General features: G+C 41.1%; 1 protein-coding gene across 1 annotated transcript; it reads right to left on the bottom strand.

Moving 5' to 3' along the window:
- Positions 1–34,729: 34,729 nt before the first annotated feature.
- Positions 34,730–53,516, bottom strand: FMO4 (flavin containing dimethylaniline monoxygenase 4). The gene is made up of 9 exons (XM_080931321.1): positions 53,433–53,516; positions 50,012–50,151; positions 46,368–46,556; positions 45,509–45,671; positions 43,127–43,269; positions 41,554–41,750; positions 39,182–39,534; positions 35,839–35,908; positions 34,730–35,179 (listed from the first exon to the last, which is right to left on the bottom strand). Exons 2-9 carry the CDS (start codon positions 50,141–50,143, stop codon positions 34,744–34,746), a joined length of 1,683 nt encoding a protein of 560 aa, XP_080787447.1. The 5' UTR covers positions 50,144–50,151; positions 53,433–53,516; the 3' UTR covers positions 34,730–34,743.
- Between the last annotated feature and the right edge of the window lie 4,387 nt (positions 53,517–57,903).

Here is a 57,903-nt window from a genome sequence, read left to right as displayed (position 1 = left end):
TCTAAATAAACCTCTTGCTACTTGCATCCGAAGTGAGTGGTCTCGCCGTTCCTTGGGACGGGTCTCTTCAGACAGAAGATACCCTCCGGGGGTCTTTCAGCTGCACTCCCCCCTCCCCCCCCACCCCCCCCCAGGCTCTCAGATAACTCAGTCTGGCTAGAACTTACTTGGTAGCCAAGGGTAACCTTGGCTTTCTGGCCCTTCCCTCTCCCTCTCCAAAGTGCCTGCAGGCTGCCCGTGCTCTTCTCAGCTGGCTTTCTGATGTTCTCCTCTGAGAAGCAGTTTCTGTGTTTATGTTTTAAACTTATCCATTTCTGTGCTGGCAGTGTGCTTTACAGGCTGCCCTCCCCGACTCCCTATCTCTTCCAAGTACACAATGGTGCTCTCTCACCGGTTCCTTAGCCACAGAGGATTCCCTCTCAGATTGCAGTCATCTTTGCAACTTACAGGGTGCAGCAGGCAGGGCTCCTGGTGTCCTGTCTTCTAGTTCTCACATTCCTTACTAAATGTCTGCCCTTTCGAATAGGCCAGAGCACCCCCATAATGTGTGAAGAGAGGTGCTTGAGGCCTTGCTGGGGCTCCCTTTGCTCTGTCAACCAGTCTTCGTCCTCTTAGTTTTCAGTTATTTCTTTGAAGTGGCTTTTTCCACTCTCATGCCTCTACATATGCCCCTCCTCATATATGCCCCTCTTCATATATGATGACCCCCTACAATACGCTACTCAAAATATTTTTTGTTCTTTGTATGTGTTAGAAACATTTTTCTTACAGCTCTTCCAAATTCAGTTGGAATTTTGTCTGAAAATATATTGTGAATGTGGTGAATACATGCTGAATTTAGAAATAAAAAATTTCTACTCGTAAGCTATTTCACATTAATGTGAATCTTTTCTGGCCTTCTTTACATATTTAGTGGGGTTTGTAAGACTGTATTTAGGACCTTTGAGTATGAAACATGTTAGGGATGCATTTAAAAATATATTTATAGAAGTGAAGTGAATATATGGCATGAGGTGAATATATGGCATGAAGTGAATATATGGCATGAAGTGAATATATGGCATGAGGTAAATATATGGCATGAAGTGAATATATGACATGAGGTGAATATATGGCATGAAGTGAATATATGGCATGAGGTGAATATATGGCATGAAGTGAATATATGGCATGAGGTGACTATATGACATGAGGTGAATATATGACATGAGGTGAATATATGACATGAGGTGAATATATGACATGAGGTGAATATATGACATGAGGTGAATATATGGCATGAAGTGAATATATGGCATGAGGTGAATATATGGCATGAAGTGAATATATGACATGAGGTGAATATATGGCATGAGGTAATATATGGCATGTATCTGCATGTGCAACATCAAAAGACTGGCTTATCAAAAGGATGTTGGTAAATGTGCCAGTAGAAAACCCACATTACAACAGTCATATTTTCAGACAAGGGAGAAATAGAATCGCTGTACTGGGCATCACTAGTTGGTGAAGCCATGGGGATTTAAGTAGTCTTTATCATAGCTTTGAGGTATGTCTAGAGTTTTCTGAAGTGAACATACTCTATTTTCATAACCGCTTTTCTTAAAAAAAAATCAGTTTTGCTTTTATCACCATCTGACTCTGTATAGGAACATTGAGAAAACAGTTTCAGAATCATCCAATGAGCTCGTTGAACAGCATGCATAAGTCACATGCAAATTTCCTTCTTGACTTGAAGCCTCTTCTATCTGTTAGGGTTCCTCGAAGGTGGCTGACTCAGCTACAAGTGAATGTAACATCGCAATTTGATTTTTCATGTAACAAATATTTAAGCATCTGCTTCTGTGTGCTGAGTATTGTACCAGAGCTACCAAAGATTAAGGAATGAGGAAATGAAAGATATGTGAAGTTTCTGAATTTGGCTTTTAGGCCAACCTACTTTTAACTTTTATATTTCTTTACCGTAGTCAATTTAGATTTGATTTTCAGTTTCCTCTGGCTGTCTCTAGCTTAGAATTTCTTCCCTTCCTTTGCCACCAATAAAACTGCAACTGATTCCTTCCTTTGTGAAGACTTCTCTGATTCTCTTCCTCTAGCATGCCATTAGCCCTTTAAATGACATAATCTTAGTGTTGTGTCTTAGGGTTTCACTGCTGTTGACAAGACACCATGACTAAGCAACTCTTATAAGGACAACATTTAATGGGGCTGGCTTTCAGGTTCAGAGGTTAATCCATTATCCTTAAGGCGGGAATATGGCAGCATCCAGGCAGGCATGGTGCAGAAGGAGCTGAGTATTCTACATCTTCATCTGAAGGCAGCCAGGAGAAGACTGACTCCAGGCAGCTGGGACTAGGGTATTACAGCCCATGCCCACAGTGACACACCTACTCCAACAAGGCCCCACCTCCTAATGGTGCATCTCCTTGGGCCAAGCATATACAAACTATCATATGTTGCCTTTTTTTTTTTTTTTTTTTTTTTTTTGTTGTTTTTTAAAGTCATTTTTTACAAAAGCAAAGATGGCATCTTGGTTGCTGTCTATAATATATACTGAATTTCTGGCCTTACTGGATAGGAAAGAAATGTAAACCAAAGCACTCAGACTTTAAAAGATTACACATTACCACACTTTTGCTATTGCAGTGTTGGTCAGCAGTGGAAAAACTAGGGCAAATTATTGCAGGTCCGTTTTGACCCACCAGCCCCGAATAATGTAAACTTAGGCCTTAGCTTATGTTGCCAAGCTTGTGTAGTTTAATCAACCTGTTTACAGTGGCTCATATCTGCCACATGGCCCATTTGTTTTCTCTAAGTCAGCCCCAGCCCCCATTTCTTCCTCTGTGTCTGGCTGTTGAATCCCTGGCACCCGATTCTTTGCCAGAGTTCCTGTCTCTGTTCAGTTGTCTCGGCTATTGTCCCCTGCCTAGCTGTTGGTTGTTCAGCTCTTTATTAAACCAAACAGAAGGTGCTTTAGGCAGGTGAAGTAGGGCAGAGACAAACCTTCACAGAATTTACAAAAAGAAAATTCTAATAGGAAAATGTCCTGCAAACCTTGGACAAATGCCAGGCTCCATTAGTGATAAACCACCCTGACTGTTTTGCATCTTTATTGAAAGGATTATCTGATTTCATGGATGGACTGCACATTAACAAAAATATGATAACTTAGGGACCAGACGAGGCTGAACCCGGAAAGGTTCACTGGTGCACAGGAAGGCGGGGGTGCTCCCGTGGATTTGGTACGGACTCTGCCCACATGGAGAAAGCTGGCTATATTCTAGTTCCCACAATGCCTTTCAGTCATCAAGTGTTACTCCCCAGGGTAGGCTCCCCCGAGAGTGTGTCTCTTCCATCTTGGAGCAAAGACTGAGTAAGCTCAGGTGGTCCCCCAACTAGCAAAACAATTCTATGAGCTCCTCCCCACTTCAGGTGCCAGTTGAAAGCCCTGCATTGTGCTGGGTTCATTTGAGAGAGTTGCTGCAAATAGGGGTTCCCTAGGACTCCCCTCCCTCTATCTGTTCAATTTGCTAAGAGTGGTTCAAGAGCCCAGGGAAATACTTTGTTTGTTGTTTTTGTAATGTTTGTAATAAGGTGTATTACAGAAGACAAAAGGAGTGAGATGGGAAGATGGATAGCTTCAGGGAGAAGCCCAGGGCTTCCAGTCTGGTTTGAGGTGTACTACCTTCCTGGTACCATCAGGTGTTCAGTGGTCAGAAGCTTATAAAGTCTCTGCCTGGACCTTGACCTTTGGGCCCTCACCCCTGGAGGTTGCTGAGTGACATTGAGCATTCTAACCCTCTAACACTTGCTATTTAGGCCACTAACTCCATCCTTGAAACCAGGCCTCCTAAATTGTCCTATTCCAATAAACTGAGATCAGGTGGACCAGAGGCTGAGTTAGGGGATTTATTGCTGTGAGAAGACACCAAGACGCAGTGAGTCTTATAAAGGAAAACATTTAACTGGAGCTGGCTTACAGCAAAGAGGTTTAGACCATTGTTCTCCTGTCAGGAAGCATGGAGGCATTCAGTCAGACATGGTGCTGGACTGGTAGCTGAGAGTTCTACATCTAGATCTGCAGGCAGGGGGAAGAGAGGGATGGATGGAGGGAGGGAGGGAGGAAGGGGGGGAAGCCTAGTGATGTACTTCCTCCAACAAGGTCACACCTCCTAATAGTGCCACTCCCTGAGTCTATAGGGGCCATGTCCATTCAAACAGGCTGTTATAAGGAATGAGATGCTACCACCACTTAGAAATGTCTAAGAGTCTTAGTAGCTCTGTACAGACCTCATATATAGTAAACGATACTTTTATTACCACTGCCCCTCAGGAAATTCCAAGGGACCTATTAAAGAACTTTGAGATGATTTGGCCATCAGCACTAGGAGAATCCATAACCAATGATGGACCAAAAACATGTTTTAGAAATGGAGCCTGTAGTGAACATGCCTTTTCTTGTTGTTATTGCTGAACAGCATAGTGTTAACTCAATTGTATACTGTGTGCATCACATTTGGTATTGTAAGTCAATATAGGGATGATTTGAGTTATATGAGAGAATGTACAGTGTGTGTGTGTGTGTGTATGTGTGTGTGTGTGTGTGTGTGATTTGTTTTTCTAACTTTTTTTAAATATCTGTGCAGGTGCACAGGCATATATGGAGGATAGAGGCCAACCTTGAGGGTTGTTCCTTAGAAGTCAGTAGCCTCTTTCTAAGACAGGGTCTGTTTGTTTATTCAGAGCTTGTCAATAAGGATAGGTCAGTCAGGCTGCCTGGTCAGTGAGCTCTAGGTACTCTCCTGTCTTATGTTTCAGCACTGGATTATAGGTGCACTGCACTACACCAGGCAATTAAAAAGCAACAAAACAAAACAAACCATGGGTTAAGGGCTGGGCATGGAGGTGCTTGACATTAATCCCAGCACTCAGGCAACAGAGACAGGTGGATCTCTGTGACTTTGAGGCCATCCTGGTCTACATCACACATTTCCAAACAGCCAGGGCTACATCGTGAGAGTCTGTCTCAAAAGGGTCGGGAATCCGGGGATAGAATTCAGGTCCTCATGCTTGTGAGGCAAATGCTTTACCAACTGACCTGTCTCCCCAGGCCTGTGACCTTTTGTATTGGGGACAAGCAGCACAGATTTTAGTATTAGAAGAGGTGGATTGAGCAGCCCTGTGGCCAGTGTCCCGTAGATAGAGTCTGAGGTTTATTGTGTGTGGGAGGGGAAGTTAATGCAGTGTTTTAAGCAAGGAAATGTATGTTTTTGGCAGCTGAAGAGAGTACAGGTTTCAAGAGGGAAGAGTAGAAGCACGGGCACCTTAGCTCAAGTAGGAGGCGAGCGTGGAGATCAACAAGTCTGGAGAAGATCTGGAACTAGATGGGGACGTGAGTGCAGAAAGGATGTATTCTGTGTTGTCTCGATAAGCCTGACAAGTAAGATGATGGTAGCCCTGTGAGCTCCTGGGAGAATCGGGATGACCACTTCCTGTGCCGCTCGTTCTTTGGTTTGAACTCCTAGAAAATTTCTAGGAGATTTTTTTTCTTTTTGTTGATTATAATATAATTACATAACTTTGCCTATTGCTTTTCTTCCTCCAACCAACCACCCATCCATGTATTCTTCCTTCCCTTCCTTCTTTTTTCCTTCATTCCTTCCTTTCTGTTTCTTCATTTTTCTTTCTTTCTTCCCTCCCTCCTTCACTTCCCCCCTCCCTTCTTCCTTTTTCTTTTCTTATTCACGGCCTCTTTTTTCATTAATTGTTGGCACATGAACACACACACACACACACACACACACACACACACACACACACAGAAGTATGTTCCTAAATATGACCTGCTCAGTCTGTATAATGTTACTCATATGTGTGTTTTCAAGGTTTTTGAAGGGACAGTTTCATCAGGAGCTCTGAACAAAGGCTTTTGCATTTCAGGCTCCTTCCGATGTTCTTTAGAGCAAGTGATATCCTGTTACCTCCCATTCCTGGTCACTGACTACTGCTACATTCTACTTTATCAGCATCATTGTTAGAATGTTTCTTAGAACAGGCAGTGGTGTTCTGAGCGTGGGCTGGGAATGGCAGAGTGACCTTACGCCGTCACCGTCCTGGGTGTAGACGCTCTTCTCATATACATCTACCTGTTTGTGTCTCTCAATTTCTGGTAAGACAATTATTCCTAAGACCTCACGATCTATTGCCAGCTACAAGCCCAACTCTCAACCATTCCAACATTTCAACACTCCCACACTGGGACCACACAAACCACTTCTGATCCCTGTCCATGGAGTTAGAAATCAAATCAGTGGTTACTTTGGCAGAGGTGTAGGAAAAGGAAGGTACCCAGGACACCAGACACGTTTTGAGGTGACTACACTGATGACAACTAAGTAAATTTATAAAATTTGTTGAACTGTTTCCTTAAGTGGGTGAGTTATAAGTCAAGCATACCTTAGCATGGTGCTTAAAAAAAAAAAAAAAAACAACTCTATGTAGTATTTAAAATTTTTAGAAACATGAATCAAATCACATTCTTTTTACATTTAGATCAACTCAGAAGCAATGGCCATGGCCTCTAAAGTCTTGATTTTAACCTTGAGACTTCTACTCTTCATTACCCTGCCTCTCAGTAACGTGGCACACTATCTGCTGCTCAGGGACTTCTTGCCTACTGTCCTTGGCTTGGGATGCCCTTACTCCTCCAGTCCGTATCCAAAGAACAGCTATCTCTTCTTTGTCTCTGTTTAAAGGCTCACTTCCCCAGACATATTCCTCAATTAGCTCATTGGATCGTTCCCTACTGTGTGGTCCCTTCAAAGCCTATCTCACATTTGTCATTATTTACATTGTGGTGATGTGTTTCACACTTGAATATTGGCACTAGGAGAATAGAGATTATTGCATCCATTCATCTTCAGTGTGTAGCTGCCTACTGAATTAGTTTATATAAAATAATCGGGTTAGTTTATTTACTCAGGCTTTTCACAGGCAGAAATTAGAGTATTCAAAAGCATTCCTCACATCACTGCTAATGCAAAAATGAAAACAGTTCGCAAAAGTTCCTGTCTCTTCTCCTCCCTCCCTGATCCCTCCTTCTCTTTCTCTTCCTTTTCTTCCATTAATTTTTAGTAGCTGAGTAAATTGAAATCCTGAGCCCAGATACTCAGGTTTAAGGTATTTCAGGAAAGGATATAGGAAAGAGTTCTAAAGGCTCTGAAGCAGCCTTTCCATCACATGCCTGTCTACTCACACAGGGTTATTCTGGTTCTTCTTAGAATCCTTTCTAATGAATTATTCCACAAGCCAACACACAGAACCACAATGTAAAGCATATTGCTGTTACAAACTTATTGTAGCCATCCAGTGATGTATACCATCCCCTACTTTCTTTATGAGTGTTCAGTTTCTTTTAAGGGCTCCACACTTGAATATCCAGTTACCTATGGCTGTCTGAGGTTGGATACATCACTAGGGACAATAGTAAGCAAGATGGCTACCTTCAACATTCACTTATGTAGTTCTTTTCTATTAGAGTTTATAGGAATGATGTCTTAAAAAAATCTTTAGCAGAGTATAATTTTTTTCCAACAATCTATCTGTAGGCAGGTGCAGAATATCCTTAGTATGTAGAGAACATCTCTCTCCAAGGAACTTGTGTCTTGCCTCATGAAGTAGATGATGCTAAATTAGTCCTCCTGAAATTAACTTCTCAGGTGATTTCCTCTTGGAACAACCAATGTGCCAACACAGCATGACTTGATATAGGCCTTTCATATAACAAATGGTCTTTAGAAAGCGGAGTGAGCTTTCCCATTAAATACTAACAGATAGTAACACAGTCTCCGGTGGTAGACATCTACTGGGGATAAGCGTGGTCTGTGAATAGAGCGGTTGTTTTGCTTTGAGGAGTCAGTCATCTGAGGTTCTTCTGGCTTTTCCATTAAGCCTGTCTCAAGACTTTTCAAGAGCATCATTAAACACCAGGCCAGCAGGAGGAGCTGTTTGCTAATGTTCATGTGTCCTATCTGAGTGGGACATTTCCACTGTCCTTCAGAATAACTCATGTTGTTAATATTAAAATATGGGCAGAATTAAAAGCAGAAAAAAGTAGCTTTATATCCCATTCTGTGATTCAAGTATTTATCACCTGCATCCAGTTTTTTCCTGTCACCTAATATTTACCCTTTTTTGTTCTCTATTCTACTTGTTATCCTATTATGCAAGTGCCTGCATGCATGCTAGGATAGGATGTACATATGGAAGAGAACACGTGGTTATTTCCATTCTGAGATTGCATGATTTCATTTAATATTATGTATATTTGTGTGCATTAAAAAAGATCTGGGTAGTCCTGAGCTCTGAACAAAGTCTTATTGCTGGGATTGTGGGAGGAAGTACATGGAAGTAAAACCCAAGGCTGGCCCAGCACTTACTGTGTAGTGGAGGCAATCCTCCTGCCTCAGTCTTCCAAGTATGAGATCACAGCTATCCACCCTTGTATCTGCACAACTCTGCATCGACTGTTTCATTTGTGTTTTGGCTTCAAATACTTTTCCTTCGCAAACGTCTCCCAATGCACACCTCCAGCCCTGGCTTCTCTGAGAGCATGTCTTGTATCTGGACAGCTCAGTTACTTGTCGTGGGACGTAGAAGCTTCATATGTCTGAAACAGAACTACAGGGAGCCTAGCTCGAGACTTTTCTCTCTCACTGTGCAAGGTTTGCTCTGAGCCTTTGCAAACTAGGCTTTCAGGGGTTTTTTTTGGGGGGGTGGTGGTGGAGGGAGGGGGTGAGATGTGCTACTTCTTTAATATTTTATTCTGATTATCTATTTCTTGTTCCAGAAGCTCTCTTATTCAGCTGTCCAGTTTCCAAGGGAATAATGAAAGGTTGGGCACTGTGTGTGAGGCTCTAGATTTGACCTGCATCACAGCCAAAAACAAGAACAAAATGAAACAGACAATTAAAAACCATGCTATGCTTCCCAGATTGTACCCAGTCCTTAGTTTTTGTATGATTCATCATTTTATCAGTGGTCTCACTCTCTGTAGGATTCCTGAACTTTCCTTTCATTCCCATTTTTATTTTTCTGCAAGCTTCTTTTCTTTATTTTTTAGAATACTCCTTTAGAATATTCTGTTCTTGTTTCTTGGGTGCAATGATACATTACCCCTAGGAGTAAATAACTAATAGTTTTTTGATGTTAACAATGGATTGTGTTCATTTGTTTGCTTGTTTGTTTTGACACAGCATTCTATATAACCCAGACTGTTCTCATATTCACTATGTAGCCTAGGTTGGCCTGGAAATTCTAGTCTTTCTGCCCCATCTCCCCAGCACTAGAATCACATGTATACATGAGCACACATGGCCTCAGGCATTGCTTTTGCTGCTGACTTTTCAGGTAGTATTGAGAGTGGCTTAATTCTTCTATGTAACTAGGTCTCCATTGTTATAGTTGGAGTCTTTGCTTCTTTGTCTTTCCTCTTGGTTGCTCCTCTTCTCTGCTTTTGTCTCTTAGTATTTTTTTGTTGTTACCAGTGGGCCATTTGATCTTACTTTTGTACTATTTATCACATGCTAAGTAAAATTCTTTGAGGTTGCTGAAGGAGACATCTTTGCCTGGTACAAGTAAAATGACTCCAGGTGAATTCATGCATACATTTTTGTGTCTCTTTTGCAGATGCGTATATTTTTGCGTCTCTCCTGCAGAGTTAATGTGATTGCTATTACTACAGAGACTCAGAAGTTGATTGAATACATTCAGTAAACTTATTTTGCAAGATTGAGACGTTAGAACACATATGCATATGCAGAAGTGTATCCCCCCCAAAAATAAATGCTTTCAAGCTGGATTTATTTTCTCTCAAGTTCTTATATGTATTTTTATTAAAGTTAAAATGCAGTATCTGAAAGCTTAGTATTTTTTTTAAAAACAAAATTTCCCTTCACTGAAAGGGTTTCCATTGACAGGGTTATCCTTTAGAGAAGATATATTTTCAGAAACTGCAGGGGAGCTCTGCAAGCACCACTTGGGTTCTGCTTCAAATGTATTTTGATATCGAGCAAGAGATTTTTTTTTACACTGGATTGATGTTAATTTCCTTGAGTGTGATCTTCCAAAGTCTGGTTCAGCTCTTAGTCTTCTTGATAGCACATGATTTTATTTAAGCTATACTTTTCTAGTGAACTATATGAATTCTGTGATCACTGACAGGAGACAAAACAGTTTTAATAAAGTAGTGGGTTTGTGGTTTATCTTGGGAGTCTTCATTCTCAACTATGAAATGGAAACACTCATGGTTGGTTGCTTTTCTAATCCTTTATAAACGTCCAAGATTAGGCTCTGTAGATTTAAGGTGTTGCATGATTGGACAATGAAGTGGTAGGCAGGGAAAAGGCTAGGAAAATGGAAGAGGAGAAGAAAGAGAGAAGACTGGAACCAAAATGGAGCTGGTGAAGGAGGATTTAGACCTAGGTGGACTTAATTGGCGATAGGTAGATATATGAATACCTATATCTTTAAGGGTCTTTTTATCTCATATAGAAGGGCAGTTTGTATCTTTGTCCATTGGATGTAATCTTATTGTGTAGAGGGTTTGTGGACTGAGAATTGAATATATAAACCTGCTTGAAAAGCTACAGGGCTTTGGGGTCATATTTGTGCCGGGTGGTAAAGGACCATGCCGGGGCAGTCGTATCTACCCAGGACAGAAACAACAGCGGCGGTGGAGTGAACCACACCTGAGTGCCAAGTGGTGTGGGGACCAAATGTGTGTGCTTGGCTCCTCACTAGAGTGGCATCCATGGAGTGAGACCACGGCGGGGGGAGGGGTGTGGAAGGGCCGATGAAAGGTTAAGCCATCCTTTTAATATTTACCTCAACAAGGCTCACTCTCAGACTAGTCGATAACTTCTTCCAGCAAACTGTACATACAACATCTATCCATCCATGCCTGCCTGACTTTTCTGTCTCTAAAGCCTGTTGAGAAATACTTGATCAGCAAAGGTCAGATGAAGCTGAGCTGAGTTTCTTTAAAAGAGCATTTCTCAGTTATTAGGATTAAAGGATTCCAGAAATTGGATCCTAAGCTGCATCTCAAGCTTAAATTGACAGCATATGGCCTGCAGGCCACACTTCACTTCTCATTGTGATAAGTGTCTGAAATTGAAAAATCTGCCAGAGGAGTTCTGCACCAGCAGACAGCACAATTACAAACCTTATACTCTCCTCTCCTCTTTGCACTTAGGTGATGGGCATGCATATTGACCTCTAAAACCATTTTTCTTTTTTTTTTTTTTTTACTGTTTAGTGTGTGAGTACAGGTGCATGTGTGTGCACGTGCATGGGTGTGTATATGTTTATGGAAGTCATAGGACAACCTTGAATGTTGTTTCTGAGCTTTCATGTACTTCCCTAAAACAGAGTCTCATAATGGCTTGGAGTTTGCCAAGTGGAAGACCTGTGGCCTCACCAGTCTCCACCACCCTAGAGCTCATGTTACAAATGCTCACCATTCCTGGTGGGTTCTAGGGCTCAGAGTCAGGTGCTTATGCTTGTAAAAGAAGCCCTTTACTAGATGAGCCATCTTCCTGATACTCCCTTATACTGGTTATTTTTTGTTGAAGGTTCTCTTATGTTTCAGTATTAGATCCTTGAGTCTTAAGTCTTGGCTTAGGACAGAATCTAACCAAAAATTCTGTCACAGAGTTACAACCTTAGCCTATTTAGCTCCCCCTCTCAGATTTGTGTAAGTTAAAGTCAATTATAGAAAGAGATGTGACTAGGGGTGTTTTAGGATTTTACTGCTGTGAACAGACACCATGACCAATACAACTCTTATAAAGGACGACATTTAATTGGGGCTGGCTTACTGGTTTAGAGGTTTAGTCCATTATCATCAAGGTGGGAGCATGGCACTGTCCAGGCAGGCATAATGCAGGAGAAACTGAGAGTTCTACATCTTCATCCGGGACTGTTAGTAGAATACTTGCCTTCCAGGCAACTAGGATGAGGGTCTTATAGCCCACACCCATAGTGACACACCTACTCCAACAGAACCACACCTTCTAATAGTGTCACTCCCTGGGACAAGCATATGTAAACCATCACAAGGGGATGTCTTAGGTTCTTAACAAATAAGAAGACATCTCACATATTTGGATGAATTTCGTATTTTAAAATTCACTCTCAGCAAAGATATATGTGAAGATAAGAATGAAGCTAAATTTTACTCTGAGAAACTATTTCTAGTTAACAAATGAAACAATGTTTTGTGAAGAGTTAAGTCATTAAGTGCTGTTATTACAAGGTAGAAAGGTGGAAGGGCAGATGCATGCATGAAAAGGTAGTGAAACAAATAGCAGCCTTGCTTCATGACAACCACCCCATGGGGACTGATTTAAGTTGTTCTGTAACTTGGACAGAAAGCATTATGTATGTGCCAGTGGAGATGGGAGACATATGCAAAAGAAAACAAAATTGACATGCAGGTCCAAGCTCACAAGTAAGCCCTGGAGAACTGTCTTCATTTCAGAGGCTGACTCTCAAGGCATAAGTAGCAAGCTGTCACTCAGCTGAAACATCAGCCAACACTGGGACATCTGGCTCATCGATGATGCCACCAAGGAAATCTGCCCCCTCCCCCCAGTGTGGTTTCCAGTCATCAGAAAAATGCAAATGTGTTCCTTCTACAAAATACTGAGCTGACAAGTTCTGTTGAGAGTTTAAGGGAGAGGTCAGAACTTAGTGCAGCTATGTGTGGTGGTGCAAAAATTTAATACCAGCACTTGGGAGGCAAAGGCAGATGCTCTCTGTGAGTTCTTAATTCAAGGCCACCCATGTCTATGTAGTGATTTCTGGGACAGCCAGTACTGCATGGTGAAACCTTGCTTTTTTTATTTTAAATAAACTAGCGAAATTTAGAAGAGAGACAAAAGTATAGTTCTATTTATCCATCCACATCTCTATCCATCCACGTGACAACTGTCCACTAAAGCACCTAGCAGCCTACCTGTTATTCATCTTCAGTTGCACGTTTACTTTATTAATTAAACATTTATTTATTCATCTTTGTACATTGAACTAGATTCTGTTACTGTATCAGAAAGGAAAACAGATATGTTGTTTGTCTTACTGGCACTTTACAGCCTGTTGGTTGTGATAAAAAGTAAATAACTAATGGCTATAAGTTGGTACAAGAAGGGTTTCAATGCGAACTCTGAGTACAATGAGGGAAAAACAGAATAAAACAATGCTAGACTTAGTCTGTGAATTGGGACAAGTCTCACGATAGTTTTCCCCCAAAGCATTTACAATTATTAAGCATCAGAGGTGATACAGAAGTAGTTTACAGTATATGGAAGAGTGTGTATATGTCATAGGCAAATTCTACACCATATATTTTGGGTAAACTACTATTGCAGCCACAGATTTGGGTCCTTAGTATCTCATCAGTGTCTGACAACTGCATGGTAAAGAAGACAATGTTAATCAGTGACAAAGTGTCACAGAACAGCCAGCAAAGCAGGAAGGAGTTCATGAAATTGATGGCAGTGACAATGGAGAACTATGAAGCCATCGGTGAATTTGAATCTATCAAAATTAAACCATAGACACTTCCCTACTTTTATCAACAATAGGTTCTTTTCTCATACCGTATATCCTGATCGTTGTTTCTCCCCCTTTCCTCTTCCCAGTTCCTGCACCCCTCCCCTCTCCTCTAGAGTCATCTCCATTTCTGTCTCTTATTAGGAAAGAACAACCTTTTAAGAGATAACAGTTGAACATGACAAAATAAAACATAATAAGGTAAAGCAAAAAGCTATCATATTGAACTTGGACACAGTGGAGAAGAGGAGGAGAGGAATCCCAAGAGCAGGCATAGAAGTCAGAGACATACTCAGTCTCATAGCAAAGAGTTTCATTAAAATTCTAAGCTAATAGCTGTGACATCGATGCAGAGGACCTGATGTAGGCCCCTGTACCTGCTACTTCAGTCTCTGTGAGCTCATATGTTTCTTGCTTAGTTGATTCAGAGGACCTTGTTCTCCTAGTGTTCTTCATCCCCTCTGCCTCTTACAATCTTCCCATATCCTCTTCCTCAGGACTTCCCGGAGCTGAGGGAAGGTTTGATGGAGACCTCCCATTTAGACACCCACTCATGTGATGTCTGACTATAGGTCTCTGCATCTTTTGCCATTTACTGTCAGAGGAAGCCTCTTTGATAACTGGATAAGGCACTGATCTCTGAGTATAGCAGAATATCTTTAGGAGTCATTTTATTAATGCATTTTTGATTAACAGTGTTTAGTTTTACCCTGTGTGGTAGTTTGAATGAAAATGGCCCCATTAAGCTCATAAAGAGTGGCACTATTGGGAGGCGTGGCCTCTTTGGAGTGGTTGTGGCCTTATTGGAGTAGGTGTGGCCTTGTTGGAGGAAATGTATCACCGGATTTGGGCTTTGGAAACCCAAGGCAGACCCATGTCACTTCCTCTTTCTGCTGCTAGTGGGTCCAGATGTAGAATTCTCAGCTTCTCCATCACTATGCTTGCCAATGTGATGCCCTGCTTCCTACCATTATGACAATTGACTAAACCTCTGAACTGTAAGACAGCCCCAATTAAATGCTTTTAAAAATAAGCTCTATGGTAATGATGTCTTTTCACAGCAATAGAAATGGAACCAAGAAATGAAACCCTAAGTTTCTGGGCTATCTAGTCTCTTGTTCTTGGTTACTCAAGCAGTGTCGGGCATGGGTTCCCTCTCATGGAGTAAGCCTTGAATTAAATCAGACTTTGGTTGGCTACTTCTGCAAGTTCTGTGCCAACAATGTCCTAGTGTATTTTGCAGGCAGGACAGATTGAAGGTCAAATGTCTTGTGGCTAAGCTGGTATCCATGTTTCTCTTTTGGTAGCCTATAGAGTGTCTTCCTGCACCAAGGAGACTAGAATGTAGGGGTGAGAGTGCATTTAGGCACCAGCTCAACTTCTCCATGTTCAGTAAATTTTATGGGGATTGTCCTTGGCAATGTGGCCCCACTGTTAGTTTTTCAAGAGCAATGCTTTGTATTAGTAACAGTCTGGGTTGTTTGGGGATTTCCATAGGACCCCTTTAGGCAACAACTCAACTGATTGCAACCCAGCCCCTCCATTGAGAGACTTCCCTGACTACAAGAGATGGTTATCTGAGTGAGACTCTATCTTCCCCATTGCTGAGTCCTCATTAGGATCACTTTCATACATTCCAGGAAGCTTCTACTGCTTCCACACTACAGCCCCCTCCAAATGCTCCCCGCTCATAGCCATCTCTCCCTGTACTCTCTCCCCCAACCCATCTCCCTTTCACACTCATCTCTCCTGCTCTTATCGCTACCTGTCCTCAGGTCACTGGTAAAATTTATTCCATTTTCTTCTGCCAGGGAGACTCCTCTTCTTTACCTAACTCTCTGGGTATATAGATTATAGATTGGTTATCATTTACTTAAAGGCTAAGTTCACTTATAAGTGATTGCATACCATATCTATCTTTCTGGGTCTGGGTTACCTCATTCAGGATGATGTTTTTCTAGTCCCATCCATTTGCCTGAAAATGCTATGTTTTAAATAGCTGAGTCACTTATGGTGTAAATATACCACATTTTCTTTATCCCTTTTTCTGTTGAGGGCCATTCCTAATCTGTCCAGGACTTTTATCATGCAGGGGTGTTGAATTTTGTCAAAGATCCTTTGTTTTTTTCAACTTTATTTAAAAAAGAGATACATGTACAGATTTTTAAAAGCATTTTTGCACAAAACTATATGAATATATTTTTGTCAGTACTTGATTTCTTTTAAAGGTTTGATAGTATGCATTGAAATCTTACTAGTTACAATGAGCATAAAGTACATGTAAAACAAAATGTAACATGGAAATAGTCAAAGTTTTCTTGGTGTGTAAAGATTAAACACAATGATTTTTAAATACCAAGAATTGCAACAAGGCTTTATTCTTAGCTCTTGAACTATTGATGATTTAAGGTCTAAGTGTTCCCCACTCTGAGAGGGTATTATACACTTACATTTTTTTTTTACAAAAAACTGAGACTTCCACTTTTTGGATTTTCTTTCTTTTTTATTTTGAGCTCCATATATGTGAGTTATTTCTTGGGTATTCAGAGCTTTCTGGGGCTAGTGTCCAATTATCAGTGACTGCATATTATGTCTGCTCTTTTGTGACTGAGTTACCTCACTCAGGATAATATTCTCTAGATCCATCCTTTTGCCTAGGAATTTCATAAAGTCATTGTTTTTAATAAAGATCCTTCTTTATCTAATGAGATGATTATGTTTTTTTCTTTCAGTTTGTTTGTATGATGATCACATTTATTGATATTTGTATATCAAACCATTACTGCATCTCTGGGATAAAGTCTACTTGATCAAGGTGCATTATCCTTTTTTTTAAATATGTTTTTGGATTAGGTTTGCAACTATCTTTTTGAGAATGTGTATCTCTGTTCATAAGGGAAATTGATTTGTAGTTCTCTTTTGTTGAGTTTTTCTGTGCTTTGGGTATCTGGGTAACTGTGGTCTCATAAAATGAATTGGTAAATGTTTCTTTTGTTTCTCTCTTATGACATAATTTGAAGAGAATTGACACTAACTCTTCTTTGAAACTCCGGTGAATTTCTGTGCTAACATCATCTGTCCCTGGGCCTTTTTTTTGGTTGAGAGAGTTTTAATAACTACTTCTATTTCACCAAGGGTTATGTGTAAAAGTAAATTATTCGCCTGAGGTAACTGTCATCTTGAGGCTTATTGCCTTTATCTGTTAACCTAGGTCTAGTTCTGGCAGCTTCTAGCCTAGACAATCTACTCTAGGCCTCAAATGTTTTTCAGGCTCAGAGTCTTGCTGCTCAATAAGCTCACCCCTTCTTAATTTCTTTCTAATCTGTTCTGGCTCAAACTCCTCTCCACGCTGCCTGATTCAATCTGGCTTCTCTCTCGGAGTATGACTGAATTGCTCTGCTTGGCCTCAAATTAACTCTGAAAATCTGTTCTAATCTTTTAGCTCCTCATTCTCTGATTTGCTCCATCTCCACCTGTCTATAGCTTGTTATTTCTTAAATTTGTCACTGTGAAACTCTCCCAGTAAAACTGCTTCCTCTCCTCTTCTCCTTCTGTGCTGCTCTCTCTTAAGTAGCCTCTTTCCTCTCCCTTCTCTGAGAAAGTTGAGTTGGTCATATCCTATTCTGTCATATCTTTCTCTGATTTGTCACTTTGTCTGCCTCTCTCTCTCTCTCTCTCTCTCTCTCTTTTTTGAAAAAAAATTATTGGATTTTTAAATTTGTATTTTAAATGTTATCTCCTTTCCTGGTTTCCCCTCTACCTTCCCTATTCCAACCCCTTCCCCTGCTTCTATGAGGGTATTCACTCACTCATCCCTTCCCACCTTTTCGCCCAGTAAGGCTGTTGACAATATATGGTTCATCTCGTAACTCAGTACAGAAAGGGAGCAGGGGAGTTGTCACAAAAGCAGTTATTTTTGTTTTGTCTTAATTCAGCTTGGTCAGCATAGCCTGATCATTCTGACCTGTCCACTAAAACTTCATTTTTACATTTTTAGAACCTTGTTTATATATTTTCAAAAACTTTGAGGGGTTTAGGCTGATGATGATGCATATTTGGACTTTTCTATGAGACCTTGTGGCTTTCAGCCAGTAAATTCTGTCTTTGTTTACTTTCCCAAGAATGGTTGTTTTGGAAAAGTCTCAGAGCCCCTAAAAACTTTATTTCTCCATCGCTCCCCCCCTTTTAGGCATGATTTTAATCTTAAAATCATAACTTGGGCTGCCACTGGGAACAGCAGAGATCTAGGGATGCAGGTCTGGTGAGACTGTGCTGGAAGTACCAGGGTGCAGAGAGGTCTGGGCCAAGCATGCAGAAAGCACGACCCCCTCTTCGATTGGTTCAGAGGAGCAGGAACTCTGCCATAGGGACTTGATTTCTACCCAGAGGGCCCCTGTGTGCAGAACAAAAGCTCAGGCCATCTGCCACCAGGAAAAGCAGAGATCCAGGATTATAGGCAAGGTACAAGGGAGAGACAGGAACCAATCACTGACAACAAGACCATGTATAATCACAGACAACAAGATGGCAAGAGGAAAGCGAAAGAACTTACCCAATGGAAACCAAGGCAACCTGGCAACACCAGAATCCAGGTCTTACATCACAGCAAACAGCAGAATGCCAAACACTCCAGATAAGGAAGACTCAGACCCAAAATCATACCTCAAGATGATGATAGAGATCCTTAAACAAGAACGAGAGGAAAAGCATAAAGAAATAGAAGCATTAAAGAGGAAACACGAAAAACACTCAAAGAAATCAAAGAACTAGAGGAAAACAGAACTAAAGAGATGAAGGAATGGAAGAAGGAATTTAAAATGGAAATGGAAACACTAAAGAAAACACTAAAACAGACAACCTTGGAGGTAGAAACCTAAAGAAGAAATCAGTAGTCACAGATGCAAGCATTTCCAACAAACAACAAGAGATGGAAGAGAGAATCTCGGGGGCTGAAGACAACATTGAAAACATAGACAAAACAGTCAGAGAAGATTCAAAAGCCAAAAAGTTCCTAACCCAAAATATCCAGGAGATCCAGGACATAATGAGAAGACCAAACCTAAGAATAATAGCAATAGAAGAGGGCGAAGAATATCAACTAAGAGGCACAGGAAATATCTTCAACAAAATCATAGAAGAAAACTTCCCTACCCTTAAGAATGAGATGACCATGAGCATAAAAGAAGCCTACAGAACTCCAAATAGAGTGAATCAGAAAAGAAATTCCTCCCGACACATAATAGTCAAAACGCCAAGTGTCCAAAGCAAAGAAAGAATACTAAAAGCAGTAAGGGAAAAAGGTCATGTAACTTATAAAGGCAGACCAATCAGAATCACACCAGATTTCTCAACAGAGACTATGAAAGCTAGAAGATCCTGGACAGACATCATGCAGACCCTAAGAGAACACAAATGTCAGCCCAAGCTGCTATACCCCGCAAAACCCTCAATTTCCATAGATGGAGAGACCAAGATATTCCAAGACAAAACTAAATTTACACAGTATCTGACCACAAACCCAGCACTACAACAAATTATAGGTGGATAACCCAATACAGGGAGGGAAACTACAACCTAGTAAAAACAAGAAAATACCTAGGCAAGAAAACCAAAAGAAGAAAGACACACAGGCACAATTCTACCTCCAAAAGCAAACATAGCAGGGAATAGCAACCACTATTCCTTAATATCTGTTAACATAAATGGACTCAATTCTCCAATAAAAAGATATAGATTATCAGACTGGATACATAAACAGAATCTAGCATTTTGCTGCATACAGGAAACTCATCTCAGAGACAAAGACAGACACTATCTCAGAGTAAAAGGTTGGGGAAAAAACTTCCAAGCAAACAGCCCCAAGAAGCAAGCTGGAATGGCCATTCTAATATCGAATAAAGTAGATTTTCAACAAAAAATTATCAAAAAATAAGGAAGGACACTTTTTACTCATTACAGGGAATATTTGTGAGGAGGAACTCTCAATCCTTAACATATATGCTACAAATATAAGAGCACCCATATTCATAAAAGAAACCCTACTAAAGCTCAAAAAACACATTGCACCCCACACAATAATAGTGGGAGACCTTAACATCCCACTCTTATCAATGGACAAATCATGGAAACAGAAACTGAACAAGGATGCAGCGAAACTAGCAGAGGTTATGAACCAATAGTAATTAATAGACATCTACAGAACATTTCATCTTAAAACAAAAGAATACACCTTCTTCTCAGCACCTTCTCTAAAAATGACCATATAATCGGTCACAAAACAAGCCTCAATAGATATAAGAATATTGAAATACTCCCATGCATCCTCTCAGATCACCATGCTCTAAGGCTTGTCTTTAATAACAACAAAGACAACAAAAAGCCCATATACACATGGAAACTAAACAATGCTCTATTAAACAATAGCATGGTCAAAGAAGAAATAAAGAAAGAAATTAAGGATTTTCTAGAATTTAATGAAAATGAAAATGCAACATACCCAAATGTATGGGATGCAATGAAAGCAGCACTGAGAGGAAAACTCATAGCTCTGAGTGCTTCTAAAAAGAAACTGGAGAGAGCATACACTAGCAACTTGACAGCACAGTTGAAAGCTCTAGAACAAAAGGAAGCAGATACACTCAAGAGGAGTAGACAGTAAGAAATAATCAAACTCAGAACAGAAATAGACCAAATAGAAACAAAAAGAACCATTCAAAGAATCAACAAAACCAAGAGCTGGCTCTTTGAGAAAATTAACAAGATTGACAAACCCTTAGCCAGACTAACTAGAGGGCAAAGAGAGAGTATCCAAACTAACAAAATCAGAAAGGAAAGTGGAGACATAACAACTGAAACTGAGGAAATTCAAGAAATCATTAGATCCTACTACAAAAGCCTATACTCAACAAAGCTTGAAAATCTGGTGGAAATGGATGAATTCCTAGACAGATACCAGATACTAAAGTTAAACCAGGACCAGATAAACCATCTAAATAATCCCATAACACTTAAAGAAATGGATTCAGTGCAGAATTCTATCAGACATTTATTGACGACCTAATACCAATACTCTCTAAATTATTCCACAAAATAGAATCAGATGGAACACTACCTAACTTATTGATCGAGGCCACAATAACCCTCGTTCCTAAACCACACAAAGACCCTACAAGGAAAGAGAATTTCAGAACAATCTCACTTATGAACAATGATGCAAAAAATACTCAACAAAATCCTTGCAAACCAAATCCAAGAACACATCAAAATGATCATTCACCATGATCAAGTAGGCTTCATCCCTGGCATGCAGGGATGGTTTAATATATGGAAATCCATCAACGTAATCCACCATATAAACAAACTCAAAGAAAAAACCACATGGTCATCTTACTAGATGCTGAGAAAGCATTTGACAAAATTCAGCACCCCTTCATTTTAAAAGTCTTGGAAAGAACAGGAATCCAAGGCCCATACCTAAACATAATAAAAGCAATATACAGCAAACTAATAGCCAACATCAACCTTAACGGTGAGAAACTTGAAGCAATCCCTCTAAAATCAGGGACTAGACAAGGCTGCCCACTCTCCCCCTACCTATTCAACATAGTACTGGAAGTCCTGTCCGGAGCAATTAGACAGCAAAACAAAATCAAAGGGATACAAATTGGAAAGGAAGAAGTAAAACCATCAGTGTTTGCAGATGACATGATAGTGTACATAAGTGACCCCAAAAATTCCACCAGAGAACTTCTACAGCTAATAAACAAGTTCACCAAAGTGGCTGGATATAAAATTAACTCGAACTAATCAGTAGCCTTCCTCTACTCAAAGGACAAACATGCAGAGAAAGAAATTAGGGAAAAGAAATCTTTAGCAATAGTCGCGATCAATATGAAATACCTTGGTATGACTAACTAAGCAAGTGAAGGAACTGTATGGCAAGAACTTTAAATCTCTAAAGAAGGAAATCGTGGAAGATCTCAGAAAATGGAAAGATCTCCCATGCTCATGGATTGGAAGGATCAACATTGTACAAATGGCCATCTTACCAAAAGCAATCTACAGATTCATTGCAATCTCCATCAAAATTCCAACCCAATTCTTCATATAGTTGGAAAGAAGAGCAATGTGCAATTTCATCTGGAATAACAAAAGACCTAGAATAGTGAAATCCATCCTCAACAACAAGAAAACATCTGTGGGAGTCACCATCCCTGACCTCAAGCTATATTATAAGGAAATTGTGTTAAAAACTTCTTGGTACTGGTACAGAGATTGGCAGGTAGATCAATGGAATAGAATAGAAGATCCAGAAGTGAGCCCTCACATATATGGTCACTTGATTTTTGACAAAGGAGCTGTAAACATTCAATGGAAAAAGGACAGCCCTTTACCAAATGGTGTTGGTCCAACTGGCACTCAGCATGCAGAAGAATGAAAATAGACCCTTTCTTAACTCCTTGTACAAAGCTCATGTGCAAGTGAACCTTAAATCTCCACATTAAACCAGGTACACTGAAACTATTAGAAGAGAAAGTAGGGAAAACCTTAGAACACATAGGCACAGGAGAAAATTTCCTGAACAGAACACCAATGGCTCGTGCCCTAAGGTCAAAGATTGATAAATGGGACTTAATGAGATTACAAAGTTTTTGTAAGGCTAAGGACACTGTCAAGAAAACAAAATGGCAGCCAAAAGATTGGGAAAAAAATCTTTACCAACCCCACATCAGATAGAGGTGTAATATCCAAGGTATACAAAAAACTCAAGAAGTTAGACACCAGAGAATCAAGCAACCCTACTAAAAATGGGGTACAGAGCTAAACAAAAACTCTGAATTAAGGAATATCGAATGAGGGAGAAGCATCTAAGGAAGTGCTGAACATCCTTAGCCATCAGGGAAGTACAAATCAAACCAAACCTGAGATTCTACCTCACACCAGTCAGAATGGCTAAGATCAAAAATTCAGATGACAGCAGATTCTGGCAAGGATGGGGAGAAAGGGGGAATACTTCTCCACTGTTGGTGGCGTTGTAAAGTGGTACAACCACTCTGGAAATCAGTCTGTCAGTTTCTCAGAAAATTGGACATAGTACTACCTGAAGATCCAGCTATTCCACTTCTGGGCATATACCCCAGAGACACTCCAACATACAACAAAGACACATGCACCACAATGTTCATAGCAGCCCTATTTATAATAGCCAGAAGCTGGAAAGAACCCAGATGTCCTTCAGTGGATGAATGGATACAAAAATTGTGGTCTATTTACACAATGGAGTACTACTCAGCTATCAGAAACAATGACTTAACCAAATTCTTAAGAAAATGGATGCAGCTAGAGAATATCATCCTGAGTGAGGTAACCCAGTCACAAAAGAACAAACATAGTATGCAGTCACTGATAATTGGATACTAACCCCAGAAATCTCGGATCATTCCAGAAACAACTTACAGACTATACGAAGTTCAAGAAAAACAAAGGCCAAAAAAAAAAAAAAAAAAAAAAAAAAAAAAAAAAGAAAAGAAAAGAAAAATCATTATGTTTAATCTTTACACACCAAGAAAACTTTGACTATTTCTTGGTTACATCTTGTTTTACATGTACTTTATGCTCATTGTAACTAGTAAGATTTTAAGGCATAATATCAAACCTTTAAAAAAATCAAGTACTGACAAAAATGTATTCATATACTTTTATTCAAAAATGCTTTTAAAATCTGTACATTTATCTTTGGTTTTTAAAATAATGTTTTTCAGTAAAAAAAAAACCATAACTTGGTCTTATCATTGGTGATGGGCTTATATTGTTGCCTTAGCATCATTATCAGTACTGTACTAATATGTTCTCTAATGAAAGCAATCAAACGATTTAAAATGCAGGGCCAAGGTAAATAGTAATAGGAGTACAATCAGTAGTCCTAACAGGGTAGAGACCAGAGTCGTGAACCAAGGGGAAGAATTGAACCAGGTTTCAAATCAGCTTTTGTCTTGAGCTCTCTTTTTCTTTGTTGTAATTTTTCTCTATTCTTAGCTAAATTATCTTTAACTCTTCCTCAGTAGTCTATGTAAAAGCAACATTCTTCTCTTAGTGCAGCACATAGACCTCTTTCTTTAAGGAATAACAAGGCTATTCCTCTCCTATTGTGAAAGACCACCTCTGAGATGAGGTCAGAGATTCTTGGAGGCCAGTTAATGTCTTTTCTATTCTTTCTGTATCTAAATCAATGGCAGTTTTTAGCTCTCCATAGCCTTATGCTGAAAGGCAATAGCAGTTGATCCTGTAACTGCCCCTGTAGCCTCTAAGCCCAGTCCCAGAATGACTGCTGAGGTAACTCCTAGCTCTCATTTGTTTCTTATTAATTCTCTAGCATCAGGGTCCCAGTAGTTTAGTACATCTTCGTAAGGGTGGTATAACAGTCTAGGCACTATCTGGACTAAAACACAAAAGTCATGGTCATTGTTTAGAACTTCTAAACTTATACATGTTGTGATCTCCGAGGCCCAGGCCCACCAGTCATCTAGAGGTGGGAGGAGATATCCAGTCAGATAATCTATCAGAGTGTATGTAGTATTGCACAGATTTTGCTAGGTTTGTGGGGCCTGATCCCCACAACGCCCTTTCCCAGTAAAAGTTAAGAGGGTTAGGCAGACTTGTTGCTGGTTCCACCTGCAATGGGAGGCTTCTAAAAAAGTGTTAGGAGTACTAACATACTCAGTACCTTTGTAGTAAGGGGCTGGTACATCATAGCATAGCAACACTTTTAGTTATTTCGAAGTTTGTAGCATTGAGTAGTCTGAAGGCACTAGCCAGCGTGTTGAGGAGGGGGTTGATACTTAATGTCTGGCCTACTGTATCCTGTCGCTTTCATCTCTGACCAGCAGAAAAAGAGCGACTACGACACAGCGTTCTTCTCAAAGCGGTTTATTCAGGAACTTTACAGCATGCTCATGAAAATCTTTCTATCCCTGTCTGTCTTTCCTTCCAAATCTCTAGTTTCTCTTTCTGTTTCTCCGTTTAGTTTCCCTTTCGGTTTCTCTATTTCACATCTGGGAGGCCCAAAGCTGGGGCTGACACCAGGGCAGTCTTAATGGCATTGAATGCCCACTGTTCTTTGTCTTCCCATATGAAAAGCTATTTATTTTTGATGAGGGGATAAAGTGGGGCTGCTAATTCAGCAAAACCCGGAGTCTACAGTCTACAGAAGCCTGCTGTACCCAGGAACTCTCTAATTTGTTTTGGGCTGGTCTGTGGGGGAATATGAAACACAGTTTCTTTTCTAGCTTCAAAAAGCCACCATTGCCCCCTTTTTATTATGTAAGTCAAGTAACTGACCTGTTGTTGGCATATCTGGGCTTTCTTGGCCAACGCCCGATGTCCCAATTTGCCAAGTTCAGCAAACAGACATCGGGTTCTTCTTAAGCACAGTTCTTTGTTGGTCATCTACACACTGCAAAAGGGTTACCTGAAGGTTGGAGGCTCTGTATGCAGCTAGGTCCTGGTGTAAGGCTTTGCCAAAGATGGTAGGAGAGTTCTTAAATCCCCGGGGCAGGTGAGTCCATGTCAGTTGTCTGGTCATCCCTGATTCAGGATCTTTCCATTTGAAGGCAAAGTACTCTTGGCTCGAGGGGGTCAGGGTTATGCAGAAGAAGGCTTCTTTGAGATCTAACACCATATACCAAACCTGTTCTGTTGACAAGATTCTCAGGACGTCATAGGGGTTGGGTGCTGCTGTGTAGGTCAGTTACCTCTTTGTTTACCTCTCTCAGGTCCTGAACTGGTTGGCAGTCATTGGTCCCTGGTTTCTGCACAGGAAATAGGGGTGTATTCCAAGCAGATTGGCATTTTTTCAGAATGCTTCATTTGAGGAGATGTTGAATATGAGGTCTTATTTCATCTTGAGCCTCCTTAGGCATAGGGTACTGCCAGACTTTGGTGGGAGAGGCCTGGGCTTAAAGTTCTACATGGAATGGGGACTGATACTTGGCCCTGCCCATGCCTACCGTCTCTGCCCAGGCCTCTGGGAACTCACGGAGCCACCTATCTATTCCTTTATTTTTAGGTTGTATGTGTTCAAAGAGTCTATATTCATCTTCTAGTTTAACAGTCAGGACTTGTATAGGCTCTCCTTTCTGTCCTTTCACCACAGACCCTTTGGAGAGGAAGTGGATTTGGACCCCCAATTTGGTGAGCAGATCTCATATAACAGTGGGTAGGGGTATTCTGGTACAAGAAGAAACAAGTGGGATACCCGGCCCACACCTAGAGCCACCGTTCTTCAGGTAGTCCATTAATACTGTTTTCTCCTACTCGCTCCTTGGACCCATGATTCTTTTTGTGGGACAAGGGTCCATCAGTTTGTAATAAGACTGAGTGTTGTGCTCCTGTGTCCACCAAGGAACAAGTGGACTTCCCCTCCACTGGAAGAGTTACTCTGGGTTTGGGGAGGGGATCCCTCAGAGACCCTTCATTAGAGTCTGATGGTAGGCCCTCAGGTGCTCCCTACCAGTATCTATCTCGTTAGGTAGAAAGGAGGGTCTCCCATCTTCTCCAGGTACATTTTTCCTAGCTTTGAGGAGGATCTGCTGCCTCTCTTCTGTTGTGAAGAGGGTCTGCAGCAACTGTTGGCAGTCATCTCAGGTCGGTTGGTGAGAGAAGAGAATCCAAAAGATTAGTCAGAACCTGGGGGTTCTCAGAGAAGGAGGGGTTATGGGTTTTTCAGTTATAAAGATCAGCCAAGGAAAATGGCAAGTATTGGAGAGGTTGGTTGCCTTGGTGATCTGGGGAGCCATAAAAGGGTATGGTAGGGTCAGGGATGGAATCAGGAGTCCCAGCCCACCTACTCTGTGTCCCGGCTGCAGGGTCCTCTCTGGCTGCCCTTGGAGAGCCTGTGGTGGTGGAGCCAGAGGAGCCATGGGCTCATGAGCAGCTGCCTCTTCTTCCTCCAGGGACAGGGCAGGGGATAAGGAGGAGGAGGGATATCTAAAAGAAGTAGGTCTGCATCTCCAGAGGATAGAATAGTCTTCTTCTTTTCCGTGTCATTTTTCACAGCACAAACTCTCGACAGACTTGGATCTGAAAATGAGGCAAAAGAACGAACTGACAAAGGGAGCGATCAAACCAAGCCCTCCCAGACAACGATATAGGAGACTTGGTCAGGGTGCCCCCCCTGATCCCAGGAAAATCTTATCTTTTACTCCCTTTATCTTGTCTAAGCAGAAGAAGCCCTCTGGTGGCCATCCGGTTTGAAAGGATGGCCACTCTGAGGCACACAGAGTCTGCCACGTTCCATTTTTAATTTCCCCAGATAAATTGTGCACCCTAGCTTTGTCCAGTGGTCAAGAGTAACAGTCAAGAGAGTAGAAGTTGTCTGCCCCATGGTCTTGTCCAAGTAAAACGTCACAACGACACCACAGAAAACGAACAAAACAAACAAGACCAAAGCAAAGCGTTCTACAAGTGATTTCCACAGAAGCCTGATTCTTCCCATACTAGGCGGCAGCTCAATCCATGCTGCTGCTGGGTTGAGGAGGACTGTACTCTATCCCACTTCCCAGCGGGATTCTGGAGCGTCCTCCAGCTTCCTGTGGCCTGTGACGACCCGGAACGTCTTTGTGTCACAGCGACCACCACCCAGGGTCTCTCTGAGACCCCAAATCTGAAACCACGGCAGCTTGGTCTCGCAATACCTAAGACCTCTCACGAAGGGTCTCGAACCTCTCGGACCTTGGTCTCGCAAACAGACAGCGGACACAGACAACAGACAACAGAAAACAGAAAACACACAGACCTGCTCGAGCGTACCTCTGATCTCTCAGCCAATTGTGGGTCTGGGGGAAGTGCTTTTCCCGGACAATGCACCAAAATTTTGGACCCCTAAAGGTCTCAGCCTAGGTGTACCGCCCCACAGAACACAAATTGATGACAGATCGCTGCAATGGCAAGAGGTTTATTGAATCAACGCGTGGGGGGGGGGTTGCTCAGCCTCACAGGGATAGTCAACCCCGAACTCAAAAAGCACACATCTTTTATACCTTTTTGTGTTTGGGGTGAACTACTATAATACAATTGGTCAGCAAAGCAGCAGTATGATTTTCAGAAAGAGGAGAGGAAATGGGGAGGAAAGGGGGAGAAATTTTTGGCAGTAAGGCTGTTGACAATATACATTCTTCTCGGAACTCAGTACGGGAAGGGGGCAGGGGAGTTGTTCCAAAAGCAGTTATTTTTGTTTTGTCTTAACTCAGCTTGGTCAGCATAGCCTGATCATTCTGACCTGTCCACTAAAACTTCGTTTTTACATGTTTAGAACCTTGTTTATATATTTTCAAAAACTTTGAGGGGTTTAGGCTGATGATGATGCATATTTGGACTTTTCTATGAGACCTAGTGGCTTTCAGCCAGTAAATTCTGTCCTTGTTTACTTTCCCAAGAATGGTTGTTTTGGAAAAGTCTCAGAGCTCCTAAAAGCTTTATTTCTTCAATAGGACTGGGGGGATTAGATTTCAGGCACAGTAGGAGAGGTGTGGGCCCACCTTTAAACTTACTTGTTGCTCTGGGAGGATTGGCTTTTGGGTTTTAGGGGACTTTGCTATAGTTGAGGGTCTGGCACAAAGCAGTGAGTGGGGAAAAGGGGAGAAGAGCTATGAAATCCACAAGAGATGTGGGCAGGGGCCAGGGAAGGCTGACTTGATTGTTCGGCTGCAGAGCTGGGGATAAGACAGAGACTGGATTTGGACTGGAGGGGGTGTGGTGAGGGTCCTCAGTCAGCTTACTAGTTTCCCTGTTCTGCTTAGCTGTTGTGTCCCTAGTGAATGTCTGCTGGTGTTAGAGGCTGGGATAATGGGTCGAGTTGGAGGGAGAAGATCTTTGTGATTTTGGGGGCTGGGATAAGATAGGAAAGGGAGACCACAATGAGAGTTGGAATGAAACTCCATATAGAAAAAGCAATTAAAAATGGCATAGAAACATTGACATTGTCAACATGACAAATATTTAACAAAACATTGACAAAAATATGAGGTAGTTAAAGTTTGAGTGACTTGGCAAAACAAAAAAGAACTCAAACTTTGACTGTTAAAAATATTACTTATCTTGGGAAAGAGAGATGTCTCAGCTGGTAAAAAGCTTGCCTACAAGCTTGATGACCTGAGTTTGATCCCTAAAACCAGCATGGTGGACGAGGAGAGTAGGCTTCCACAAGCTGTCCTTTGACCTCCACATGTGCCTCACGGCATATGCATGCACATACGTAAATAAATAAATTTAATAAAACCTTTTAAACAATCACTCATCTTATATTCTCGTTTTAAAGTAGTGTGAGACTGAAGATTGTTTTAAGTTGCTGTCATGTAAATTGTCACAAGGCCCTACTTGTTGTCTGACAATCCCCATTATAATCATTATATTGCTACATAAAAGACAACATACACTTGTTTTCATAATTTTTAGGTTCATTTATAATGTTGAAGCCTTGATCAAGCCTCTTATTATTATGAGATTCTGGTTATTATTTAAAATGCATTTAGTTATGATGACCATTTCCTGCTGCTATCGGTTCTTTGAGCACTGGAGTCAGGACATGTGGTACCCACAATATTTAGAAATCTGTTGAAAGTGTAGAGGTAGCAAAGAGGAAGAAGAAGAGGATGATGATAAGTAAACAAAGAAGACTCCCTGGAGGAGGCAGTGTCACAGTGTTCATGTTAGGGCTTCAGTGACAGAGGTGGCTGGAGGCAAAGCTATTGCCTCTCAAGGCAGCCAGTGAAATACTCTGGGTTTTAAGGGTTCCAGTTCCAGGTTCTCTCCTATTCGTTGGGTGCAAAAGGAAGAGTTACTTCTCTGACACTTTGATTTTTTTTATTTGAAAATTTTTACATAGGAAAAATACAGTATATTATATATCTAAGTCATGGCACGCTAATAAAGACATCTTAGTTCTGCCTGCTTCCTGAGGGACTGGGTGAGAGACACCAATGGCTTAGACAAAGACTTTTGTCTGTGGTTGGTCAGCTTTAGTTAGTTTTGAAGGTTTGAAATTAAGTGCCCCTTGTCCTGGGGAGTTGTCAGTGAGAACCTAGACACATTAACCAGCTGTAAGTGAAGGAACACCTCTGATGTTTGAAAACATTTCCTTCCTTGTTAATGTTCTCTTGCTGTTTCATGGTGAAGTGAATACATAGGAAATGGTGATGGGGACCCAGGGACAGAAGAGCCATACTTGCTGGAAAATGTTGCTATGGAGAACTCCAGGGGAGCAAAGGTCACACCTCCTGGTTATACTGAAGGAAAAGAGCAACAGAAAATGGTAGTTTTCTAATCTTTTAATATAGAGAATGGAATGTCTGAAATAATCAGCACTTAGTTTACTCTGAATGACATACTCTGACATACTCTGTGTGTCTTAGGCAATGCTCTTACTTGAATGAATGAATGCCTGTTCTTACTGTCACAATTTTCCAGATGAGGTCATGGAGGCTGAATAATTTGGCCCAGGCCTCGGAGCTCACAAGGGAGCTGGGATCAAAATCCAGGTCTTTTTCTCATTGTTCTGGACAGTCCGTATTCCTCCTGATCAGCCATCCTAAGCAGCATACGTGTGTCACAGTGACCCAGCAGGTAGAGTTCCTCCAATTGCCCCATGGGTTGTCTTTTAATTAAACAGTAACCCTTGGTAGAGTGTCCTTGTCTGTTTACAAGGCTAAGTTAATTGGAGGTGAGGCGATATGTTGGCAGGAGAACAGGGCAGATGAAGTCAGATGAAAGAATGTTAGTCTATGAAGTCACTACTTATTCAATAACCAAATATTTACTTAGATGTGCTTTGTATTAAGTAATACTTGGGACAAAATAATGACAAATGAGAAAAGTCCATCATTTATTATGAAATATAAAACATCAAGTGACATCTGGGTTTGGTGGCACATTTTTTTATTGGATATTCTCTGCATTTACATTTCAGATGTTACTCCCTTCCCCAACCCCTCCCCCTCCTCCCATTGCCTCTGTGAAGGTGCTCCTTCTCCCAACCACCCTCTCCCACCTCAGCACATTGACATTCCCCTACACTGGGAAAACAAGCCTTCACTGGACCAAAGGCCTCTCCTCCGATTGATGCCAGAGAATGTCGTCCTCTGCTGCATATGCACCTGGGACCATGGGTCTCTCCATGAGAACTCATTGGTTGGTGTTTTAGTACCTGGAAACTGCGGTGAGTTTGGTTAGTTGATAAGTTTGTTCTTCCCATGGGGTTTCAGATCCTTTCAGTTCCTTCAATCCTTTCTCTAGCTTCTTCACTAGGGTCCCCGTGTTCAGCCTGATGGTTAACTGCAAGCATCCTCCTCTGTATCAGTATGGTTCTGGCAGAGTCTCTAAGGAGGCATCCATGTCATGTTCATGCCAGTAAGTGCTACTTGGCATCAGCAATAGTGTTTGGGTTTGGTGGCTGCATATGGGGTGGATCCCCTAGTGAGGCAGTGTCTGGATGATCTTTTCTTCAATCCCTGCTCCTCTATTTGTCCTTTTATTTCCTCCCTTGAGTGTTTTGTTCTCCCTTCTAAGAAGGAATGAGGCATCCACCTTCTGGCCTTTCTTCTTTTTGAGATTCATAAGTTGTGTTAACTGTGTTTTGGGTAATCAAGCTTTTTGGGCTAGTATCCACTTATAAGTGAGTACATACTATGAGTGTTCTTTTGTGACTGGGTTACCTCACTCAGGATGATAGCCTCAAGTTCCATCCATTTGCCTAGGAATTTTATGAAGTCATTGTTTCTAATAACTGAGTAGTACTTCATTGTGTATATGTACCACAATTACTGTATCCATTCCTCTGTTGAAGGACATCTAAGTTCTTTTCAGCTTCTGGCTATTATAAATAAGGCTGCTATGAACATGGTGGAACATGTGTCCTTGTTATATGTTGGAGCTTCTTTTGGATATATGCCCAGAAGTGGAATAACTGGGTCTTCAGGTAGTACTATGTCTAATTTTCTGAGGAAGCACCAGACTGATTTCCACAGTGGTTGTACCAGTTTACAATCCAACCAACAGTGGAGGAGTGTTCCTTTTTTCCCACATCCTCGCCAGCATCTGCTGTCACTTGAGTTTTTGATCTTAGGCATTCTGACTGGTGTGATGGGGAATCTTAGGGTAGTTTGATTTGCATTTCCCTGATGACTAGGGATGTTGAGCATTTTTTAGGTGCTTCTCAGCCATTTAATATTCCTCAGTTGAGAATTCTTTATTTAGCTCTGTACCCCATTTTTAAATAGGATTGTTCTCTAGAGTTTAACTTCTTGAATTCTTTGTATATATTGGATACTAGCCCTCTCTCAAATGTAGGGTTGGTAACAATCTTTTCCCAATCTGTTGGTTGCTGTTTTGTCCTATTGACAGTGTTCTTTGACTTACAGAAGTGTTGCAGTTTTATGAGATCCCATTTGTTGATTCTTGATCTTAGAGCATAAACCATTGTGTTTTGTTCAGAAAAATTTTCCCTGTGTTTATGTGTTCCAAGCTCTTCCCCATTTTCTGTTCTATTAGTTTCAGTGTACTTGGTTTTATGTGGAGATCTTTGATCCACTTGGACTTAAGCTTTGTACAAGGAGATAAGGAGGGAAATTTTTGCATTCTTCTGCATGCTGACTGCCAGTTGAACCAGCACCATTTGTTGAAGATACTGTCCTTTTTCCACTGAATGTTTTTAGCTCCTTTGTCAAAGATCAAGTGACAATAGGTGTGTGCGTTCATTTCTGGGTCTTTGATTCTATTCCATTGATATACCTGCCTGTCTCTGTACCAGTACCATGCAGTTTTTATCACAATTGATCTGTAATACAGCTTGAAGTCAGGGATGGTGATTCCCCTGGAAGTTTTTTTTTTTTAAAGATTTATTTTATTGTATATGAATACACTGTAACTGTCATCAGACATACTAGATGAGGGCATCAGATCCCACTACAGATGGTTGTGAGCCACCATGTGGTTGCTGGGATTTGAACTCAGGACCTCTGGAAAAGGAATCAGTGCTCTTAACCTCTGAGCCATCTCTCCAGCCCGGAAGTTTTTTTTTTATTGTTGAAATTAGTTTTTGCAGTCCTGTGTTTTTTTTATTATTCCAAATAAATTTGCAAATTGCTCTTTATAACTGTATGAAGAATTGACGTGGCACACTTTTTACATTACAACAGTCAAGCAGAGGTGGGAAGATCTCTAAAAGTTCAAGGTCAGTCTATCCATCTACAGCAAGAGTTTCAGTTCAGCCAAAGCCATAGACTGAGACTCTGTATTAAACAAACAAACAAACAAACAAAAACCCACAAACAAACAAAACCCAAAAACAAAACAAAAAAATCCTTCCAAAACACTAAACCCCACAAAACTCCAAACTCCCTCAAACAAAAAGCCATGTGATTGTCAGCCTTACACAGCTAAAAATCATCTTGAAATAGATTCTCAGTGGGTAATTGCCTAGATCAGGTTGGCCTATGGGTATACCTGTGAGGAAGTTTTATTAAGTATGTTTATGAGGTGGTAAGACCCACTTGAATGTGGGTGGTACCATTCCATGGGCTTAGCCATGATCTGCACAAGAGTAGAGAAATCTGCCTGAACACTAAATATGCATGCATTAATTTTTCTGTGCACCTGGCTGTGGATGTGATATGAGCAGATGTTTTAAGTTCTGCCGCTTTGACTTTTCTGCTATAAATTGCAATTTATAATTTCAAAGTTAAAACAAACCCAACTCTAAATTGCTTTCTGACAGGATCCTTTATCCCAGGGACAGAAATAACTATGGCATCACTGTAAGAAAAGAGTCATAACAAAGTAGGATGTGAGTTGTGATCTTTGCACTGAGGTGATCTGCTGCATCGTTTCAGAAAAGTTCATACACAGCAAGATAACCATAGGAGGCTGTTAGACAATATTAGTGGGAGGACCTACCCTCTGGGTTTTGGTTGGATTCAGCCACTGAATAACATTGTCAGGGGATTAATTGCCAAAGAAAGACTTTATTCCCTCAGGGTTTGACTTTTTGGGGTCATCATGTTTTGTCTTTTTTATCACTTGGTTGAATGTTATGGCTAGTGTTAGGTGGCTCTTTCTGTGTAGGCATTTTCCTTTTTAAAAACTGCTTTTTTTTCTATGCTTCTTCAGGTTTCAAGATAGCAAACACATTGTTACTAGTCGTGAGAGGCAGGCATTTCATATAATCCCCCTTCACATCTTTTAACATAATCTCTGTATTAAAACTTCACAGGCTGGAGAAATGGATCAGCAGATAAAGGTGCTTACCTTACCAGCCTGGCATACTGTGTTTTGTCTATTGGACCCACACAAAAGTAGAAGAAAATGCACTGTGCAAAGCTGTCCTCTGACCTCAGTACACGTGCCATGGCATGTGTGCCCTTCCACATCACATCACACACACAGACACACACACACACATACACACATACTCAGAACTACTACAACCACTACTACTACTATTACTAAAATAATAATAGTAATAATTCACAAGCCAATTTTAGTTTCACCTTATTTCATCCCGGAAATTCTTAGAAATAGTAATCATGTAATCATACGATTATTTGGAGCAGTTTTAAGTAGAGGGTAGAATCTGCACTGGAAAGCAATATGAGAACATAGGGGCTGAGACCAAAGTGGAAGGTCCTGGGATTTTGGTAAGAGATGACTGGACATGAACTTGGAAGACACTCTGGGAAGAGTAGTCATGCCCAAGATACATGAGGTGGAACTCTCACGCCATGATGCAGCCCTCACAAGCAATCATATTAATCTTCAGCAATTAGCAATGGGGCATCTCAGAGCATTCCTCATCATCACAACAGAATATATGAAACGGGCAAATGAAGTTTATTTTGTTCATGGGTGTGGAGGCTGGAGGGCTCAAGGACACAGTGGCAGCTTCTGGTGACAGGCTTGTATTCTGCCATGACATGGCAGAAAGGTCCAAAGGGTGCGAATAAATGCACAGAAAGTGATAAGAGGCAGTCTTGCTTCATGACAATCTGCCCTATGGAAGCTGACCCAGTGTTTGAGAGCAGCACCAATCTGTTCGAGGGGGTGTCCCAGATAACTTCCTTCACTGCCAAACTGGAGACCAACTCATGAATTCTGGGGGATATACCACAGTATTCGGTAAGGGGAAAATCTTTCTTGTAACCTACCTGGCACAAGTTGAAGAAAAATTGAAGACTTGTAGATAAGTAAGAGAGAGACAATCAGGACAGGTGCCCCCCAAGCTTTAAAGTAGCGTGAGATGGAGTCAGGCTTGGGGGACTTAGGAACAGTTCGAGTTTTTAATGGTTTTATGGTTCTGTCCCACTGGGTCAGGATGGCATTTCTAGCTCCATCCCATCTTCCAGGGCCCATTAGACGGTACTGGTAAGGAGTACATGGTCCAAAGAAAACTTCCCAAGCCAATCTTGGATCTGTAATGAGCAGAAGTGGAATGTTGGGCTTTGCGCCTATGCACTGAGTGAGCTCATCCATGTAGGAAATGAAGTCAAGTTTGTCTAGATTGGCATCTTTCATCACACCCCTATGGGCAAAAGCAATGAATACATTCATTAGTCACCCCTGTTCTGTATTTCCCAAGTTATAAGATGGACTCCCTATCCTATTTTGTTACTGTTGTATTAGAATCAAACTTCCTTTGGGAATGCTTTTCTAAGTTGGAAAGAAATAGCAAGGGTGTGTGTGGTTATTTAGCAAGTGTAACTACAAAGGCAAATTACTTGTTATAGGAGGTAGGAAGGGAAGTACTTAGGAAATAATAACGTTTTGTGTTTGAACGTGACATGAGGGTTAAGCCTGGTCTGTACAAATAAGATGTCGTTGATGAAAAACTAAATCAAAAAGCATTTTTATATGTGGACAGAAAAATGAATATCCCAGCTTCCTGGGAGGGTGAGGCAGGAGGATTACTTGAGTAATCAATTATGTGACGGTATTTAAAGCCACAGGCCACTCATCTAGGAGTGAGATCTAATTTTGTGGGCTCCTCAAGTTTAAGGAGGAAGATGTTATAGAGGCAAACATAGGCAAATCCCGACCAGTGAGGTGGGAAGTAATTACATTCAGAACGGAATTCCTGGGACCACGTGATGGCATGGCAGGAAGACAGGGTCAGTTGCTCTGAGTCACGGGTAGATGAATAGAATTTACCAGTGATCCCCTATAGCGGGCTGCACTTCATACCTTTTAATGAGCTGCTCCTTTTTAGTGGCTTCGGCCATCAGTTTCTGAGATGGAGGTATGTTACAGAGTCCTGCGAGAAAGACCGGAAGCAATGGTAAAGACATTAGCTTTTTTTCTCCCCCTTAAGTTCTGCATCCTTTCATTTCTGGCCTCCCTCTGCTCCAGCCTTGGAACTTAGTAACCAAAGTACACAGGAAACTTCCTGGATGTAAAATCTGGTTAATCAGGAAACTTTGCCAGACTATCAGATGGGTGCTGGATGGCTCAATCCTCAGCCCTGCGCCCCTCCCACCAGATATCACGTCGGCTCCAGCAATTGCTGTAGTTCCTCCACATATACTGTCATGTTCTCCTTTTCTCTCTCAGCACAGTCTATATTATACCGTGTAATACTCCTTTATGACACTTGTGTATGCGCGTGTGTTTTAAAGGCACTCATTTAAGTGGAAATGGTCCGAGCGACCACTTTTGGACACATCTTTCTTTTTTATTACTGGAAGGTCTCTTGCAGGTCCGTCTCAGCCTCAGAGGAATTCTGTGTATGTTGTGAGGACCACCTGTGTCCAGGAACTCAGTCCAGGAAAGGAGTTGAGAGAGGAGAAAACTTCCCAGAGAGTGCTTCCTAGAACACTCCAAGAAAACAAGTCTTGTGACCTCATTTTCTTCAAAAACATGGACTTGTTCTTGAATGGAGTTTTGTATTTCTCCCAGGTGTATCTGATGGGAGTGAGTTTACTTCAGCTTACCCGTGAGGGTTTGCTGTTGTATTCAGTTACATGTTTAAAGCATCCTTTCTATGCCTCTATAGAAAAACATGTTTTTGGCCACGTGGAGCTTGTCCTTATGATTGTATACAGCTTGAACTCATGAGAACTTTATTTGTTCAACCCTTCTTAGCCTTCAGAGTATAAACTGAGGTTCTGAATAATGTTGGCTATTGCCTAAGACTTTAGTTTGCCTTATTGATTGGCTCCATCCTCCCAGGTCTCATAGCCTCGAGAGCAGTGACAAACTTCAGGACAGTTTTAGACCTTGACCTCTGCTCCTGTTCATTTTGTGTTTAAAGCAGATTTTAGCCTCTCAGCATGGGCTCTGACACTTCTCTCTAGTGACCCAGCTTCCAGCCTCCAAAACCTTATTCTGTCCCTTTGGGTTTCTGGAACTTTACCCTTGCCTCTTTTATGTGAACCTGGCTACTTGTGACCTTGATAATCCACCATCCCCCACCCTATTCTGCTCAGTCCCACTCTTTCTGGTACCAAATGGCAGCTCTAGATGCACTGCCCTCAGAGTTAGGTTTGAGCAGCTCTGCGATGTTTTCTGCCAGGGTTTTGTTATCTTTTCAAAGATGAGCAAGACTCTGGTTGCCGAAGTGTGTCTTGGAAGCTCTCCAGTGGACCACACAATTACTTCTATGGTGTGAGCCAATCAAGCTGTGTCTTGCCAACTATATCATTTTAATAAGCATTTTATATCTCGTTATGCATAAACCCTAGGTATTTCCTGTGGTTTTAATGCAACTGGATAATGTTGTAAAAGCACTTTAATTAGCTTTAAAGGAATACATTTTTTTTTGATAATTTAATGAAAGGTTGTGATTCTCTTCCCTGCAATATAAGGACCTTCTAAATGTGTCTTATCTTCTCTTTCTATTCAAATAGCATGTCTGTAGTCAGGCTTGTGGTACAGGTCTGTGATTTGAGCTGCTCAGGAGACTGAAGCAGGAGGGTGACAAACTCAAGGTCAGTTTGGCAATTTTAGTAAATTCTTATCTCACAAAAGAGGAATAAAGAAAGAAAAGACAAGAGAAAAAAAAAAAAAAAAAAAAAAAAAAAAAAAAAAAAAAAACAAGGAAGAAGGCTGGGAGTGTAGTTCAGGGATAGAGTGTTGGCCTAGCATGTACAAGACCCTGTGCTCAAACCTCAGCACCATGAAACACATATTAAATAATCCTACATGAATAACCAAATACATACATATAAATTGAATAGTATCAACCTAGGAGAAAACAGGCTGTTTTTAATAGATACGTATGATTTTCTGTATGAGTGTTTTGGCTACATGTATGCACTGGATCACTTGAAACTGGTGGTAAGCTGCCATGTAGGTGTTAAGAGCTGAGCCTGTGTTCTCTGCAAGAACATACAGTTCTCTTAGCCTCTGAGCCATCTCTTCAGCCCCAAGCATCGGTTTTTAAGTTGACGTCTATTGCAGTTACGGTGTGAGATTACTGGTGATTATTTGTTTATTTGTTTATTTATTTATTTATTTATTATTTATTAAGAATAACCTATTTGGCCTAAATGAGGAAGCTACTTATATTTAAAAACAACATGGCTGCAGTCCTTTAAAACACTAGCTAACCTAGCTGGTGTGGTGGGATGCCAACAGTAAGAGCAGCACTTATTGCTTAGTGGGCTTCATGGTGGGCCAAGTACTCAGCCAACTCCTTTGTAGAAAGTACCCATTTAAAAAGTCCATGATGGGCTGGAGAGATGGCTCAGTGGTTAAGAGCACTTATAATTTATTATATAAATAAATTAATCTTGAGAAAAGGTCAGTCATGGTGGCAAATGCTTGTTGATCCCAGAACTCATGGGGAAGAGCAGGCAGATCTCTGAGTATCTGAGGCCAGCCTGGTCTCCAAAGTGAGTTCCAGGACAGCCAGGGCTGTTACACAGAGAAACCCTGTCTCAATTCTCCAAACAAAACAAACACCCCCCCCCCCGAAACAAACAAAAGACCTCAACAAAAATATTATATAGATGAAGGACCTGAGACCTTAAGAGGTCTTTACACAAAAGATGAATGGCAGTGCTGGGGTTGGTCCCCACAAAATGTTTCTCCAGCCCTTTTAGCTTCTTGAAATTATAACTGACATCAAATGATGCCCAGGGTCAAATACTTTTATAAGCATGTGTGAGCAGTTATGGGGCAGGATAGAAAGACAGGGAAATTATGAGGATGTGGGTCTGGCTGAAGCATCTCACCAAATGTCTAGGAAAGGAGTAAAACCACATTTCAAAGTAATTTGGCTTAAGTTTTAAAGCATGGCTTGTTAGTTTAACATTCTTCTCTATATTAAAGGACTCGTCTCTATGTGGGCAACTTTCACAGCAAATCTTACCCCAGCCACAGAATCGGCATAGCCTGCCCTCAGTCAGATGGAATGACATATGCACATCTCTTACAATGCCACACACATTTATGATTAATTTCTCATTAAGTTTGCTTCTAGTATTTTGTATTATTTTAGCTCACATCTGTTTGACTTTAGGTAAATGGTAGGCACTAATTTTAAGATTCATTTGATGGCATTTGTGTTTAAATAGAACAAACATACCTTTGAATACTCTTGTGGCCCACCGTGCTTGGAACTCTGTGCCCACTAAGATAGACCCTTTTAGGCTGATCAAGCCAATGATGGCTAATGTTGTTCTTTCCAAATTTGGGGGAAATACTCGCTTGTATAGGATGCTCTTCTTTGTACAAAGGCTTTTGAGAGGTTCTTCCAAAAAGGGAAAAGAAAACTCATATCCTGTACTGAAGATCACTACATCAATGCTGGATTCTATTGTCCCATCTTCAAAGATGATAGAGGATTCAGTAAAATCCTTCACGCTGGCTTTCATGGTGATTTTCCCACAGAGGATGCAGTTTGGTAGCTCATCATTCACAATAAATTTTGGTGCTTTACTAGGAGAGAGAAAAAATATTCATGATAGTTACTTACAAGACACTTAGAAAATGCTTTCTCTTCAGTCAGTTGAATTAGATTATCTGCCAAGTGAAGGAAGTGAGCTGAGCAGTGTTTGATTTGAAGCTGGGGATCTGATAAACAATCACCGTGTTTGTAACATGCTGCCTCCTGGCTCACTGTAGAAGGCAAGTGGAAAATGACTCTTTCCTGACTTGATTTACAAATTCCTTAAAATTACATTGAGATAGATACTGATAGATAGCAAGACAGATAGGAGGAAGAGGAGGAAGAAGAGGAAGATCAGGAGGCAAAGGGAAGGCGAAGGAAGAGGAAGAAAATCTGCAGGGGCCAGTTCTTTCTTTCTTTCTACTACATTTTCTGGGGACTGGATTTGGGTTCTCAGGCTTGGTAGCAGGCACCATTATGAGCAGTCTAACCATCACTTGCTTTATATCTCTATCCATCAGAATTCATTTCTAGAATAGTGTTTTTGGTTTTGCTTCTTCCTTTGTTCTTTTCTTTTAGTGTGGAGATTGAACCAAGAGCCTCACATATACCAGGCAAATGGCTTACCACTGAGCAATACCCCTGATCCAGCAATGCTTAAAGTATAAGCATAGAATGTATCACCAGCTATCTGATGATCAGTTTGGGGATTCACAGCACCCAAGTCCTCAGAAGTCATATTAGGTCAAGAGGAAGTCAGTAAGTTACTATCGTTTAAACTTAAACACCATTCATCTGTTTACATGGCTATTTTCATCATTAGTCAGTCACATTAGACATATGGTCTCTATAAGACTGACAGATCACAACATCTCTGCCATATTTTTTTTTTTATATACTTTAAAATAGATGTTGCTAATGAATATTTGAGTTAGGCATATATTAAAATCACATTTAATTAATGTCATGACATGAAGTCTAAGGTTCTTTTTCTCTCTAGTATTTAATTCTATAATCAAGCACAGTCAGACTAAGCATTTAGTACATGCAAGAGCCAACCATTTATACTCATGGATGCTATAAACATTGTATTTCTGGATAGTAGCAGTTTCATGGTGCCTCAAATCCAGCGAAAATTTTCTTTCAAGCTGGAATTAAAAGTTTCTTTCATTTTATTCTTGTGTTGTGGATTTACTACTATGGATACTGGGCAGAGAATATGCCTATCTCAGGAACTGCTGTGGAAATTGATGGACAACATCTTAAGGAAATAAGTTTATAGCAGGAGAATCTAAGACAATGCTGCACTTATTGAACATGCAGAGTTCAGAATAATGCAGAATGAGAGATGGTGGTTTAAAATTCCCCATCAGAAATACAAATCAAAGTGACAATAAGATGCTATCACACTCCAGTTAGAATGTCTATTGCTTTTCTAAAATAATGTGTGTGGCAGCATGGAAAAAGAAGTACGTGCACTCTTGGTGGGGATGTCAACTGGTTTGGCCAATATGAAATGTTCCAAAACAACAACAACAACTACAACAGCAGCAGCAGCAGCAGCAACAACAGCAGCAGCAGCAGCAACAGCAACAACAACAACAAAACCCAAACAAACAACAAAAAACTAAGACTAGATCTACCATATGATTTGACTTTTCACTTCTGGGAATATATCCCAAAATAATAAAATCAGCATTCCAAAGAGATATCTGCATTACCATTTTGTTATTCACACACACACACACACACACACACACACACACACTATTTTCAGCCTAAAGAAGAATAGAATCTTTTATCTTCAGAAAAATGGATAGACTCAAAGACTCTGTTGTATGAAATACATTAAGCTGAAAAATGTAAGTGCAGCACATTCATTTCCATATGTGGAAGCCAAGAAAAGCACAGTGACTATTAAGGACGGAGAAGGATGACTATCAGGGAGAGGAAGGAAAAGAGGTTGGCTATGTGCACGTATGGAACTCCGCCAATAATTAAAGTTTATCTGTAGTAGTAGAAATAGCAAAAGTGAACTGAACCTTTCCCATAAATAAAAACTTAAGTACCCTTTTGCAATGCTTAATCCATAGTTCTCATGGTTAACCATTTTATTCATCTTCCTCTCTGTAATCCAGGTCACAAAATGTGAAGGCAGAATCCACGCAAGAAAATGACGCCATCTTGTTACTGTCATATTTATAGGGTAACCACCATCTGAGGAGCGGCTCAGAACCCAGGCTCCAGTTCTAGTGCTTAGAAACACCTACAAAGAAGAATAAGAAGGATAAGCATGTGCCCATCACTTTGCAGTACATTTTTGGGGTGCGTTTAAAATTATATTCTGTTTTCTAACATAGACCTATGTGTGACCATATGCTCTTGTTGCTATAGTTTTAAAAACACACCATTTGATTTATAAATGTTAAGCATCTTCATTATATTATTTCTACTACTGTGAAAATAGACTTGTAATATTTGTATTTATGATGTGTTGGTCTGATGATTTTATGCATGTTTGGGGTACATATGGGTGCAAATATGTGTGAATGTGTGCATACATTCATGCAAAGGCCAGAGATCAGCCTCTGATGTCATTTCTCAGGGTCCATCGACCTTTTTTTGAGGCAGTATCTGTCACTTGGACCTGAGGCTCATATATTAGACTCAGCTGTCTGTCTGGTGAGCCCCAGAGATCTGCTTTCCAAGCTGGCATTTTATGTAGGCTCTGAGGATGGAACTCTTAAGCTCATGCTTGCATGACAAGCATTTATTTGTGTGACTGAGCCAGCTCTTCAGGCTCTGGTCCAGTAATTTTAACCATATGAATAATACAGAATTATAAGGTTCAGAAAATCAATACATTTAAAATCGCTAATTAAATATAAATCTATATTGAGATCTAATAACTTTCCTATAAATTATGCACACGAACTAGATCTCTAACTTGTAAGTTGTTTGGAATTTCTAAAATCATCATACATGCTTATATACTTACACAAGTTAAAGATTTTTATATTAAAACAAATTGAAACTGATTTCTAGTAGAAGAGTTGGAGACACTTAGCAAACAACCTTACCATCGGGCTCTAACACAGGATTTTGACAGAATTACAGGGGGCTTATATAAAAGGAAGATAGCTAGGAGGAGTTGGTTGCATATGCCTGTCATCCCAGCTTTTGGGAGTCTGAAGAAGTTTGAAGCCTGCTGAACCTATGCAGCGAGATCATAATCCAGTAGAGAAAAGCAAGAAATCGTTTTGGGGAGAGGAAAATAGAGTAGGTGTTCAAACAGGAGCAATGATGACTGGGAGGCAGAGGAGGAAGGAGACAGAGAGGAGAGGAGAAGAGGGTGTAAACGAGAGTCTTGCCTTCTGTGAGACAGGTTGCCTAATTGGTCTCATCCCTTACAGATCACGTTAGAACAATGCATTATGGTTCACACAGTTCTTCTGCAGTCTTTTGGGTATAGTCAGGTTCTGTGAAGCGTGTTTTCTGAAAGAGCAGACCAAGAGTGGTTTTGAGACGCCCCCCCCCCACTTATGCCAGCATAATTTGTCAATGGGAAGGCATTTATAGTCTCCTCTGAAGCCACTATCCACGCTGATGGGAACGGAGACACTTGATTCAGAAGCTGTGTACCTGAGATGCTATTCCACTGAGCTCCACCGCGATGTCTCCGCCAGTGTTTCCAAGACCAACCACCAGGATGCGCTTGCCCCGAAAGGCATCTGGAATCCTGTACTCTTGGCTGTGTAGGATCTGGCCTTTAAACTTATGGATTCCTGAGGGAAGAACAGGATGAACAGACCCAAAATAATGAATTACTCATCATAATTCTGAGGCACTCAATGATAGGGAAGCACGTTGCTTGTATCGCTACTTGAAGCAAGTAGAAGCAGGACGAACAAAACTTTTCCCGGAATTCAGAGCGCTGAAGCATGGATCTTGTACAACCTGCCTTGTTAAGAACGCTGTTTGGAGCTGGAGATACAGCTCTGAGGATAAAAGTGTTTGCTGACAAGCCTCATAATCTGGGTTCAATTCCCAGAGTCCATAGGGTGGAAGGAGAGAAATGACTTGTGCAAATTGTTGTCTGACTTCTGTATGTGCACTGTGGCATGCATGAATATACCACATTTATTATTAATCTATATTTATTATATTAGGAATTTATTATTAATATATAATAAATTTATGGTGAATATACATGAATATAATAAAGTTCATGTAAAATAAACTCATGGATAATATAGCAAGTGGGAACAAATTGAAAGCATCCCTCTGTTGTGTGGGACAGGGCACTAGGGCCTATATTTACTATTTTCAACCACTGTGCTACTGGAAATCTTAGCTAGAACAGTAAAGAAGGAATAAGAACATTCATTTTGGAAAGAAGGAAGTTAAGTTCTCATTGTTTGCATATAAGGTGACTTTATATAGAGAAAACTCTATAGATTTCCCCCTAAAAAGCAACCCTATAAGATTAGTTAATTAAGCAAAATTGTATGATACTAAACCAACCTACAGTATTACTGCTGTACATTGATGGGAAAAGATCTGATACAGAAGTCAGTAAAACAATTCCATATGCAACAGCTATAACTAAATAACCTGAAATAGTTTAATTAAAGAGAAATGTACAAAGACATTGGTGAGGGGTCAACAGGTGGCACAGTGGGCTAAGGGTCGTGCCATCAAACCAGATGATCTGAGTTCATTCCCTGAGTTCAACCGCAGGCACCACTTAGGGTACTGCTTCTTAAGAAATTATGGATGGAGTTCTCACTTGATTCCCTATTCCTGCACATATTTACATATTTTTGAATAGGATATTCTATTTATTTGTGATAGATTTTTATAACATCTATACAGAATTTTTCCTCTTACTAAGTCTATAACTTTATTCTTCACACTCTTATAATCTCTTTCTGTTTATCAAACCAAAAATCAAACCAACCAACCAAACAAACAAAAATACCCCAACCAACATAAAACCCCCAAAACAAAAATATCAAGGGCTGGGTGGAGAGATGGCTCAACAGGAAAGCATGTTTGGTATACAAGCATGAGATCTGAGTTTGGATCCCAGTGTCCATGTAAAAGCTAGATGTGGCCTTACTGATGCCTGGGACCTGGGATCTGTTGAAGGTGGAAACCAGATGTTTCTGGGAACTCTTGGCTTTCAGCCTACAGGTCAGTGAGAGACTCTGTCTCAAAGGAGTAAGGTGGAAGATGACAGAGCAGGATGCTTAGCATCCCCCTTTACCTCTACATCAGCACACAGGCATCTACCATCCCTCAAACATGTATATGCTGCACAATAAATACCATGGTCATATACACATATTAAAAAAAGAGTCAAAATGTTATTATCTAATTGCTTTCACAGTCACCAAAACCTGAAAATAGATTTAAATAGGGACAGTTTTTCTACATCTTAGTAATCCTTACTTCCCTAATTTTATTTGCCACACCTGAATTTGAATGGCTATCTTGTTTCTAAAAAACTGATTATGTCCTAAGAGATGAAGGTTTTCCAATCATAAATGTGTTAAAAAGACTGTGCTGAACTGGTTTGTTTCAAAGAGGATTTCAAAACTCTCTGATCTGAGAGGTACAATAGGCAATTTTAAAGAGTGAATGTATTTATTTATTTATAATTTTTTTGTTTTGTTTCCTTTAAATCCCACCTGTTCAGCTTCTGTATTCTCTTACATTATGCTTTTGAATCATATACTACCCCCACAAAATTAACAGCTTTCTAAAAATGACAGATGCGGTATTTTTAAGTCTTGTTTGATTGCTGCACTTGAAGTAGACATGTTGGGTAAGGCTTCTACAACAGCATTTATATTAGTACCTAAATAGTAACACTTCACATTAAAACAGACCTTTGTTTTCACTATTCAAAGTAATTTTGTGCATGTAATTTCCAGGCAAATGTAATCTTGTCTATAAGCCTGGGGAAGTATTTTAAATTATGAGCAAGTCATTTTTTTTTTCCAGGTAGAATTGACTCACCAGGGAAGGACTCCAAAGGTAAATGTGGGCTCAGGAAGTGCCCAGTGCAAACCATAACAGCATCAAATACAGCTCTGTCCTTTTTACCCTCTGTCTCTGTGACAACATCCCACTGGCCAGTTTCAGAGAAGTCTGGGCACTTTGTTATGCTGAGCACAGTAGTCTGAAAGCAACGGACAAACTTGTATAATAACCATCTATTATTTTAAATGGACCAATCGATGATACAAGAAATGTCTGTAAACATCAGCTAGCTCACTCTTAGAGAAACTAAGCAGACTGCGCATCTCACAGATGCTCAGATGTGGACCAGGACTTAGAGTAGCTGACTCTCTTCTTCAGAAGGATAAAGCAGGACTTTTTTTTTTTTTTTTTTTTTTTGATGAGAAGGAAACAAGTTATAATTTCCAATACAAGGGAAATCAGAAGAGCAAACTTTCCTCCATCATAATTTCTGTGCTAAGAGTGTAGTCATTTCTTCCCAATAGGTTTCATAAGTCAAATTATTCTTACTTTATTCTCATGAAGAAACATTGCAAGTTCCATCTTAGACGAGCCTGACATTTAGAGGAGGACTGGGGAAATTCAGTATTTTAATGCTTTAAGTAAGGAGCAGTGAGGAAAGAATTGCCCATCTTACATCAAGATAAAAATCAGGAACAATTTCCTTAATCATCTCATTTCCATAAAACTTCTGACTATGCAGCCTCCATTCGAGAACTTCCCATAATATAACCTATCTTACCTTAAACTTCCCATAACCCAACCTATCTTAAACTTCCCATAACCCATCCTATCTTACCTTAAACTTCCCATAACCCAACCTATCTTAAACTTCCCATAACCCATCCTATCTTACCTTAAACTGAATATATTTCAGGAGGTCAAAGTGCTCAACAAATTCTCTGAGATAGTCCCAAAATTTCTCATGGCTCATGTAATTGGGGTAATCTTCTCGGAATGGGAAATCACTGTAGCATGACATTTCCTTGCAGACATTTGTCACTAGTGACCTATAAACTCTGGTCATCCCATCCTTGGAAGTTTCCTGTAGTGGAGGTATTATTAGTAAGAAGAAAAGAAGGAACAAGGTAGAAGAGAAGATTCTCTTGGTTGCCTTGGGGGTTCATGGGTGTCCAGCTGAAAGAGTTTGGAGCAATTAGCATTCTACTTATATTTTTTAAAATCACTTTTAAACTTATCTATTTTATAAAATATTATTATAGCTCACAAAATTTGTTACATAATAATATATGATGAATACACATTTTTTTTCCATGAAGGACTGAGGCTTCCACATTTTGGCCTTCTTTTTTTTTTTGAGCTTCATAAGGTCTGTGAGTTGTTTCTTGTATACTCAGAGCTTTCTGGGGCTAGTATCCAATTATCAGTGACTGCATATCATGTGTGTTCTTTTGTGACTAGGTTACCTCACTCAGGATGATATTTTCTAGTTCCATCCATTTGCCAAGGAATTTTGTAAACTCATTGTTTCTAATAGCTGAGTAGTACTCCATTGTGTAAATATACCACAATTTCTGTATCTATTCATCTACTGAAGAACATCTGGGTTCTTTCTAGCTTCTGGCTATGATAAATAAGGCTGCTATGAACATGGTGGAGCATGTGTCCTTATTATATGTTGGAGCATCTTTGGGGTATATGCCCAGAAGTGGAATAACTGGGTCTTCAGGTAGTACTATGTCCAATTTTCTGAGGAACCGCCAGACTGATTTCCAGAGTGGTTGTATTAGCTTACAACCCCACTAATAGAGAAGAAATGTTCCTCTTTCTCCACATCCTTGCCAGCATCTGCTGTGATCCAAGTTTTTGATCTTAGCCATTCTGACTGTTTTGAGGTGGATGGAATCTCAGGGTTGTTTTGATTTGCATTTCCCTGATGACTAAGGATGTCGACCACTTTCTTAGATGCTTCTCAGCCATACGATATTCCTCAGTTGAGAATTCTTTGTTTAGCTCTGTATCTTATTTTTTTAATAGGGTTGTTTGATTCTCTGGGATCTAACTTCTTTAGTTCTTTTTATATATTGGATATTAGACCTTTATCAGATGTGGGATTGGTAAAGATCCTTTCCCAGTCTGTTGGCTGCTGTTTTGTTTAGTAAAAGCAATATACAGCAAACCAGTAGCCAACATCAAACTAAACAGTGAGAAACTTGAAGCAATCCCACTAAAATCAGGGACTCAACAAGGCTGCCCACTCTCCCCCCCCACCTATTCAATAGAGTACTGGAAGTCTTGGTCAGAGCAATTAGACAACAAAAGAAAGTCAAAGGGATATAAATTGGAAAGGAAGAAGTAAAAATATCACTATTTGCAGATGACATGATAGTATAATTAAGTGATCCCAAAAATTCCACCAGAGAACTTTTACAGCTGATAAACAACTTCAGCAAAGTGGCTGGATATAAAATTAACTTAAATAAATCAGTAGCCTTCCTTTACTCACAGGATAAACATGCTGAGAAAAAAATAGGGAAAAGATATCACTCACAATAGTTACAAACAATATGAAATACCTTGGTGTGACCCTAACTAAGCAAGGGAAAGATTTGACAAGAACTTCAAATCTCTGAAGAAGGAAATTTAAGAAGATCTCAGAAGATAGAAAGATCTCCCATGCTCATGGATTGGAAGGATCAACATTGTAAAAATGGCCATCTTACCAAAAACAATTACAGATTCAATGCAATCCCTATCAAAATTCCAACTCAATACTTCATAGAGTTGCAAAGAGCAATTTTCAAATACATCTGGAATAACAAAAAAACCTAGAATAGTGAAATCTATTCTCAACAACAAGAAAACTGCAGGAATAACCATCCCTGACTTCAAGCTATAATACAAAGCAATTGTGTTAAAGAACCATGTGGTATTGGTACAGAGATAGGCAGGTCGATCAATGGAACAGAACTGAAGACCCAGAAACAAACTCTCACACCTATGGTAACTTGATCAAAGGAGCTAAAAGCATTCAATATAAAAAGGACAGCCTCTTCAACAAATGGTGCTGGATCAACTGGCAGTCAGCATGTAGAAGAATCCAAATCAATCTTTTCTTATCTCCTTGTACAAAGCTCAAGTCCAAGTGGATTAAAGATCTCTACATAAAACCAGGTACACCAAAACTTTTAGAATAGCCAGTGAGAAAAAGCTTAGAACACATAGGCACAGGGAAAAATTTCCTGAACAGAACACCAATGGACTATGCTCTTCGACCAAGAATCAATAAATGGGACCTCAGGAAATGTACTTCTAATTTTAAAGAGTTCTAGAAAACCCAGCATTGGGTGTTCATGCTTCCATGATAAGACATCCTTACTAGAGCTGGAATAAGTCAATGCAGTCTCTTTGTCCATCACAAAGACGCTGACAACAGTACACAATTGCTCTGAAATGATTCCACAGATGCAGGGCTTCTGGTCAGTCTTGGCTGGCTGTTCCTTCTTCACCTATGATAGGGACTCCCTTCACTCACTCTGATCATTTCTCTCCTTGCATCTTTCCAGGGAACTGCTTGATAGTTTTCCTCATTATATTCTATGCTTATTAACTGGTTGGATTATTTCCCTCAGCATTAAGAATATCAAACATTAAGTTTAGGAACAACCCCCAGCACCCTCATTAGCCCTTTCCCCCCTCTCTCCCATCTTAACCATCAGGAAGATTCATCATGTGCTGGTAACCTTTTGTTTTTTTTTCTCCTATATTTCTTAACTCATTCTCTGGTCTTGCTCTCCATCACTCAAAAACAAAACACCAAAAGCTAGTCACCAATGAGCTGCACATGTCTGAAACCAATCTCCATTTCTCTGTCAAATGTGTTCTTTCCCTGTCACGTTTCTCTAGAGGCTTTCCAAGACTCAAGAGTTTGCTGCAGAGTCCCACAATGTGGGTGACCTGCATCTGAGAGTTTCTCACACTACGCTGCAGGGACCTCTTTATTGTTTCTGTTCTTTTCTCAACCATGTGGAGGGTAGTGGGGGTTCCTGTCTGTTTTGTGCACCATCATATCTGGGCAGAAAGACAGGGTAAGTATGTGTAAAGTGGATGAGTGTTTTGTAAGATCTGAACAATGTCTGGGGGTTCGCTAACCACTGCTTAATTCCAGCTTCACCTCACCCAGTGTGTAATCTATTCTCCATTCACCAAGGCGGGCCAGCTTGCTGGATGTGATGCTTTGCTACTTATAGAATTTCCAAATCCAGAAATCATCAGAAACCTCCAAACTACGCTGATATGATGGTTAGATTTTCCCTTTTCTAGTCTCTTGTCCATGCCTGTGACTATGCCTTGCCTATTTCTAAGGCTCCGGACATGTCAAACCGCATCCCACATGGTGTTTATCATGATGCCACACACATGTTTAGCTCGCTGCAATGAACTGTTTTGACCACCAAGGCAGGCTAATGCCACCTCGAGTGAGCAGGAGCAGCGCATGCCTGGATCACGGGTGCTGAGCTAGGAAGATGAACTACGCACAGCAAATTTCCACAGTCCACCGAAGTCACTACTTCTCTCAAAGCAGGTGGGCTCCAGGTTCTCGTCCAAGCAGCACTTGATTGAGGATAGGCCACTTACACCAGCTCCGATCACGGCCACTTTCTTGACCATGGTGCGCCCTGTGTGAAGATCAAGAAGAGCTCAGTACGGCAGTGTGAGAAGAGAAGCCTTGACATAGAACTCGGCCAAGGTAGTGTTATTAATGTTAAATGCTATTAATGTTAACGAAATGATCTTATTTAATCTTTGGGTGGAAGTTGAATTATAGTTTGATTAAAAATGCAGGCTCTGGAAGTCAACAGTTTTGATTTCAGAAGTGGCCTCGCCTCTTGTTAGTGGCCTGCCATTGGGCTAGGTGCCACTTTTCTATGTGCCTTGCTTTTTCCATCAGTAAAATGGGGGTGACGATGGGGATTACTAGACTTTTTGTGACAGTTAAATGACTGGTATGTGTTGGAATGGTTCAGAAGTCCACGAGGTACTAGTAAGTGCTCAATTAAATCCAGCCAGTTGTTGCTTTTATTACTGAGGGTAGCTAGTACTTTAGCTTCGTGAACTCCTGTAACCCCTCAGTAGTGAAGGGTCTTTTCACTATCATCTTTCTTCTCCAAATCCTCTCCTAGAGAGATGGCTCAGTGGTTAAGAATGCTGGTTATTCCAGAGGATTCTCTGTAACTCCAGTCTCAGAGGATCTGATGGCCTCTTCTGGCTTTCTTGGCTACTCAGCATGCACATGGTTCACACACACACACACACACACACACACACACACACACACATATATTCAGGCATAATGCTCATATACATAAAATTGTAAAACAAACCTTTAAAAAACAAAGTTAACAATCTAGAGAAAATATCTTGAAATACACAAAATACTACTATGCTTAATATTTAAAATAAACTTATACGTTAATAATAAAAGGTAAGCTTGTATGAGAAAATAATCTATTTTCAATAAAAGGGAATGATAATAATAGTAATGATGATGATGATGATGATAATAATAATAATAATAATAATAATAACAACAATAATAATAATAATAATAATAATACCAACTGAGTGAATTGATGTAAATGGGCAATTTATCCAAGGAAAGAATAGCATCAGTCTTAAAGTATATGAAAGCTGTTTGTTTTTATTAATAATGATTTTATTATTACTATAAAGCCCGAGGTGATAATTTCTAGCTTTCAAACGTGAAGTTTGGAGGATGGACTTACATGCAGTGACGCCATGCATGAACTGCAGCAGAGCAGCTCTGCGTGCATCATCATTAGTGGTATTTGCCGTGGGAACCAGCAGAGCATCTGTGTCTAAGGACCACGGGTCCAGCTTGAGTTCCCTCACTGCGGATATGCACACTGCTCCGAGAGGCGGAGTCTGTCACAGGTGCACTTCTGGTGTGTGAGTCGGCATGGTCATGAGCTGCTCAGAGGGCTCCAAACCTCCTGTGACCCTATCACTGAGGCTCTCCCTGTCCCTTTGCTCAGTTCTGAGGGACTTCTCAGGACTCACTGCTGTTCATCCATCTGTGAGGTTGAGGGTCTCTGTACCTGGCTTACTGTGTATTACCAAACCTGTACCTCTTCCATTTCAACCGAGCTCTTTTGGGGGTCGCTTAGTTTAGAGTGAGTTAGGCTGAAAGGAGACTGGACCTCAGAGACAGCAAAATGTGAACTTTGCTACGGAGTGAGAACGGACTCACAGACTCACATACGGTAAAATGCCAGGGGAAAGATTAGAAAGATGAGAGGGTGTGGCCTTATTGGAGAAAGTATGTCCCTGGGGGTGGGCTTTGAGGTTTCAAAAGCCCATGCTGAGCCCAGAGCTTCTCTCTCTGCTTGTGGATCAGGAAGTAGCTCCAATCTACTTCCTGCTTCCTGCCATGCTTCCCACCATGATAATAATGGACAGAACTCCTGAAACTGTTAGCAAACCCTCAGTTAAATGCTTTCTGATAAGGGTCAACTTGGTTATGTTGTCTCTTCACAGCAATAGAACAGTGACCACAACAGCTACTGAGTTATTAGACTCTAACACACACCACACACACACACACACACACACACACACACACACACATACACACACACCAACAAAACAACAACAACAACTACTACAACAGTCCAACCAAAACACTCTCAGGTGTACCAATGGTGAAATAAGAAAGCCGCCTGTGTTAACGGGCTGTATAAACAATATATGTTTACATAAAAGGACCCAGCACAAATACTTACTTGGCATCCATCCTTCCCCTCTCTTTCCCTAGAAGAGACAGCTCCTGGAGACAAATTCTACCGGCAAGTTAGGAAACAAGCAACCAACATGGCAGACATACCTGTGGATTCCCTTGAGTTGTGAACCTCAGGATGATGTCTAACTAGGGACAAATGGCCTTCACCAGGAAGAACACTTAAATTTCTGGGTGAGGGTCTGAGGTTGTTGGCTCTCTGCTGTGCCTGCTCTGTTTTTGAAATGACACAGGAGAAGTGGTAAAGTGGAAAGTATGTTAGTGGAATAGACCAACAGCAAAGGAATTCATTCACTATTGTGCCCAGTCTAGAGTGGACTCTGGGGTCAAACTGGGCTCATGACCAATTTCAAGGTTAGTAACCCTGGCAATAGAAGCATGTCTGTACACTTGGATATTAGAATTAAAGTACCATGATCTGATGGCGGTAGCCATTTGAAAATGTGATTTGTTTTAGTAAGGGAAGGTTATGAACAAGATGGAAACAGAGAGACCTGACCTACTTCTGCCTCTATCCAGGTATGTGACCTTAACCAAAATTCTAGAAAATACACTCAAAGTATTTTTTTCCCTTTCTGTCACATTTGAAAGTATTTCATTTGAGACCAAATAGCTCATAAAATAAGAACAAATCCACAAAAAAGAAAGGAAAAAAATCGGCAAAAACCTCAAAGAAAAATAAAAACACCCCCCCCCCCAATTTAGCAAACAGCCAAGCACAATCCAGCTGTGAATTAAAACTTGAAGGCCTAAGAAAATGCCATCTCGGCCAGTCTTAAGAAGCTGTAAAATGAGAAATATTGCATTGCTCTCTGGCTAGAAAGGAGACCAGAGTTTCTGAACTTGGACCTTTGTACAACCGAACCTTACCTCATACCTGCTCAGTGAGTAAACGCTTCCACCATATGGAATGACACAGCTAGCATTTCTGGGAGACTGCCATTTGATGGTGTATTGGCCCATCTTACCACCACGGAGCGGCGTTTTTGTGTATCTGGGTTTCTAGGTGTAACTCACTTCTGTAGCATTAAGATTAGGGTGGGGGCCACTGGAGGACCCATGTGACTGACACAGGGTCTTCCCTTTGGATGGTCTGCTTCACCTTTGCTTCTCTTTCTAGCTCCTTAACCCTATTGCTCTTACCTTAGTCAACCGGCTTCAGGAGCAAATCACGTGCCTTCTGCAAAACCACACTTTCTGTTCACCTTCCACAAGAGCGGTTTCTAGAAAAATTTCCTATTGAAGGAAACAACGACAACAACAACAAAACCAAACAACAACAAAAACCAAACCAAACCAAACCAAAACAACAACAACCCTCCCCCCCCAAATACCCAAAACCAAAACCAAAAAAAAAAAAAAAAAAAAAAAAAAAAAAAAACCAAACCAACCCAGGCCACTTACCTTGCAAACACAGAGCAGGTGAGAAGCCAAAGGTGAGCGATCAAAGGTGGAGTTTGTTTTGGAAAACACAAGGAAGAAGTTTCAATCTCAGAGCCTTGTCCTAAGGGGGAACCAGAGAGCTGCCTTTGCTCAAACTGTCAGTTTAACACAAAAGCTCGTTGCTTCTTCTGCTATGCTATGGGCAACAGGGAGTTGAATTAATGTGAACTTGACACTTCCGCAATCTCGGGGGAGGGTGGAGTGACGACTTAGAGTTCAGCTTTCAGATTGGAAAGAAAGGAAAGAGTCCTGCCCCTTTTCCACACCCTCCACGGGACAAGAGCTAGAGGCACGGGAAAGCCGGGCAGTTATCACTGCCGCCTTTAGAGGGCGCCAAACTCTCATCCTTCTCAGTGACACCCTGGTTTCATTCTCAGTCTTAAAATTATATATATATATTTTTTTTTCTTGGAGATTTTTTATAGGTATTCAATAAAATATGAACATATCCGTCCACTACACCGTGCCAACTTAGTCCACCCTCCCTACACATTCCAACACAATAGCTTCAGTGTTAGTTAGATAACTAAGTACACTTAGTATTGGTTGTGGATGATAATCGGTTCATTGACTGGAGCATGGGGTCCTTCAAAGAATGATGATTTGCCTCTTAAACCAACATAAGAGCTAGAGAGAAAGAAAGTGGGAAGGAGGGAGGGAGGGAGGGAGGGAGGGAGACGGGAGGCGCCACATGCTTGGTGTTTTCTAACGCTTTGTCACAGGAAGAGCAACCGAGGCGTAGAGCAGTAGTTAATCAAGGAGCCCGTGCTTGCATTTATTTCCTCTCAGTACTTTGAAAGCCACCACAGTGACGGTGGCCCATGTATCTTAGTTGTTGCTGAGGGACGTTCATCACCACTGACCATTTTCTGAACCGAAAGAAAGTCAGAAATGTAAATATCCGGGGGAGTCAGGAAGGCAACATGAGCAAAGATAAGACCGGACTGGGAAGGCCAGTGGTCTGCTCAGCTTAGCTAAATGCTGTCATTTGGGATCAAGAGCCTATTATCTCAAAGGCTTTTTTCTTTCTTCTTTTTGAGGCAGGATTGTCTATGTGCTCTACGGTTTTTGTGCTTTTCAAATTTGCCATCCTTCTATGAGAACTTCCCCGGGGCTGAGATACTATCATACGCCCCCATCTCTGGGTTGCAGGCAAAACTATCCGTGTGATTTCTGCATGTGTGCTTGCTTATCACAGTGTTATTTGCCTTATGTGTGTGTGTTGCGCCCGCAGGGCCAGGAAGAGGAGCCAAGCATGTGAGAATGTGCTTCCTCACTGCTGATATCGGCACCACTCTGGGAGCCAGAGTCTGCCCACAGCTGCACTTCCGGTGCTTTACAGCATGGGCGTGTGCAGCCAAGGGCTGGAGGTGTCCTGCGATCCTGTCGCCGAGGCTCTCTCTTTCTGCTCAGGGTCACTGTTGCATCATTAGCTGGGTTCTGGGAGTCTCTCCCTGTGGCTTTGTAGCCTGCCTCACTATCAGGCCAGAAGCGCCAGGAACAGAAACAAAGTTGGTTTACCGAGGAAAGGGATCAGGAAGAAGATCTGAGTCCTCAGACCTCCCAGAAGTGCATTGGTCGTAGTGATGGATATCGCAGGGTTTTCTGTTCCAAACCCACTGCTCTTCGGCCCCCTGTGAGGTCGTGGGGGCGGTCTCTGTCCCTGGCTCATTGTGTATTTTCAAATATGCACCTCTTCCATTTCAGCTGAGTTCATTTGCAAGTTTCTCAGTTTAAAATGAGCTCCGGTGAGATGAGACTGGACCTCAGAGGCAGCAAAACAGGGTTTGGACTTTGATCCTGATTAATCTTTGGACTCAAAGAAGACTAGTAAAACACTTTAAGAAGTATTATTTGCATAAGGAAGAAATCCTGTGGTACATTAGTGCGCACCCTGAACTTAGTAGTCTGAAGATAAAGGATTGCAGGGCATTTGAGACCAGTTTAGATCATACAGCTAGTACCAAGCCAGACACAGCTACATAGCAAGACCCTGGTCATAGAGCCCAAGAAAAGCAGAAGTGATTAGAGGAAAAATAACCCACATCAAAGGATTGTGTATTAAATGAATGCTGCGCACAAGACTATTTAGTTGGTGTCCACTTTCCAATCAGATGTCCCCTCCTGCCCTACATCCTCTCTAGAAATGGTACCTCCTCACGTGGGCTGTGGAAGCAAGTGGGCAAATGTAAGTATGGACTCCCTTGAGCTGAGGAGGAGGCTGGATGACTTCTAATCAGGAGCAAATGGCCACCCCCAAGAAGAACACTTGAATTGCTCTGCCTTTAAGTGAAGGTCTCAGCTGTCAGAGCTCAGCTGTGCTGTCTTTGAAATGACACAAGGGAGGTGGCTGTTAGTTAAGCCAGAGAAATGGACAGTGTGAGGGTGGTGTCCACCAGGAGCAAAGGGATTAATCCACTAGTGTTCCCTACGGACCGAGCTGAGCGTGGGTCCGGAGATGACTGAGACTCACCGACAAAAACAAAACAAAGCAAACCAAAAACCAAAAACTAAAACCCTGTTAATTTCTAAGGGAGAAAATACAGATGGGGCAAACTATTAATTCACCAAGTACTAGGTCCCAGCTGCTACTAAATTCTTTCTGAGAAAAGCAAGAATGCACACCCAGAGTATTCCTTACATCTTCATGATGTAAGCTAACCATGACCCAGAGTGTTACTACCCATCACTTGCCCTTGTTGAGGTATGACCTTCAGTTTCATATGTTCAGTAGCAAACGATTTGAAACGAACATTCCTGCGAATGGGCCGGCCACTAACGTGAATCTGCCAAGACTCCTTGAATAAAATCTGCGTTTTCTTTGTTGGAGGAGGACATTGTTTTGAAACGACTTCCATGTTCTCCTTACCTACCACAGCTACTAAAGCCCTTTTCCATTCTTTAATTCCTTGGCTGCCCTTGTTTTGGCCTTGTTCTCGTCCCGATGGGAGCGTGTTTGGTTACAAGAACAGTAACATCTGGAGACAGACAAAGCAAACGCTTTTAGTCTGTATGGAGAGATCCTGACATGAAAGTGAGAAGGAGGAAGTCCTCTAAAGTCAGCGTGCCCTGGGTCCAAACGCTGACACACTCTCTTTGTCCCTGTCTAAAGGGTTGCAGGGTAAGTGGGTCGAGGTAAAAATACTTTGAATTTTTAAAAAAATCTAAAATGTGTTTGTTGGGATAGTTTCCTGTTCATCCTGAGTCAGGTTGCTGTCAGGGTGCTCCTTCCCAAAGCAGCAGTCTCCTATAGGTCTTGCTTTTTCTCCCGTAGACTGGCAGAAGGCAATGGAACAATTAAAACCCAAGGCTGCGGTCTTGGCCAGTGAAGAGACATGACCATGGTCACTCTTATAAGAGAAAGCCCTTAACTGGGGACTGCTTACAGTTTCAGAGACTTAGTCCCTTGTCATCACGGTGGGTAGCACGGACAGGCAGACAACGTGCTGCAGCAGTAGTTGAGAAAGCTACATCTGGATCTACAGGCAGCAGGAAGAGCGGGACAGTGGGCCTGTGTTGAGCTTTTGAAACCACAAAGCTCAGACCTAGGGACCAACTTTCTCCAACTAGGTCATACCTCCCAATCCTTCCAAAACAGAGCCATTCCCTGATGAATGAACATTCAAACCTATGAGCCTAGGGTGGCCAATCTTATTCACACCACCAAAGCTCCCGTTTGTGCGAGACTAAAGATCGTGGGGGTTGTATAACCTCCGGGCGTTTCACATTCACGAAGTAGGAATTGGGACTTTTATGGAGGAGGATGAAGGAGATCCTTTGTGAAAGGCAAGTTCTCATAGGCAAGCCTTCATCACTCCAAAAGCTTTTCTTCTGGTAATCCTGGATATCGAACCCAGGGCCTCAGACATACTAGGTGGGGGCTTTGCTACTGAGAGACATAACTATTTAAAAATTGTTTAGAGACATGGTACCACTGTGCTACTCATTTGGACTCTGGCTTCAGCTTCCTAAATGACTGGGGTCACAGGCATGTGCCTCTCCACTTAGCATACATTGTGTTCCATGTGTGTTAACATGTATACGTTCAGAGGCCAGCCTTGGGTGTCGGTCATAATTCTCATGGTCCTTATGCAAGCTTCCCAGTTTTCTAGTTCAAGCCACACCCCATTCTCACTCTGCCAAGACAGAGTCTCTCACTAGCCTGGATCTT

Source organism: Micromys minutus (assembly GCF_963924665.1).
Source record: "Micromys minutus genome assembly, chromosome: 1".
NCBI classification, from domain to species: Eukaryota; Metazoa; Chordata; class Mammalia; order Rodentia; family Muridae; genus Micromys; species Micromys minutus.
Note: the sequence above shows the minus strand (reverse complement) of the source record. Positions and strands in the feature narration are given on the sequence as shown.

Bases quoted from the DNA above. Each gene is read 5' to 3' on its own strand.
- FMO4 (XM_080931321.1), bottom strand. From the start codon at position 50,143: ATGGTCAAGAAAGTGGCCGTGATCGGAGCTGGTGTAAGTGGCCTATCC. The intron at 41,751-43,126 runs GTACACAGCTTC...TCTTCTTTGTAG, and splicing joins TCAGTGGAATAGCATCTCAG to GTGTTTCTAAGCACTAGAAC. The intron at 35,180-35,838 runs GTATGAAGTGCA...TTTTGCCCATAG, and splicing joins AAGGAGCAGCTCATTAAAAG to GGGTGTGATGAAAGATGCCA.